Genomic DNA, 72,089 nt, shown 5'->3' on the forward strand with positions numbered 1-72,089 from the left:
TAATTTCGCTTCGTTCATCTTCAAGTGCCGACAGTTTCTATTCCCGAGTGTGAAAAGCCAGTACTGGATAGACGGTTTAGATACGTCACTGAGTGCCCCATGGGTCATCTTGTTTCCTATTTATTGGAAGCTACATAAAGCATCCCTATATTAAGATGAAGTAAGAAAGCATCAGTCCTCTTTTTTTCTGTCTTCTATGAAAGAATGTAGCTCGGTCTTTCAACCCTCTGCGGAACTGTTTGAGTTTTAGCATTGACCCCATTTCCTTTTGATCGTATTACGCTTGACTCGCTGCAAAACTTACCTACCTTGGCTTAACTCATTAACTTCCACGACTGGGTTATCTATAACTCCTTATGAAGGCCTTCATTCTTCTCTTATTTCAACTCGCCTGTCCCTGTCAACTAGAAAGGTAGTAAGCAAGTACTGAACAGAAATCCATTAGCTTAACACATGCCTACGTTACAAACATTAAGGGAAGGGTAAGGTTGATTCATTTTCATTTTGTTTTTCATTCACATAGGAACTTAGCTTTGAAAGAGGATGAGCGGTAAAATGGATTATATAGCATTCCTCTCTTTTCTTGCATTTCTGGATTTCCTATCCTAGTTTAGCTCATGGTGGTTCCCCTTTGGGAAAGGGGGTTCTCCTTGATCCCAGTTTCCGAAAACCGAACCAAACCGAAATTTCGTTTTTTTGTAATTCGGTTTGGTTTCGGTTTTTAGATCTGAGAATTTCGATATTCGGTATCGTAATCGTTTTTCACCGTATAACGAACCGAAATACCAAAAAAACCGAATATCAAACTTTATGAATTCAATTTTTGACTATTTAATTATGTAAACTAAATGTGCGATGCAATCAAATTGTTATTCACTTATTTGTATGTGATGTATGATATATCTTGAAAATATTGATACCTATATAATTTTACATTTTAAAATTATGTGTAATATGTTGTCTTGTAGCCTTGTTAAGTATAAGTTTGGTATTCGGTTTTTACAAAAAACCGAAGTAAAAAACCGAAACCGAACTTATCGGTTTTTATTTTCTAGAAAACCGATCGGTTTCTAATATTTGAAAAACAGAGGTTTTTTAAAACCAAAAAATCGAACCGAAATTCCAAAAAAATCGAATGCCCAGCCCTAGAATATAATAACGCGTCGTACACTCCTAACTTACCTACCTAGAATCACTACACCAAAATAGTAAACTTCCTAGAGTCTAAACTCTAGGAAGTTAGCTAAACTCTCGAAAGTTAAGCCATCCCGTTGGAAGTTTGGCTCTCGGAATTTTTTTGTCGGAAGTTAGCTTAACTTCCTAGAGCCCTCTAGGAAGTTAGCTTACTTCCTACAGCCAAAAAAGCCTCTTAGAAGTTAGTAGATTCTCGGAAGTTAGTAGCTTCATGCCGTCAGCTGACTAACTTCCTACAGCTGACTGTAGCCCCTAGGAAGTTAGCTGGCTAACTTTCTACGGCTTAATAAGCCTCTAGGAAGTTAATTTTATCAGCATTACGAATGCTCTTTATTTTTATTTTACACCACATTCCACAACATAACAAATATATCAGCAGCTATATAGCACAACATATTTTCTCATAAAATATCTCACACACAATCACATAACAATATTTAAATCCATAGTCTCATTAATTTCATCACAAAAGCCTCATCTATAGTCTCATCAATTACATCACAAAAATCTTATCCATAGTCTCATCAATTACATCACAAAAGTCTCATCCATAGTCATAATAAGACACATCTCATCATCCAGTACTAATAAGAGACAATATCTCATATATAGTCATAATAAAAGTCTCATTACAAATGCAGTTTGTACCGGGATTCACCTTCAGAGTATCTCCCTACAAAGGAGGAGGAGCGCTAACGTCAGTGGAACCAAACTAAAATGAAAGAAAGGATTGGAACTAGAGTATAAACCTTTTAAAAATTTCAGAACATAGTACCTTTGAAAAGATTCATTCTTGCGTTTGGTGGACCACAATTATCAGATAAGTGATACTTTCCTGAAAGTATACCCATTGTCATTGTGCTGTAAGCCAGCAAGCTGATTCTGCAAATGCCATAGTTCAACAATGGAAGTTCAGAAGAAAAACAATTGTATAAATTGAGTCAAAACAGAATACAATTTGGAAAATATCTTAACCAAGAGCAAATACGATATGACAATGCCATTCTTCTTTAAACTAAACATATGTCAATATTTTTTCGAACATGCAGGAGAGCTATGTATTGTTGTATCATAGTCATAGAGAGTAAAAAAACCAATATGCATTACCAACTCATGCCAGGACCATACATGAGAAGATTAGAGACACTGAAGACAACAGTCAAGGCTTCTGACCATGCCAAGCATACCTCTCATGATGGCAGCATTCTGCCAATCTAGAATCAAAATTTCGACACAACAAATTTGTCGGGTACTGTAATTAGGGGTACCCCAATACTCCTAAGCATGGCTGAAAAACATCTTCAAAACAGACAGTAAAGACTGGTAAGCACGGTTCAAGTCAAGACCTCGTCTACCAAGGGACGTGGTCCCGACTCACCTGAGCCCAGCCTTGGGCAAGAACAGTAGTCCCATACGGATTCACGGCTCGCCCGAGGCAGAACTCGGGTAAACTTTGTCGGGTAGCGGCCTCGGCCAAACCGCCTTGCCACCGACCATATCACGTGCGCATTTAATGCATAGATCACCTGACACCTTATCCTGACACACGCGCCGTGGTTGGCAAGGTCGAAATGACCGCAGTCACTTCACCCTTTTACTGATCATTCTGACAGGATGACAACACTATTCACCCCGTTCCCACCACTGTGCCAACCACCAAGGTAAGACTAACACTAGTAAGTCACTACCTCTCCCGAGTTCAGCCTCGGGCGCAACAGGGAGTTCCGCCTCGCTCGACCCCGGCCTCGGCCTCGGGAGGAATCGTCACCACGCCCGAGCACGGGCTCGGCCTCGAGATGGATCTCCGCCTCGTCCGACCCAGGCCTCGGCCTCAACCTCGGCCTCGGGCGGAGATCTTCACCTCAGGCCTCGGCCTCAGCCTCGGGAGGAGATCTTCGCCTCGCCCGACCTAGGCCTCGGCTTCAGGAGAAATCACCGCCTCGCCCGAGACGGTCTCGGACCGACTACGCGAACAGGGAATATAGCACTGTCCTTTCCCTAGCTAGCCACCTCAGGCTACGAAGGAACAAGACCGGTGTCACATCAAATTACTCCAGTAACAGGTAATGATGATCCCCGGCATGCGCTCATGACGTCGACTGTCCTCAAGCTCTCTACGAAATCAAAAGAATGTCAGCAGGACCTAGGGCTGCACCGCCAGCCACGCTTCTACAGGGCTCAAGCACTTCTCCGCCATCCACGTTAGTGCATAGCTACACCCCCATATGTACAGCTGGGTCACCTCCTTGCACCTATAAAAGGAGATGCCCAGGGCCTTCCCAAAAGGAGAAAAAATGAGGAGGACAGACTGAGATGGCTCGCTCAACATCAAACTCCTCTTCACAACACTAGATCTCTCAAGAGACCTGGGATCCGTTCCCTCTCTCCCAAAGCTTGTATCCCCTACTACAAGCACCCTGGTGCAAGATAATATAAGCCTCATCCTCCCTCTGCTGGAAGTAGGGCCCTCTTAGCCCGAACCAGGATAAATCTTGTGTTTCATCTTGCATCAATCCATCCGGGCAGGGACACGCGGCATAAAATTCACTAGTCGGTTCGGTTGAGGGTCCCCCGGGTCCGAAACACCGACAGTTGGCGCGCCAGGTAGGGGCTCGCTGCGTGTTGACAATACTTTCCCATGAAGTTCCAGATGGACAATCTTCAGCAGCCTCTTCAGCCTGAGACATGCAAGCTGGACAACGATCAAGGCGAGGTCTACAGCAACGCTTGGAACATCGAACAGCTACATCGCTTTTACCCTTAAATGTTTCAAGCCGTTCATGTATCTCGATTCCTTTACATATATAAATAAAGTCTAACCGTCAAGGAAGGATCGGCCTTGCCTCGGCAAAAACTGACCCTCCCTCGGGGGCTAGAAGGGGGGAACCCCCTCTACGTCAAAATTTTCTTTCTGTGTCACCCTTTTCTTTCCTCGGAAAAGTTTTCTACCAAAATGACTTTCGTTCCTTTCGACTATATCGATAACGAAATCCTAAAACGAACGAGAGAGACCTCGAACGGCAAGGCCGGTCGAGCCGAGTGACTCCTACGCCTCCGGGATACGGATACCTCACTCACCACCTTCCGCAAAGGGTAACTTACGCTCGGATAAGTGATTCCGCTATCTAACAAGTCCTAATGCTCGAAACGAGAGGAAAGAAACGCAAGGGCACTCTTGACTTCGGATCTGCTGCACGCAAAAACACTGAATGAACCAGCGACAACCCTAAAACGATAAGGTCGGCCGAGCCGCGGGAGCTCCTATGCCTCCGGGATACGGATACCCCACTCACCACCTTTTCGTCCAGGGGATGCCTCGGGTTCTAACGGTGATGCCGTGAAAAAAGCAAGCCGAAAACATGACTCAAGAGCAACACAGCTTTATACTCAGACATCCAAATGTTCGGGCCTCGATAGCCTCAGAAAACACACACATACTTAAATAATCATTCTACACAGGTTCAGGCGTCGGCAGGGGGAGGAGCAGCACCCTCGGCGTTGTTTCCACCTGCGGCAGACGAAGCAGTCGTGGCAGGCGAGCGAGCGCCGTTTCGCCTCTGTCATGATGACCGCCTCAAAAGGCGCGCCACGCTGTTTTAGTTCATTTCCTTTCTTCCTTTCCCCCCCTCTCTCTCTCCACAGGGATTGGGAAAGGAGATATTTCGAAAGAGTCCTTCTCAGCAAAGGAAATGGGCCTCGAGCCCTCCTACTGATCAGGGGTTCGAAGGTTGCACCCTGTGGGGTTCGGCGACCACCCCAGAGCACTCGGGCTCCAAGCCCTCTACTGATCAGGGGTTCGAAGGCTGGCCCCTCAGAAGGGTTCGACAGCCGCCCCAGAGCATGCAGAGTCAGGGATGACCCTGGGTACATCCGTTACATGGCCGAGGCTCGGGCTATGCTCCCAAGGTACCCTAGGACATTTCCGAGACCCACGGGAACGATTTGTAATGGAATACCACCGGAGGGAGGCACCGAGCCCTCGGACCCTATCAGATGGGTTCGGGTCCAGCGAATCACCTGCAGGTACTTTTGGAGCGCGCCTCTGGGCCACTAGCCGACCCTTATCGAACGGGGCTCGGGCGTCCGCTCGGATTACCCAATAGCAACTCACCGAAAACACCATGTTCAGCGCCCACCGAGGGTAGCATGGCGCGTTCCCCCCTCCTCCTTGCGAAAAGGCGACGAAGGGGCGTACAATAAAAAGCCGAGACGGTCCTCGATCGTCCTCTTGCTCCATGCAGAGGCTCGGAGGCTGCTCTCGCACCAGGCTACGACCAAATTGTTGACCACGTCGACAAACCAACTTAAAAACTCGGAGCCTGACTATGCACCCAGGGCTGTGGCCAGGCCGCATGAGAGAACAACAAGACCGACCAAGGAATCACAGGAAGGTCAAACCACTCCTCCGAGGCCTCGGGGGCTACACCCGACGGGTGCGCTCGCGCGCACCCATCGAAACAAAATGCTACTAAAAAAGACCAGTCCCCTCGCAAAAATCCGGCAGAACCTCCAAGCGAGTGCCTACACTCCCTTTGAGGCTCGGGGGCTACTGTCGGGTACCATAATTAGGGGTACCCCCAATACTCCTAAGCATGGCTGAAAAACATCTTCAAAACAGATCATAAAGACTGGTAAGCACGATTCAAGTCAAGGCCTCATCTACCAAGGGATGCGGTCCCGACTCACCCGAGCCCAGCCTCGGGCAAGAACAGTAGTCCCATACGGATTCACAGCTCACCCGAGGCAGAACTCGGGTAAACTTTGTCGGGTAGCGGTCTCGGCCAAACCGCCTTGCCACCGACCGTATCACGTGCATATTTAATGCAGGGATCACCTGACACCTTATCCTGACACACGCGTCGCGGTTGGCAAGGTTGAAATGACCGCAGTCACTTCACCCTTTTACTGATCGTTCTGACAGGATGACAACACTATTCACCCCGTTCCCACCACTGTGCCAACCACCAAGGTAAGACTAACAACAGTAAGTCACCGCCTCTCCCGAGTTCAGCCTCGGGCGCAACAGGGAGTTCCGCCTCGCCCGACCCTGGCCTCGGCCTCAGGAGGAATCGTCACCACGCCCGAGCACGGGCTCGACCTCGAGATGGATCTCCGCCTCGTCCGACCCAGGCCTCGGCCTCAACCTCGGCCTCGGGAGGAGATCTTCGCCTCAGGCCTCAGCCTCGGCCTCGGGAGGAGATCTTCGCCTCGCCCGACCTAGGCCTCGGCTTCGGGAGAAATCACCGCCTCGCCCGAGACGGTCTCGGACCGACTACGCGAACGAGGAATACAACAGTATCCTTTCCCTAGCTAACCACCTCAGGCTACGAAGGAACAAGATCGGTGTCACATCAAATTACTCCAGTAACAGGTAATGATGATCCCCGACATGCGCTCATGACGTCGACTGTCCTCAAGCTCTCTACAAAATCAAAAGAACGTCAGCAGGACCTAGGGCTGCACCGCCAGCCACGCTTCTACAGGGCTCAAGCACTTCTCTGCCATCCATGTTAGCGCATAGCTACACCCCCATATGTACAGCTGGGTCACCTCCTTGCACCTATAAAATGAGATGCCAGGGCCTTCCCAAAAGGAGAAAAAAGGAGGAGGACGGACTGAGACGGCTCGCTCAACATCAAACTCCTCTTCACAACACTAGATCTCTCAAGAGACCTGGGATCTGTTCCCTCTCTCGCAAAGCTTGTATCCCGTACTACAAGCACCCTGGTGCAAGATAATATAAGCCTCATCCTCCCTCTGCTGGAAGTAGGGCCCTCTTAGCCCGAACCAGGATAAATCTTGTGTTTCATCTTGCATCAATCCATCCGGGCAGGGACACGCAGCATAAAATTCACTAGTTGGTTCGGTTGAGGGCCCCCCGGGTCCGAAACACCAACAAAATTATACAAGTTCTGCAAAAACACAGGTGAAGAAATATGGAGAGCGATTACAGTACTACAGAAGTATAGATTAGATCAAACTGTGCTACTTACCTGCAGTGTCAGTAGCTTTAGAAGCAACTGAGAATCCTTACTGAACTAAAGAAATTTCATCAAACCATATGGTGTCTCATTGCTAAGGCCAATGTACCTAATCTAACACCAACGATTCATAAATATGCAGCCTAAACTTTTTCATTAAGATTGGAAAGTTAAAAACAACACCTCGACGACATTACCTTGCCAGCATCTATTGCTCTTCCAAGAGCCTCCAGTTGCTCTTCCATTGGAACAGACGTGTACTGGCGGTTCGGATCATACTCTGTCTCCCCAAACATTGGAACATACCTGCAAGTAGAAAAAAACAGTGGTTAAGACCTCAGGTTGTAGAGACATGTAATAAAATGCGACGTAAGGACACAAGCTAAGTCAGAGACCGATCCGGCCAGTGTATCTGGTAGAGGTTGATGTAGTCCACACCCAGCCTGCGCAAACTGCACAAGATCAAAACGCACAAGTCACACATTAGGTATGAACGAAAAGAGCTCATAGCCGAAGCTAAGTATGCAACAACAATTATTCGAGGAAAAACTCTACTAACATCTATGTATCGTCACTAAGGGTGACTATTTATGCAATTTGTATTACAAAAACTTAGATCATGCCTAGAGCAGAAGTAACAAGCGTTCGAATTAAACAATCAATTCCTAAAGACACAACCACACTAGCGAGCATCTGAGCACAAGAGCAAATATGAGGTTTTGCAGAGTGAAACAGAACAAAAAGGTCTACCAATTGACCACCTGCCATCGATTGCCGCTGCGATGTTCCGTGAATCGAGAGATGACGGCCCGCCGTGAATCCACGTCATCTGCCATGAAGGCCCCGCGACCTGTTCTCCCAGCATAGCGTCACCAAACAAAGCACCAAGTTGAGTTCACCGCTCCGTCACAAAATCCACAATACATACAAGCAACCGAAGTACGGGCAGGATCTAAAGGCTGTTGCTCCCTTTGGTTGCGACGACGACGCTGTCCCGTGGGGCCCGGTGGGACCGCAACCAGCGGCCGAGGAGCTCCTCGCTACGCCCGTGCGTCTTGCTGCGCTATGGAACCGGGTACCTGACGAGTATCTGGATTCGGGGCCAGGGGCGGCGGGTGGGGCTGGAGGTGGGCCGAGGCGGGGGCGGTTGCGTCGGATGGGGCTGAGGGCGGCTGCGTCCGCGGTGGGCGGGGTCAGGGCGGGGGCGTCCGCGGTGGACGGGGTCGGGGGCGGCTGTGGCGGGGGCGGGTAGGGGCGGCCGCGACGTGGGCGACCGGTGGTGTGGGTGGCGAGGGCGGCTGGCGGGGCTGGAGGCGGGCCTAGGCAGGGGCGGCCGTGGTGGATGGGGCCGAGGGCAGTGGCGTCCACGGCGGACGGAGCCGGGGGCAGCCGCGGCGGGGGCGGCCGGTGGCGTGGGCGGCGGGGGGCGGCTGGCGGCGGGCAGCTCCATGGAAGAGACAAACGCGAGAGAGATGGGGTTGAGAAATGTGAGAGAAGAGATAAGGTTGAAGAGAGGTTTAAAATAAAAAATAACCTCCTAGAGTAAACCCGTAGGAAGTTAGCTTTTCATTTGACTAAAGCTGAAATCTAACTTCCTAGAGCTGGTCGTAGGAAGTTAGCTTTTTGTTTTACTGGTCAACAACTGAAACCTAACTTCCTAGAGGAGACCGTAGAAAGTTAGCTGGGCAGCTAACTTCCTAGAGCCAGCCGTAGGAAGTTAGCTTTTCGTTTGACTGATCAACAGCTGAAACCTAACTTTCTAGATGAGGTCGTAGAAAGTTAGCTGGGCAGCTAACTTCCTAGAGCTAGCCGTAGGAAGTTAGCTTTTCTTTTGACTGGTCAACAACTAAAACCTAACTTACTAGAGGAGGCCATAGGAAGTTAACTAACTTCCTACGGTTTTTTAACTTCCGACAGCTTTTAGCTAACTTCCTACGGTTTTTTAACTTCCGACAACTTTTATAAAAGACCGTAGGAAGTTATGTTTATTTCCTAGAGCTACCAGTTACCTCTCGAAAGTTATTTATTTTCTACGGTTTATTACAAAAGCTGTAGAAAATTAAAAAACCGTAGAAAGTGTATGATTTTGGTGCAGCCAATATTTCGTGTGCTCGCTTTGAGTTTGAGGTGATCAGATCGTCCTCAAAAGGCTATTTCTTTCGCATATATATAGTATGTGTGTGCAGGTCCAAGCAGCTTGCAACAGAATCTGGTATCTAGATAGGTTCTAGGCTAAGGCCTAGGGGTCCTGCATTCGTGTTGCGATCAGATCAGCTGGCACTGGCAGCATGCGTGCATGTATATATCACCAGCGTGGCTCATTTGGGGCCTCGCCAACATATATGCACCGACCGCGACCACGTCCACGGCGGCGCCACCTCTAGCTTTAGCCCTAGCTGCTCCCGAAAGGATCACGCTCAATTCTACCCGACGTGGTCGCCGCCGGAGATGCCCCAGCCTCTTGGAGATGCGTATGCTGTGGCGGCCGCACGCGAAGCGGCACGTGACCAGCCTTTTTATTTCATCCAAAGATTACAAGATATCCACACGCCGTAAAATTCGCCTTTCCTGGCCGCTGCCCGCCTTCGTCACTCGCTCATCATCACGTCAAATATGAATTTTGGTCGCTGTCCAACGCAATCAATTAATGTTTCCAGGATTACTCCTACCCGGTACGGATGTGGATCGTGTTAAATAGGTTGGTACTAAACACTATGGCTCTGTTTGGCACAGCTTATTTTCAGCTTCTTCACAAATTTAAGCAGAGGTTCTGCCAAACAGGCAGCTTCTGCAGCAGTTTATCAGTTCAGCTGCTTCTCAAAATACACTAAAAGCAGCCAACAAGTAGAAGTTGCTTTTCACCAGCTTCTCAGATAAGCTGCTTTTTCAACAAGCACCAGTTATGCCAAACAGGGCCTATATGACCTGTAGTATTTTGGTACAGCACGAAGACAATTCATATATCATCTGATTGCCCCCGCCATCTTGGCTGACGGGAAACAAACGTTTTTAGCATACAAGCGGATGCAGTGAAAGGACCACAAAATAATTTGTTTTGCATTCACTAGTACAGTCCACGTTTTTTTATGTATAGGCAACCAAATAAACTCTTAGATAAAATCAATACACATATGATCCATGACAAAATAATGCGACCAACCAATCAGACATAATAATGTCTGTGTCGTGCTTGGGCCGTCAAACCGGCATGATGGGCTGGCACGATCACGATACGATTAAGTAGTCAACATGATTAGACACGATTTAGATGAACCGGTGGTCTTTACATATAATTGTGATGTATGTATGTGATTGTGAATTGTGATTTAATATGATTTTAAATATAATAAATTCACTTTATAATTAATGGTATAAATGTTCAAGTTTTAAAATTATATATATAATCTTAAGATCTATATTTTTTGAGCTTTTAAAATGAAATAGTGTCTGAACTGGTACGAACACTATTAGATATTAGTGTCGTATAGTATCGGCACGATACGATTAGACACTATAGTACTGTAGTGCATTGGTCTAGACCGATGGTTAGACACTAGTACTGATACGATACGATTACTAATATTGTCTAATTGTACGGTAACTAATAGTGATATAGGATTCGTTTGACCATCTATACCGGTGGCAGGTGCCAATCGCCTTTGCGTATCGGCCGTTATTTTGCGCCGAGAGCGTACGTGTCAGATAACATGATAAACCCACCCTATCTAGCTACGTGTGCGTGCTTGGACGAATCAAGCCGATAGGCTAGGGTGGGTATATTTGATCTGCCGAGGGAATCTGCCCATCGGGATTGGGATGCCTTTCTTCGCGCAGGAAAGGGAGAGTGCAGGCAAATATGCTGAATCCTGGAAAATCAAACCGATGCAGAGACCACCTGGATTCCAATCCGGCCGCAACTTGGCGCCAGGAATCCACAGGGATTCTGCCTTTGCAGATTTGGGTATCCTGGTGACGCAAACCACTAGCAGGCCGGCCAGTGGACTTGGAATCCGAACGATTGCGCTTAGAGCCTGTTTGGATGATCCACACAAGTACAACACAACAGCCTACTCATCTAGCTGGAACATAGTAGGTTAGCTGATTGATTGAGCACATGTGGCATTGCTGAACTGTGTTCCAATGCATTGCTTTAGAAACGGATCCCAATCAGAAACCAAAAGCTCAGAGCGTTGCAAATATCACAGGGAATCGTGTGTCTTTGTGAGGGCCGCAGCGCTTTATACGCAGATTATATTCGACGCAGGCAGATCTCCCTCTCCTCCCGGAGGCTCCTCCTCGATTGGTCCTTCCGTTCCGCCACGACACAACTAGGCTCCTTTTTTTTAAAAAAAAATTACATATATCTTAGATGCAAACACCTTCTCTTTTACGCCCCCTCACAAGTCACATCTAGGGGTGGAAACGAGCCAAGCTCGGCTCGGCTCGCCCATCTGACGAGCTCAAAAACTCGGCTCGCTCCTGGCTCACGAGCCACCTCGCCGAGCCAACGAGCCTAGCCATAAACGTAAAATTGTTCTCTAAATTATAATATAAAATCTTAAAAATATTTTAAATAACATATTTTAAATTTCTAAAATAGATATATCACTAATATAATATAGAAAATATATTATTTTTGTATAGTAATTTCAAATAACATAAATTAATTGTCCACTCGGTACTAATATTATATGCTAATTATAATTTTATGTAACAAATTGTTGTTGGGTCGAGCCACGAGCCAGCTCGCGAGCTGCACCGAGCCGAGCTGGATCGCTCTTTTCACGAGCCACAAAAACAGGCCCGACTCGGGCTCGTTCTGAGCGTCGAGCCAGCTCGTCGAACTCGAGCTTTTTTTCCAGCCCTAGTCACATCTACCATTTAAAGGTCCACAAAAACATATCAAAATTTACAACTTAATCCTTTAGTAATTTATTTTTCTTCTATTTATATGGACACCAGTTAGTGGATGTGACGAGCTGTAAAATAGATTCTTTGCATCCCTAATGTAAGGAATTTTTTTTCGCTCCTTTTGGTCCAACCCCGGCATCTGTGGATGACCCAAACGCCTCCACGTCACCCGTGGAAAGATTCCGTAACGTCCAAGAGCTGGCTGTCTGATCATGTGGCTGCAAAAGTTATCTCAAAGTCAGCAAATCCATGCCTGCATTCCATGGCCTGCGTGGCCAACCAACGAGCTGGATGATAAAGCATCAGTTCGTATAGTAGCATAGGGGAGAACAACAAAAAAGTCAAATCCCTTTTTCCAAGGAAATTGGAGATGGTGAGATCCTTATATCCCCCCTTAGTTCCATTGGTGTTTACACGCTTTTACCTGTCATCACAGAATCGGTATCTCGCCAATTTGAAACGCTTTCACCATCAACGCCTGCCTCACAACACAACATAAGTTGCATACACATTTGGAAAATCAAATTAGATTGGGACAACATGACGTGTTTTGGACTAATTGCATCATCACACCTCCATAAACACAAAAACAACTCAACCTACGAGGCCTTGTAAATCAGGTCGAGAAAATTTTTGAACTCCTACCTCAGCGTACATATTGGTATCGGACCAAACCTAAAATCTTAAAGTGTGCTACCTATCCTATGAATACATAGTTGTACATTACTCCCTCCGTTCTTTTCTATTTGACGCGGTTGACTTTAAAAAAACTTCAATCGCTCATTTTATTCAAAAAAAATTATGCGTTAACATCTACTTTTTTGTTATTTGTTTTATAGTTTGAGCACATATTATACTTATACATATTTGCATTTTTTTTTTGAATAAAACGAACGATTGAAGTTTTGGAAGAAAAAAAAGTCAACAAACATAAAGGAGTATCATAGATGCAAAATAACTAGTTGAAGACCATCCCTTTTAGTATAAATTTATACAAGACGGGTAGTCTTGTTTGTTGTTCCATATGTCTGAACTTTTAGTCAAGTAAAAACCATAGAAAACTTTTAGTCATGATGCCTAAGATACATAGGCCTTTTTGGTTGCTGCCTTTGCTAGCAGAGGCGGATCTCTGTTATGGGCCGCTGGGGCCATGGCCCTACCCGTGACGAAAAATATATTAGTACTCTTCTTAATTATTCCGGCCCATTATTCTATAGCGTCCGTACCGTCGTTTGCCCTACCCCTGCTGATCGCGATTAGTTTCCGTCCGCCGGCGACACCGCCGTAAAGCAAACGACGAAGCTCCAGCCTGCTGCGTCTGGCGTGTGCTGCCTGCCCATCGGCCACTCGGCCAGTGCCCAGCAACCAGCCCTTCAGGTCAGGATCAACAGTTTAAGTAAAGTTGGTTTATTTTATTGTCTCTCAATTCTACACTCATTTTATTTATTTATTGTAGTTGTAGAAAATGAAGAGAAGTAGAACAATAGCATCATATTTTACTCAACCGATCACTCCTGTAATACAATCCAGTCAACCTCCTCATGAAATAAATTTGTCATGAAATAAATTTGGAACCGGTAGTAGAGACGGTAGAAACTGAAGCTCAACCTAGTAATGTGCAGCAAACTATTCCTGGTGTTGTACCTAATCAGAATGGAGTTATAGCTGATCATGGCCTTCGAGTTCCAATTGAGGATTTGGATCCAAATATTAGAGATGCTATAAAAAGAGAGCTTTCTCAGCGATGAAAATTGTTGAGTTGGCTTTGATTTTGCCGTTTGCTACTGCCACAGTTGAAAGAGCTTTCTCAGCGATGAAAATTGTAAAGACTGATTTGAGGAATAAGATGGGGAGTGACTGGCTCAATCATAGGATGGTATGCTATATTGAACGAGACATTTTTTCAAGTATTCCAAATGATAAGATTTTATACCAGTTTCAAGAAATGAAGTCTCGCATGAAAATGTTGCCTAAACAACATCAGGCTACTAGTGTTAATGGTATGTTCAGTTTATTAAATAATTGAAGTTTGACACAATCTTAAAATTGTTATATATATAACTTGTGTTCATTTTTTACGTAGGTCTGCGGTCTGATTCGATTGTTGATGCAGAAACAAGAAGCTAAGTGGAACAAATATAATAATTCTTCATCGATTAGGTACTTATTCTTATCTGTCAATTAGTCTGTGCTAAATTTTTTTCGAATGGCCCTAGTCCTGTCGTGAGCAAAGTTCCGCCACTGTTTGCTAGCATCAACGCCTAAAATCAATGACATATATCGTTTCCCTACTCCATCATGTCAAAGGTAAATATATTTTCTCGGGGACTTGGCCTGATGTTGTGCTAGGTGACATCTTGAGTGAAAGCCTCAACGACGGTGACGCCCAGTGCTGGTCCTGCTATTCTAGAGGCCCGAGACAAGACTTATAACGGAGACCCTTTTATAAAAATAATTATTACACATGAATATAGTGTGTGTATATAGTGTCAATAAATGTGAAAGGGTCTCTAGAGTAATGGTTAAGGCTTCCGAGTAACAACTCTAGGTCTCGGGTTCGATCCCCTTGGGGGCGAACTTCGGGCTAAAAAAATCCCCTTGTTGTGCCCCACCCGCTCTCGGGGATCAATATCCTGCGCGCCACCCTCCGGCTGGACCGTTGCAGAGTGGGCAGTTGATCGGTCTGTTAGTCAGGGGGTCAGGGTTCGGGGGTTTTCTCAGTCGGAACCATGTTTCGGTTTCTTCTTAATATAATACCGGGAGGACGGTCTTTCCCTCTCCGGACGAGTTTTTTATATTGTCAATAAATATTTATGTATATCTAAAAAAGTTATTCATATTAAAAATAATTAAAATATAGCCTAACATCTCGCAAAAAAATGCGGTATATATATTGTCAGTGTTTTGGAAACTGGGGTCCTAACCGACTAGTAGATTTGTGATGTGTGTCCCTGTCCGGATGGGTAAATGGTGATGCAAGAAGACACAAGAGATTTATTCAGGTTCGGGCAAGAGAAGACCCTACTTCCAGCGATGGAGGGAGGTTTGTATTATCTTGCACCTAAGTGTTCATAGTAGGGGTTACAAGCAGTCGAGAGAGGGAGTCTGTCCCAAGTCTCTTGAGTATGATTGAGGCAGAGTGCCAATATCGGAGGTGAGGAGAGTTGTGTGTTGTGAAGTGTGTCGCCCCCACCCCCCCGTTGAAGGCCCTGAGTTCCTCTTTTTATAGTCGCAAGGAGGAGGCCCAAGGGTACAAGGGTTGATGCGCGGTTGTTGTGGTCAGAGGAGACGCGTCCGAGCCCTGTAGCGACATGACTGGCGGGATGGCCCTTGTCCTCGTGTCCGAGCCCTGTAGCCTGTTCTTTTGACGGGGTAGAGAGCCGAGGCTGAGCTCGGGAGCATGGTCATGTGCCCGAGCCCAGCCTATACATGGGCACGGATGTCGAGTTGGAGTAGTTGTCACAGTGCTTGGTATGGTCCTCCACAAGATTCGCGGAAGAATAGGTGGCATTTAATGCACGTCTGCTGGGGCAGTTGGCCGAGGCCGAGCTCGGGCGAGGCGGAGATTTCTCCCGAAGCCGAGGCCTCGACTGGACGCTACGTGTGGCCACGCTTGGAGAGGTTGAAATAGTGGCCAGAGTGGAGGAACAGTGTCCGGTATTCGCACCATGCGCATCATCGTGGGCGGTAAAAGTAGATTAGACTGTACTCGTGTCTTCCTTTGTTGACTTTGGCACCTCAGCGAGGCAGGTGAATGTACGAACACACATTCCGGAATCGAAGTGGTTGGCTGAAGCGGGTAGCTCCCGAGCGTCGTCTGATGCGCTCTCGGGCGCATCGAAAAGGTGCATCTCGCCCGAGGCTAGCATCAGGTGAATCACAAATGTGTCTCCCATCCGAGGTTGACCTCGGACGAGCCGTGACTGTGACTCCCGCCTGATGGTGGCCTCGGGCGAGTTGTGACTGTGTCTCCCGCCCGAGGGTGGTCGGGCGAGTCATGATTAGGGTCCTTCGTACGGGGTTAACCTCGGGCGAGGCGTGACTTGGATCCCTTGTCTTGGTAAGGTCGGGGGCGTGTTTTGCTCATGATCCCTTCTTACTCAAGCGTCTAGAAACTTTAGGGTTGTGATCTGGTTACCTCTAATTTATGATACCCGACATATATGTGTCCAAATAACTCAAAAGAAGGTTACCTCGAACAATGATTAAATGGATGCACTGTGTCAGATTAGTCGATCAGGTCATGTTAGTTTTGTTTTCACCGTGTAGGGCAAGACGAAAGTGATGTCGTACTCGATGCTCGTGCGCTAGCTACCAAGAGGATAGGGAACGATCGCCTGTCTGTCTGCGACTGTGCGAGAGATAGAGATGAAACGGTAAACGTCGTTGTCTCACTACACATCGACAGCCTAGGTGGCTGGGCCTGAGACTACAAAGTCAAGATTGATGGGCTACATTTAATTCTCCTTACTTGTTGCCGTGTTGTTGACTTATGATTAGGCCTTTAAAAATTCTATAGAGCCAACAGGTAGATCTATACAAAATATGCTATATAACTATATATACGTACTGGTTTTTGGTACCTGGGGTGAGGCCCCATTAATCTGGCGGCCCTGGTCGAAGGCACTGGTCGACCCCCGCCACAACCGGCGCTGGTGACGCCCGTGGGCGTTGCTTCCCTTGTTGAGGGGGTCGCATTCCCCAGCACTATCTTATTTGGGCGAAAGCTCAGTCCATCTCAGACAAGCGACGGTGTCGTCCCCGACGTCATTCCCTGAAGGTGTCGCTATTGAAATTCGTCTCAGCCACGGCATCGCCTTTCAGTGGTTGCTTTCGCTTCTTGGTGTCTGGTATGCGGGTGAAGGTGGGGCTTTGCAACGTAAAGTCGAAGCTGTTGCATCAGAGGATGTGGCCCGACAACGATGACATGTGGTGAAACTCCCCCTTCTTCATGGACTTGATTGTTTCGGAGGTTGGGCAATTTCGAGGGCGGAACGGAGGATCAAACTCGTTGGTGAAGAATCAGAGCTGCCTCTCGTGGGGTGTGTTGAGGCTTAGCAACGACGGCCCACCGCGATCTTCCTCTTATGCCGGTGTTTGAGTGTAGGCGTCATCATGTTCCCTTGGCCATGTGCGGCCCATCTTGCAGAGTCGGAGTTGCATGTCCCTTGAGATCAGCAACAATGACTCTGGATGGGTTGTGTGGGCTGTCGTTGTCTGTTTGTGCACTCTGTGTAGGTTTCGGACCCGCTTTTTCCTTAAAACTAGATCAATACTATTCTTCTTCAAAATATGATTGACACATCAATAAATCTTGCCTCTGAGTCTTCTATAAGGAGGCAAAGAATGTAGCATCGTAGCTACATCGACCAGAATCGTGAAGCCGTCTATGACCGTTTGATGCAAGACTACTTCAATGACCCTTGTATCTACCCTTTGCTCTACTTTTATAAAAGTACCATATGTGAAGGAGTCCCTTTCTTAAAAAATCTTAGAGAGGTTAGGTGAGCATTCCCTCTACTTCACTCTTATAACTGATGCACTCAGTCACAATGGTTTCTCCCCCTACCTAGGGATGTAAATGGTACACATATTATATGTCTGTATTCAAATCTGATCCATTTAAGAGGATTGAGATCTGATCTATATCCGAGTTCGGGTATTTAGTATCCAATTTGTACTCAATCTATATTTGTATCTGCATATTCAAAGTTATATAGTTAAGGTGTCGATATCTATTCAAATCTTATCCGACACAATTCGATAGTATATGTATCCGATTCGATCCAAAGAGAAAACATAAAAACAAATACAAATCGAGTAATATCCGTCAGTATCTGATCCAATTACATCTCTACCCCTACCAAAAAATACATTGTTGCCTACGCTACGCATGCTCGCCTACGACAGTGTTGCTGACTCTATTGATGAGTATATCAAAATAGAGAAAAACTCGACCTTAGAATGCGTCAAACATTTTTGTGTGGCCGCTATTTCATGTTTTGATGAGGACTATAGTCGTCGTTCCACTATTGATGATCTTAGGCGACTTTTAGCTAAGAGCGAGAAGATGATATTTCCTACTGTAATAGGAAGTATAGATTACATGCATTAGAATTAGAGAATGTCCGTTGCGGTTTGAACTGTTGCTTGACATGAATAGCGAATACTAATTAATATTTCATCCATTTCAAAATAAAATTCGTTTTATCTTTATAGTTGATACATATAATAATTAATATATTTGTTTTATATGTGTATTTAGATTCATCATCATCTATTTAAACATAGACAGAAAAATCAAGAGCTAAAACGACTAATATTTTAGGATGGAGAACTAGACTCCAAGAAAAAACATCGCGTGGTCCGCATGATTCTTGAGATTCAAAGGTCAAGGAACAAATGCAGTTACCTTCTCCAAGGTCCTGGCAGCCAACCGGAGAAATAATTCATTGGTCCAGGTATAGTCCATGCTTTAGCACATATTCTGCTTCTGCGGGTCTCGTGTGTCCCGTTCAGGCCGAAGGAACTCAGGAGTACCTGTAATCAGCTTCCAAGGAATGTATATATATATATATATATATATATATATATATATATATATATATATATATATATATATATATATATGTTACAATAAAGAATCAAAGAGTTTTTTTTGTATATTATTCACAGGTACTGCATCTCATATGCCTAAGCAAATAGCATTATTTGCTCGGTAGCCTACATTTTACTGGTTTAGGCTATCTCCAACAGCTTTAATCATCTCATCTCCTATTTCAGAGATTTCAAACTTCACAAATAACGCAGTGTGCAGTGTAAAAGTGTTTTGCACGGTCATACAGTTATACACGATACGCTGGCTACAGCCTTAGGCCTTGTTCGTTTGTGTCGGATTGGTGGGCCGGAATGATTCCGAGCCGGATTGCTTCTCTAATTTATATAAACTTTGATTAGCCGGAACGATTCCGGGCACAATCCGATGTAAACGAACAAGGCCTTAGTTTACTAGGATGCCATGCAGGTACACCGAATATATTTCATTCCTTTAGGACTGATTTGGTGATCAAGGATCACGGGGGATTAGAGTGGATTGAGGAGGAAATTAGTTTATTTCCCCCTCAATCCCCTCCAATCCTCCCGTGATCCCTTGTCACCAAATCAACCCTTACAGTAGAGGCAAGCTATATCCGTTATGCCAACCTTGGCTTCACATCATTCTCCTCAGCGGTGCAAACTGCAAAGCCATCATCGTTATGGTCTTTCTGATTTTACCATCCCATCGCTAAGATGATGACACCATTGACCTTGACCATTGCCATGGCCTCTCAGTTTGCCACCAGCCTTCAATGTAGAGTAAGAAAACTGCATGCCGTAGTACAGGGTCGGCTACAGATGGAAATTGAGTGCATGCGTCCAGCTATCACCTACACCCAATACTTCGAACCCAAGATAATGATCACCATATATACCCTGTGATTTGAAGAGATAAAAGGTTCCTGGATTGCGATGGTAGACCCACATGCCATAATTTGAGAATAATCTCATTTCATATGTATTTTCATTGTAGTCTGCATGTTTCTCCCTTTTTTGAGGAAAAAATGAAGGTACAAATCTGACCACAAAACTAAGGTCAGTCCTTTTTCCCACTAATATTTTAATAACAGAAAAATGTCAAACAAAAGATGTTCTGGTGTACTTCTTAGTTATGTACAGCTTGTTTTTATTTATTTATTTTAACTAGTAAATTCCAACTGTACGACACAGCCTCTGCACTACAAAGCAAGTGACAATCTTTATGTATGTTAAATAAAAACGAAATGTCAAGCAACAGAGGTTCATATACGTCCTCTATGTGCCAGTGATGTACTGATACATCCGTTGGTACCCTATCAGTTGTGGCTTCACATATTTTAGTTGTGGTTTATGTAATAATACCTTCACGATTTTTGTTTTGTTTCCATGGCAATTATGCCTCTCACAAAAAATATAACGCCCTCACAAAATCTCAGTTTTCTGGTAGTGGCCATATGGTGTGACCCTAGTACACAAAGTGCCAATTAGAATCACATTTTTTTGACATAACCACAGCATCTACATTGTTAGACATGTTCACATATAACTACCAAAATTCCAATGACCTTTTAATTAAGAGAAGAAACCATGTTCATCTCAAATTTTTTGGAGAAAAAAGGGCACAGATGGATGTCATGCTTTGAACTTTTATATATAATTCAATTCAAATATTATTTTGAAACCATTTTCAACTGCTATTAGGTTATGAACTGGTCCAAACGTGGTCCAATTCTTCTGTAAAGAAAATAACATTTCAACTGTATTTGGTTAAACCTGCACCAAATTTTGTGTACAATTCAAACTAAAGCAGACTAGATATCATATCTGTATCTGACTATTGAGAGCGTAATGCAATGTCTGAAGGCTTGAAAACAAATAGGATCGTCAATTTACCTATATACGCAGAACAGAAGATATTGAGATTCCCATTTCCATCTAGCCCACGTGCACTCACAACCCTTGTAGTGGATCCTGAGTTCAAAACATGAGAATCTGTAGCCTTTCAAGCTTTGAGCCTTCTGCAAGGAGGACGGCAACGTGTACAGCAGTTCACCCTCGTCAAGCGCCTATAAATAGTAGCCAGCCTAGCAACAACGAAAACAAAACATCAGAGCTTGCAAGAGCTACAACTTCAGTCCAGCTATCTAACAAGACTCTACACATAAAAAATCAGCACTAGTTCCGTTTCTGAGGAAGACAATCCAAACCAAAGATGTCTGAGTCCAGGAGCTCTTTCCGCAACGTTAACACTGATTGCAACTGGAGCAAAAAGGAGAACAAGCTGTTCGAGGAGGCCCTAGCCCGCTATCGCGAGGGCACACCTGACCGCTGGCTCAAGGTGTCCCGTGCCATGGGTGGCATCAAGACAGCCGATGAAGTCCGCCGTCATTATGAGATCCTTAATGAGGATGTCACACTCATTGTATCTGGCGGAATTCCATTCCCCAACTACAACACACAGGGAGCTTGGAACTGAGGTAACAAAAGGAAATAAAGCCATTCAAACCATGCCCTAGATGGATAACATACTGTGTTATAGAACACATATCATTTCCTTTACTGTTCCTTTTTAAAAGAAATTTCCTTTGCTGTTCTGCTCATTAGGTTGAACGCAACATTAGGACGCTTGCAATATTAAAGAAACCAAATAAATTACCCATAATGACAACACATATTTGAGATTCAGTCAGGCTATCATGCATGCAGTATCCTCCAACCTTGGTCTGTGACCAAGCTGGTTTCCAGTTTTTACACAGCCCCAGGAACTGGCTCTGTCGCTTGTTCCAACTGTTGGGCACCTAGAGCCACATTGTCACTTAATCGCATGGGATTTAAACCCTAACCGAATAACCTCCTACCCCCCAAAAAAGTTAAGATCTTGTACTCTGACCCTTATACTTCAGTTACAGACTTCTAAGCTTGTAGCCGACATGCACTTTTAGTTTCTCCTTTTCAGTAGTACTTACTGTAAAAAAGAATTTGTTCCACTTCTATGTGTCTTCTGCAAAAGGCAACATGCTCACTTGAGAGTTAAAACAGAGCAGGACCATTCATACTCCTTGAGGAGACAGCTGTAAATATACATAATCTGAATATCATAGGTAAGTAGACAATTGACAAGTCGTCTGTTTTTTTTTTAAAAAAAACTAGCAGGTATGTATATACAAAAGCTAGTACAAAATAAAAGGAGTGCCGTGTTTCAGTGCTACTCAGATCCAAATGCAACATAAATGATTCCTATTATAAGTACATTGCAAGTATGGTCACTGTTCAGATAAACTTATGGAGTACGGCTTTACTTTGTTTTCAGGAGTGAAGGATGTGAAGAACCACCATACATGAACTAGATATCTTAGCTATTGAAGGAAATGTGCTGATATGTTATTGTATTAAGAAGTTTATGATTGCTTGAGTAAGAAATAAAAGAAGCTAGAGAATATACATAATTGTGTTATGTGTAAATAGCTATAGACTGTGAGCAAATCATCAGTTATGCTATAGAAACCAGGGAACCCTCTGTCTGCCCATAGCTAATGTGTGCTGTGCAATTATGGTCCCCTATGAATGAATGCTTGTACAGTAAAGAGTGATGTAAAACTCTTGTACTAGTTTGCTGATTATAAAGTTGTGCTTTGTTAAAACTTGAAAGTAATCATGCTCCTCTTGTGAGGCATAAGATGTCAACATTTTGCAATTTAAATGCATTCATTCTTCCTTCCTACAGAAAAAGGATGCAACACAGTTGTCTAACTCGAGCAGGCGGTAGTGACAAATTGCAATTTTCAACCTATTCTGAATAATATTATAGACACCAGTACAATTTATTATAAAGCCTGAATCATATACATCTCACCCCAATAATCCCATTAACCCATTGAGGTTTGAAGTGGAACCACGAGCACATCACCCTGAATGAATTCAGATACAAGTCTAGGAACTGGTTGGAAGAGTAGGCCAGCTGGCAACAGCAACGGCCAACGGAAATAGTCCAATACCTTATCCCCACTGTGTATCCATCCGCACAGCCCCAACAAAATTAACAACATTGAGAACATATATGATATATAGACAGTGAGATTCGAATCTACTAACAGGCACAAGGTTTCATTATTATAGCATTTCCTAGAACGCTATCGGGGCATCAACTTCTAAACCATCATTTGTCAGCATCGCAAGTCTGGTTGGCTCGCATACGCTATAAACTACCCGGAGGCACTTACCTAGCCACCTAGGTAGCTTGGCCGCGTACCTGATGGTGACGACGCTGTGCTTGATCGCGGTTCCCACGCATTTGAAAGGTGCGGGACAAGCGGCGGGACCTGGCCTCGGGGCCTCCTGCCACAATTCGCACAGGTGCTACCTCATCTAGTGATGTAGGGCCAGCGGCGAGTTCGCCGGTCGGCCCCGGCAGCCTTCATGCCCTCTAGCGATTGAACTCGGCGTCGGTCGGTGAGCTCCACGCGAGCCGTTCGGGAAGACGAGGGTTCGGCCACGGACGGGAATCGGGATGTCGAATTTTTAGAGATTTTTCTATACTCACCACTGCTCTATCTATTCATCAGTAGCTGAGTAGAAATTAGTTACATACGCGGAAACACCTAGCGGTTTATAGAAACTCGGCCGGTAAGGAATTTTTTATATAATTGTCGTGAATAAAGCTACTAAAAACTATGAAAAAATCTAAGAAAAATTATATATGTATTTCATTATTTATTCTATTAATATATCAAAATTTAAATTATAACCCATCATATGTTTGAGATATAAAAAAGAAAAAAATATCATTTTAATCTTTTATATTGGATATAATTTTTCTATTTTTATAACTCTTAACATAAAATGAATTACAACTTAAAATTTTATAGCAAATAATAAAGTGCATTTATAATTTTGTGAAAAATTTTATGACTTTCAGTATTTTAATTACACAAGGATTGCACGAGAAGCTCCATTGCATCTTAGTTTTTGCCCATAAACCAAATAAATTTACCAATAGCATCGTGGATGCTACTCTTTATTATATTATAAACATTTTTGTTGGACTTAGAACTCTCATGAACAAAATTCACTGAGAGGGCGTCCTGGGATTTTTGGGGACCCTACGCAAAATTACCAAGACTAGGTATTTATGTATACAAACATGTATCAAGTATCATATTGGTTACATAATCTTTATTTGAACAACATTATATTTCAAATCCCCATTGATGTTTTTTGTCTGCCTATGCCTCCAGCCTTGGGTCTTGAAATACGTATTGTAAATGCTAATTGTCGCATACTCGCTCTGTGTAGTATTAGATGTCGTTTTAGATAGCATTTTGCATAACAAGAAATGGTTAATTGGAGGATAAAGTTTAAATTGTGTCTATATTAAATAGAGGTCCAAGGCTCTTTTTACTAGTTATTGACGTCTCACCATGCACTATATATACCACCTGAGTTTGAAACAAGGAAGCTGTGCATGCCATGCATTTTTTATTTTTTTTATTTTTGCTTCGCGTTTCTTTTTTGCATTTTTCTATGGCGCGTTTTTTTCCCTTGGACCTGTGTGGACAATACAGGTTGCATTGCGGGATTTTTTTTACTGCGGCTTCTTATTTATGGGCAAGACTAGGTATATGCCCGTGCTTTGCCACGGAAATTAAAAATAAGTATAAACTATAAATACAAAAACGAGAAATATCACTATAATATATGCGGCCATCTTCTCAGCGCAAGAGTGTGATGGCGTCCATCACCACCACCATCTTCCTCGTTGTCTTCCTACTCGTAGCAGCATCCACAGCACTGGTGCGGTCCTGCTCACCTGGCGACCTGCACGTGTTGTTGAGCTTGAAGCAAACGCTGGGCAACCCGGCGACACTGTCGACGTGGATCTCGGTGTCGCCCAACTGATGAGCGTAGGACCACCTCCGGTGCAACGACGCCGAGCACTTGAACAATGTCTTCATTGACAGTGTGGACGGTGTGCGCGGCCATATCCCATCCACAGTGGGCAGGCTCATAGAGCTCATGTCACTAACCCTATGACTACAACTATCCCCAATCCATTTTCATTATTGTACACCATTATATGAGGTTAGAGAATTATTCCTTTTTGTTCAAGAAAGATCATGTTTATGATGAAACCATTACCTAGGCCAAAGAAGGCAACTGTATTAGATGTAATTGCACAATGTCAGTGCACAATGGTTACATAAAAACAAAGACCACATATATTATCGACCTCAATGTCTCACAAATTTATTGGCAACAACCAATACAGAACTAAACCAATATAAATCAAACTATACTATAATGCAAATACGAGAGAGAGTAGGAGTGGCGCCAATTGAGGAGAAGCTTATGCAACATCGCTTGAGATGGTTTGGACATATCCAACGAAGACCTGAAGAGGCACCAGTGCATATCGGAATAATTAGGCGTCCCGAGAATGTGAAGAGAGGTAGAGGTCGGCCAACTTTGACGTGGACAGAGGCTGTGAAGAGAGACCTGAAGGAGTGGAATATTGATAAAGAGCTCGCCGCAGATAGGAAGGGGTGGAAGTGTGCAATTCACGTGCCAGAACCCTGATTTATAGTTTTGCTTTTCCTCCTTAATCGTTTGACCTTTCCTTGTGCCCATTTTAGATCTTGCTGGTTCTTGTGGGTTTTATCTCTTTTATGTGTTTCCCCGTTTCGTTGTTTTCGGTTCTCCTTTGCCTTTGTTTCCCTTTTCTGTTCTTTGGGGTTGAGCTCCGAGGTTTTCATACGGGGTTTCATCTCTAGCCTACCCCAACGTGCTTGGGACAAAAAGGCTTTGTTGTTGTTGTTGTTGTATACTATAATGCAAATATTAGAAAAAACAGCCTAAAAGTGAGGATTTCTTTGTTAAAACATTGTAGGCCACCATGACACCTATAATTGCTTACAATACCTTTGCATCAGTTATTAGAAATACCAACTACATAAGGTACAATGGATTATGGCTAATTTCAGCACTAATTACACCCTACATGGCTGATGTTTTCCACTATTTAGATTAGCCTATTGCCATACTATTGCAGTACACTATAAGGACAACAAGAGTTGACCAAATGTCAAACCCTGCTACAACAAAATAGAGTGTGATCACAATCTACATAAAAGTGTATATGACATGTGAAACATAAAACTGTACATACCTAACAGAATGTTAATGAACAGATATCGTTCCAGCTTGAAGATAAGATACATCTTTGAAATGAATATATGTGTTTGCCCTGCTTGAACACCATGGTAATCAAGTTAGCCACATGCAACGTCTCACTTACTATTTGCAAAAAGAGAAACAAAATGACATTTTGCCTTTTCCAATGGTAGAGCAGAGATGATTTGATGAAAACACAGAGTTACACATTCTGTAAATGACATCAACTTGTAATCGCTCCATTCCAGAGGTTGGTCATATTTTCCTTTTACGTCCCCAGTATTGTCTTCATAGCTTCCTGAGATGTTACTATATCTTGTAATAACAATGGCCCCTCAAATTTGTTTTTTTGCTTTTATCTAAAACAAATTAGGTTAAAGCAAAACAATCTGCAAGTGAAAAGTAGCAAAAGATCCTTGGACAACAGGTCAAAAAGCAAAGTTCGCGTAGAGATTGCTGATATCACCATATATAGGCCAAAAAGAAATTGCATGCAGTTTGAGCTGAAAAACTATGGATATAAAACACCTAGCAATCAGTGTAGAAATTTCTATTTTGCCTCTGTTATGATCTTGGCAGACCTTTCTTTGGTATGCTTTAACTCATTCAAAGTACATGTATGACTATGTTCCGCGAATGTATGAATGAAGTCAAATATTGGCTTAATCATGTTTTTGCCTAATCCCAAGGGTCCATGTTTTTATTTTTGTTAGGTTCAGTTGCTTTTCATCTAGTTTCAGCTCAGGAATTTCCTATTTTGGCATATCAATAGCTCAAGGAATAATAAAGTGCACCGAATAGTAGTTAGTGTATGGAACATTTAGTTGCTACCTTACTATGGTTGTTCTTCCTAAAGTCCTTTGACATATAAGTGTTTGCTTGTTAATGGTCTCTACAATTGTTCCCTCTGATTAATGCAACTTATGCGATTAAGATTGTTTGCTTCTTGTGCATCAAATTGAATAATCCTTTGGCTTATATTAACTGCTCCTACAATTTGGGATATCATGAGCATGAGCGAAAGTAATTGGTTCTATGTCTATTTTATAAATCATATCACACTTCAATACAATCTTACTCAATAATATTACTGTAAACACATGTTATTTTTTGTTTGATTGTGTTTGATGCCTAAATAATCAAGACTACAAGACACAACAATGTCACAGACTCACAGTAAAACAAGCATCTATAATGAAGTGTATGCTGGGGGCAATGAACTACGACAATGCTCACCTGCTCACTCATAAATCTCCATACTTCTTATTTTAAAAATTGGAGAAATGTTTTCTTTCATAAGCTCTTACCATTTGGGCACCCTGACACATTTGGTAAATCTACGCGAAGCAGTGACATGGATGCCACTAAACAGATGATGTTGGCACCCCTTGAAGTGGTGGGAGTAACATTGGTGGCTCTAGGACTGGCCTATTTAGAATACTTATTTTAGGTGGTTTGCACACTACAACTATTGGTCATAATTTAAATTGCATTCATGAGATCTTGTATTTTTGTGTGGGCACTTTGAGATTCGGACCTCAAATTTTCTTACTTCATCCTCATCTGAGCTACTTTCAGAGCTGTTGCTATCAAGCTTAACATGTTTTGAACCATTACCAACTGCTATGACATGCTTCTTTGAAAGGACAGTAGGCTTTTTTACAGGTTTGTTAGCTCTGCTGGACGACATATGCACTCATCAGAATCGACTCTTCATCACAGTTCGATATCGGTTTATTTTTCCTAGGCCATCAACTTTGACTTGAGTGACAATGACTTGCTCTATTAAGATTATGACCGGTTGTCATATCCAGAAAATTAAAGTTGCGGTTTTGCATATATTCCCAATATCATGGTGTGTGTTCATCAAGAAAATTGGGCATAATATGGTTGTGAAGTATAAACATCAGTAAAGATCCAATGAGCATAATGAAATTAGGAGTCAAACAAAGGATAAGAGAGGATAAGACTGACCACACCACAATGGAATCATCTCTGATCTCTTTGTAATGCTACCATTTCCTTTCATGGTAGTGCTCGGTTCCACAGTATTGACAATGAAAATATGTGCTCTCACTACAAATATATTATATTATACATTTCATGTAGAATGGATATCACATACCTCACTGCCCCGTAGATATTGCTGCCGGAGTCACCAAGGAAATGTGCATCAGGTTGTCCCCCAAATCCAGAGTGACCTAGAAAGAAATCAATTCAAATTTTTAGCAAAGAAAATTGTAATAAATTTGATAGAAGATGTATGCTATGTGTCGGCGTTTCGACCCCGGGGGTCCCTGGACCTACGAGTAAATTGTCGCCGTGTGTCCCAGCCCAGATGGGTCGGCGCGAGACGGAGCACGAAGGGGGGAAAGAAAGGAGGAGACAGGCGAAAGGGGAAACTCGCGGCCTTCGTGTTGTCCTGCGCCCAGGTCGGGTGCGCTTGCAGTAGGGGGTTACAAGCGTCCGTGTGGGAGAGAGCGAGGGACTTTACGCGTCGTCCCGTCCTCCCGCGCGGCCAACCTTCTCGTAAGAGAGCCCTGGACCTTCCTTTTATAGGCGTAAGGAGAGGGCCCAGGTGTACAATAGGAGATGTAGCAGTGTGCTAACGTGTCTAGCAGAGAGGAGCTAGTGCCCTAAGTACATGCCGTCGTGGCAGCCGGAGAGGTTTTGGCACCCTGTTCATGTGATGTCGTGGCCGTCGGAGGAGCGCTGGAGCCTTGCGGAAGGACAGCTGTCGGGGCTGTCGAGTCCTTGTTGACGTCTCCTTGCTTCCGTAAGGGGCTGAGAGTCGCCGTCGTCATGGAGCACGCGGGGCACCATCATTATTTGTTTACCGGGGCGAGCTAGATGGGACACCAGTCTTGTTCCCCGTAGCCTGAGCTAGCTAGGGGTAGGGTAATGATGGCCCCCTGTGACGTGGTCGGTTCGAGCCCTGGGTCAGGCGAGGCAGAGGCTCCTCCGAGGTCGAGGTCGAGTCTGTCTTCCGAGGTCGAGGTCGAGTCCGAGCCCCGGGTCGGGCGAGGCGGAGACCATCGTCTGAGACCAAGGCTGAGTCCGAGCCTTGGGGTCGGGCGAGGCGGAGTTCGTCGTCTTCCGGAGCCGAGGCCGAGTCCGAGCCCTGGGGTCGGGCGAGGCAGAGTTCGTCGTCTTCCGAAGCCGAGGCCGAGTCCGAGCCCTAGGGTCGGGCGGGGCGGAGTTCGTCGTCTTCCGGAGCCAAGGCCGAGTCCGAGCCCTGGGGTCGGGCGAGGCGGAGTTCGTCGTCTTCCGGAGCCGAGACGGGGGCCGAGCCCTGGGGTCGGGCGAGGCGGAGCTTCCTATGGCGCCCGAGGCCGGACTTGGCTGCTGTCAGCCTCACTCTGTCGAGTGGCACAGCAGTCGGAGCGACGCAGGCGGCGCTGTCTTCTTGTCAGGCCGGTCAGTGGAGCGGCGAAGTGACTGCGGTCACTTCGGCTCTGTCGACTGAAGGGCGCGCGTCAGGATAAGGTGTCAGGCCATCCTTGCATTAAATGCTCCTACGATACGGTCGGTCGGTGTGGCGATCTGGCCAAGGTTGCTTCTCGGTGAAGACTGGGCCTCGGGCGAGCCGAAGGTGTATCCGTTGCTTGAGGGGGCCCTCGGACGAGACGTGAATCCTCCGGGGTCGGCTGCCCTTGCCCGAGGCTGGGCTCGGGCGAGGCGAGACCGTGTCCCTTGAGTGGACCGAGCCTTGACTTAATCGCACCCATCAGGCCTTTTCAGCTTTGTGCAGATGAGGGTTACCAGCTGAGATTAGGAGTCTTGGAGGTACCCCTAATTATGGTCCCCGACACTACGACTGCAAGTTTGTTCCAATTTTATAATCATTTAAAGAAAATGTTTAATTGCACTTTTGCTTCTTCTATGCCAGGAGCAACACTGTCGGAGATCAAGAAATATTTTTGTGACAATGGCGATGCACTATATGATTGGTCTGACAATGGTGCATCGTATGGCTATTGCTCGTGGCGCTGCTCTTAGCTATGCATTATTTTGGCTCTTTAAATATCTGAAGTTAGAGCATGGCAAATCTCTAATGCAAGATTGTTCACTTATTTTTCTTTGTCAGCAAGATAACCAATCTAGCAGTTAAGTTGTTGTATCAATTTTTCCAATTAAAATAGCATCGCAATTGCAAATGATAATTCATCAATATTAGGAAAGTAATAACTGTCAATTTGTGCCAAAGGATAAATATTCGAAAGGTTGTCTGCTAAGCTTAAAAAATAGCATACCTCCTATGGTTTTGGTAGAATTTACCAAGTTCATAATAGAAAACATAGACTGCTTCATATCCTCTATAACCTGGAAAGAATAATTTTTCAGCAAAGAAAATTGTGATAAATGTGATAGAAGATGTATGCTACAGCTAAAAGTTTGCTCCAACTTTATAATCATTTAAATAAACTGTTTAATTGCACCTTTGCTTCTTCTATGTTGTAGTATTCCAAACAACAAATATGTCTAAGCTTATGGCTAGTACAATGCTCGTGCGTGGCGACGACACACAATCACAGAAACAGAGATATATTTTTTTTCTAAAACTGCAAGAAAACATATGGTCGCCGTAACATACAAAATAAATGAGAAAACAATATGAGCCTTAACTACAGAAGAAACATTAGGAACCAATAATTAGCTTCTTCAATGTGATACCACAGTTCTCGAAAAGCACATACATGGTTGGGACCACAGTGGAGTGCTTGCAGCTGTCCCCCCTCATTTTCAGCCTGCATCTGATGCCATGAAGCAAGAACTCAGTCAACCGCCCACACAAGACTTCTCATGGGTGCTATATGTTCATCACGGGCACAAAAGACACTGGAACGATCTTCACAGCTTAAGCACTCGATGGTTTTTCCCAGACCCATTATGATGCAAGCAGTGTGGCCAGCATAGCCGAGGCACGATACATGCCTCTCTAGATTCAGTTATTGAAGTGAATTTGCAGTGCTGGGTCTCACTGTCGTCCGAGCACAATGGACATCGGACCCTCACCGTCGTCTCAAGACAGACATCCTCTGCGTGGTTGTCAAAATTTAGAAGTTGGACTCCTCTTCAGCCCCATGGCTCCTTGGAAAGCATGCTACCAGCAAATACAACTTCGATAGTGGTGGCCATCCAAGATGAGGACAACACCGTGAGCACACCGGCGTTGCCCTGTAGCAACTAAGAGATCGTGCTGCCGAGGGCGATAGATTACTTCCAGCAGAACACCGAAGCGACAGTCTACCAGATGCTTTGGAAGGCTATGCATGGCACTACGTACATCCATTTCGGAAAGCCGGCAAGAAGCATGGAGGCTCCAGGTGCACGGAGAGATTTGAGAAGAAAAAACTGGTGCAACTAAAGGATTTGAAGCTGCATCACCAGACACGGGTGATCTCTCACGTGCTCGATTTATTGTGTGCACATGCACCCGTTAGGCTACGAGGATTGATCTTGGACTGAATTCAAGAAGAAAAGAAAATGTCCTGGTATTTTCATACCAAACTTTAGAAAATGCAGTGGCAGTCACTCACCTCGACCTTGTCGAGCTTCCCTTTATTGATCACCTTGAATAGGGAAAACTCAGCTAGGATTTCGAAGAGCACCAACACCTCCACCTACAACCAATCCCCATCTAACTCAGCTGAAACAACATATGCCCACCCCTTAATTTGCATCAAATGAACGCCCATCGAACCAAATTAGACGGAGGAACACATGCGCCAACCAAATTGAGCTGTTGAGAAGGTACAATCCTTCGAACCTAGGGAAGATTGGGTGATGGACAACACGCGGTGCGATGCGGTTGGTCGTGCCATCGTGGTCCGGAGCAGGATGCTTACCGTGGCGAGACAGAGGAGGAATGGAGTCGATGGGCCGGACATATCTGAGACGGCCTCCTCCTCCTACCTCACCAGCATTTCCCTCCCTTGTCCCAGGCTCCCAGCTCGCATTAATCTTTGCCCCCCTTCTCCTCCTTGTGTGAGCGTGTCTCCGTCGTTCGCCTCGGCGCTCACGGGTGGTCTAGTTGATGAGCTGAGGGGCTGTGCTCAGGGGGAGGGGGAAGCCAAAGCCAAGAAGCGGCGCTGCCTAGGCTTGGGTTCCGCGCCGAGGTGCCAATGCCGCAGTGGTGGGGCCGAGAAGCGCGGGGTGGCGGTGGCAGCACGTCGGTGGTGGTGAAGATGGAGAGCCCATACTGGGCCGTCCGGGAGCCAGAGGCGGCGAGGGGGAAGGCCGGTCGCGACAAGAACGCTCGCCAGATCATGTGGGTGCTTTTGCTCAAGGCACACCGCACCGCGGGGAAGCTTACGGGCGCCGCCTCCGCCGTGCTGTCCCCGTCTACACCGAGTTCCCCCCGCGCGATTTAACCCCTCGCCTCGCTCGCTGCCTTCGGATCCCTACAACGCGCACACAAACGCGCACGCGGTGTTCGTTCCTCGGTCGCTCTCCCTACCCACGTCCTTCTCCCCGCACAGATCTCCGCGGCGGTTGGGGATGGACAACTGCTGCGGAACACCGAACAGAGCCACCGACGCCGGCGGCGACAAGAAGCCCAAGGAGCCGAACCCCTTCTCGAACGAGTACAATGGCTCGACACCGACGAGCGCATCGAGGCTGGTGGTGCTGCGGGAGCCCACGAGGCGGAACATCGCGGAGCGGTACGAGCTTGGAGCGGAGCTCGGGCGCGGCGAGTTCGGGATCACCTTTCTCTACACGGACCGCGCCTCAGGGGAGGCGCTAGCCTGCAAGTCCATCTCTAAGAAGAAGCTCCGCACCCCGTCGACGTCGAGGACGTGCGTCGGGAGGTCGATCCCGTCACCGGCGCGCAAAATTGCAGGAGATGGAGTCACATGAAAGGGAAGGGAGGGAGCGGCAGGCGGTGGTGCCGTACCACAGCCATGGGTGGAGGGGATCGGAGCCGGAGTAGGAGCGGATGTCATCCACCACCGACGAGAGGAGCTCCTTCTCCTGCTCCGCGACGGCGGCCATGGCTTGGCTAGGCTCCGATTGGAGTCTTCACGAAGATATGCATCTTGACCTACACGTCCCTCCTTCGAATCCTCGGGCCTTTCATCATGGGGGGATGAGGATAGAAGGTAGTGCTGCGGTTTGAGAATCTATGCGGGAAGTGCTCCGCGGAGCGTGCGATGCGGAGGTAGCGCTGCATGCGGGGCGTGGGCGCAGAGCGATGGTGGCGCGCGTGCAATGTGGAGGGGAGCGCTCCATGCGGGGCTGCTTGGATGCGCGGGCGTGGGAGTGGGAGGAGGAGCGGGCGGAGCCACAAGGGTGTGGACGCTGACACTGTTATCTTAATAGAGTAGTATAGATTAAAGGCCGCTGACCAAGGAAGCGTTTTTCCCTGAGAGAGAGGAACCGTTGCTAACCATAAGGGCTAGTTTGGGAACTCTATTTTCTCAAGAGATTCCTATTTTTTCAAAGGAAAATGAACTTATTTTTCTTTAGAAAATAGAAATTCTTTGAAAAAATGGGGTTCCCAAATTAGCCCTAAAAGCGCAGCCAACCATGCATGCGAAAGCCAGAGGTAAAATTGGTTAATTGGACAATACTGCTTTCATATTCTAGAATTACATCTATTGCTAAATTTATTCATTAGAATGACATCAATACTACACCGGAGGCACTGAGGGAGTAAGATAATACCACCAACTTGTTTCGGATGGGCCCACGTCACCACCGGTGACCTGGACCTCTCTCCATGCCTGGTCGTGGCTAGGGTTTTGGCGTTTGGGAGCCACGAGACCGAGAGAAACAGCTAGATAAGACACGAGATGTTGGGTAATAGAGGAGAGACGATGACGACGCCACACGTTGACTCGGGCCGGACCGCTGGAGGAAGGAAGGCACTAGCCGCGTTCTGACTTGGAGGTATCCGGGGCTGGCTCTAGCATCGCCGCACTCACCTCGCTTATCCCCAATAAGGACCCCCAATCTCTAGATCTCTTTTCAGACATTAGGTTAGGGCATTGTTGGGGACTTGTTCTCAAATGCTATGAGTTAAGAACAAGGCAACACAAAATATTAATGGTTAAAGTCCTTCATCCTTCGAAACATTATCTCCCTTAGGATATAATGATCTTCAAATTATGAAGGTTATGAAGGTCGCACCTTCATCATCACAGCTTATATTAATGAAAGTAGAAGCATATATGACATGAGAAATAGCATGAATAATCATATGACATCATTGATATGTTTTTATTATATCATCACGAATGAGCATAAATAATATTGAATTACGTTTATACCTTCGGCTTGACAGAAGGCAAAAGTTCAAGTGTGACGCGCGAGTGAATACAAGTCAGCGCAAACAATACGGTGTCACTGTTCATCTATTTATAGGCACAGGACACAGCCTGTGTGGAATTACATTCATGCCCTTGACATTTACTATTGACTTAGGGATAACCTATCGAGGACTAGACAGCCTTTTCCCCTTTAAGTCGGTTTCATTTTCCACTGCCGAGCCGAAGCTTTTCCACGAGTAGCTTCCGCATTGGTTCATCCTTCTTCTGAACTGCGCTCTTCATATCATGTACAGCTTCATCCCATGTCCGAAGGTTCCTGTACATATATCATACTCGGGATACATGTTAGTCATGTTTTTGAGGTCCTTTGGAAGACGAAGGCCCCCAACAGTAGCCCCTCGCAGTAATAATTTGTTATAACAGATTAGACTGCGACGTGAACGAAGGCCTTAAGCCGAAGGTCCGAAAAAACACCTTCCCTTTGCTAGAATAGCGACAGTCAATGGCAAACGGAGCCCACCAAGTTGCAGAGTGCCAGGCGTATAAATATGAACCCATAGTGGCATCATTTGATACACTATTTCTGATATTTGCGCTATTTTCTCAAATTTCTAGCTCTTGCTTACTAGCTTTTGTCTGGTTTTCAAGCTTTTCGAGCTTCGATTTAAGACGTTTGCCACATGTCTAAGGAGAAGAAGATGAATGAGGAGAAGATAACTGAGGAAAAGAAGTCGTATGAAGAAAAGAAAGTTGAAGACCCTTTCATTGCTGGATTTTATGAATCTATGGCGAAGACGAACACAGAGAAAATTTCTAAGGAGATCATGGAGGGTTTGTCCAAAGATTCTGGTGAGAGTGATAGTTATGACGTGGAAAGTGGGGATGAAGACTCTGAGGATCGACCGTGGCACCCAAGCCATACTATCTTCGGAAAATCGACTATCAAGAAAAGTCATGTTGATGCTATGAGAGGAAGATACTTCCGCGACATGACTATTGTGAGGGTTGGAGGAGACAGCGCTGCTCCTACTCCTGAAGTAAATGAGGTGGTTATATACCGAAGCTTTTTGAAAACAGGGCTTCGGTTCCCGTTGAGCAGATTCTTGGTTGAAGTATTGAAGACGTTTCAGATCTTTCTTCATCAACTTACTCCTGAAGCTATAATCAGGATGGGTTTGTTTATTTGGGCTGTGAGAAGCCAAGGATTGGAACCAAGCGCAAGGTGTTTTTGCAGCATGCATGAACTTTTGTACGAGACGAAGGCTACAGGCAAGGAGCAATATTACAATGTCGGGTACCATAATTAGGGGTACCCCCAACGCTCCTAATCATGGCTGGTAAACACCCTCAGACCAACTGACGGGTGCAGTTCAAGCCAAGACTTCGTCTACCCGAGGGACGCGATCTCACCCGAGCCTAGCTTCGGGTTGGAACAGTAGTCCTAGACAAATTCACACCTCGCTCGAGGGCCTCCTCAGGCAGCAGGCGCCCCCTCGGCTCTCTCGAGGCCCGGCTCGGGCAGGCTTCGTTGTGAAGCAACCTTGGCCAGACCGTCTCACCAACCGACCGCTTCGCAGGCGCATTAAATGCAGGGGATGCCTAACGCCGTATCCTGACACACGCGCCTCAGTCGGGCAGGCCGAAGTGACCGCAGTCACTTCGCCCCTCTTCTTTACTGTCTGACATGACAGGAAAACAGCGCCGCTCGCTCCGCTCCGACTGCCGTGTCAGCCACCCCGGCGATGACTGACAACAAGTCACGATCAACCCCCGAGTTCAGCCTCGGGGGCAACAGGAAGCTCCGCCTTGCCCGACCTCATGCTCCGGCCTCGGGAGGATGTCTCCGCCTCACCCGACCCACGGACTCGGCTTCGACCCCGGTCTCGGGAGGAATCGCGTCCTCGCCCGACCCCGGCCTCGGCCTCAAGAGAAGTCTCCGCCTTGACCGACCCTGGGCTCGGGCCAACCGCGCTAACAGGGGATACATCATTTCCCTATTCCTAGCCTGCTCAGGCTACAAGGAACAAGACCGGCGTCCCATCTGGCTTACCCCGGCGACGGGTAATGAAGGTGCCCCGCGTGCACCATGATGTCGGTGGCTCTCAGCCCCTTACGACAGCAAGGAGACGTTAGCAGGATCCTCACTGTGCTGCCAGCTGTGCTCCTACAGGACTCAGGCGCTCCTCCGACGGCCACGCCATCACATGTACAGGGCCCAAGCTCTCCCCCAACGGCCACGTTGGCATGTACACAGGGCTTAGGCACTCCACTGCCAGACACGTTAGCGCATAGCTACGCCCCCCGTTGTACGACTGGACTCTCTCCTTGCCTCTATAAAAGGGAGGTCCAGGGCCACCCTGAGGGGGGTTCGCGCGAGGGAAGCGGCGGACGAACTCTGTGTCTCTCTCTCTCCCTCACGCGACGCGCTTGTAACCCCTACTACGAGCGGCACCCCTGGTGCAGGATAATACAAGGCTTGTCCCACCTCTTGTGTTCCATCCCGCGCCAACCCATCTGGGCAGGGGCACACAGCGATTTCACTGGTCGGTCCAAGGGACCCCCCCCGGGTCCGAGACGCCGGCAGTTGGCGCGCCAGGTAGGGGCCTGCTGCGTGTTAACGAACACCTTCCCGTTGAGATCCAGATGGGGAGTCTTCAGCAACCTCTCTAGCCCGGGACGGTGCTCCGCTTCGGGAGTCTCGAGTTCATGTCCCTCGACGGTAGCTACGACATGGTACTCCTCCCCCCGCGGCGTGACGACAACGACGGTCTCCGACTCGCCCGGCGGCGGCGTGCTCTACGACAGCATCTCCCCGCGACAGAAGAGGAGCACTCCGGTCGTCCCCGCCACCCTCCTCGTCGGAGGAGGTGGAGACGAGGCAACCATGGCCACGCAGGAGGCGGCACCTTGTCGGCCGTCGCACCAGAGCGAGTCGACGACGCCGGCACTCCCCCGGGGGACATGTCGGACATTGTCCTCGCACCTGAGACGACGGCGGGTGTCACCTCCCCGCGACGTGTCAGCCCCAAGCGGACTGATGACGCCAGCACCCTCGCAAAGGACCTGCTGGGCGTTACCCTCGTACCTGAGATGACGGTGTGCTCCGCCCCCGACGCGACTTCACCACCGTCCATCGACCAAAAGGTACCATCCTTTTTCCATCCCGTACCTTTTTGGTCTAGCTTCGATCCACCTAGCGACCCTGCTATGGTGAGCGCCTTCGTAAAGGCGTATCCAAACCTTCCGAGGTACCACATGTGGTCGACCTGGGACCGACTGACATCTGTCTCAACCTTCGGACCGGCGGGTTCTGAGGAAGAGGACAACCCCGACTCCGGTTGGGATTTCTCTGCCCTCAATGACCCTGGTGCCATGCGGGGCTTCATGTCCGCATGTGACCACTGCCTCTCCGGTTGTTCTGACGATGGCCATGACCTTGACGACGAGGGTTACGGCCCAAGTCGCGAATGTTTCCACGTCGATCTGGGAAATCACAACTAAGGCAACCACCTCGGTATGCCAGAGGTTGACGATCCCCCTGGGCCTGCATCTCGCGTTGACATCCCGCGGGAGCTAGCTGTGGTCCCAGTCTCTGCGGGGGGTCAGGACATACAGCTCGAGCAAATCCATGAGATGCAGGCCCGGGTCGACGGGGAAGCAGGCCGGCTTGCATAGCTTCGACAGAACATCGAACAGGAGTGGGCAGGCCGAACACTCGCCGGAGAAGCCTGTCACTGGGCCCAAGACATCCAGCGCCGCATCATCGACAATGCCAGGGCAGCGCTGCCCCCGGCCGTCAGCGGGTCCGGCCAGGACCTAGCTACAGCGGCGATGCTGCTTCGAGCCATGCCGGAGCCATCCACCACCGAGGGACGGCGTATCCAGGGCAAACTCAAGAATCTCCTATGTAAGGAAAATGGACCCTGGGCCATTTGGCTAATTGAGTTTTGGTGTTTGATGAACAACACAATCCGTGAACTAATAAGTTTTCTAGTGTTTGTGTTTGTAGTTCACAGGATGCGAAGGGAATTGGACCAAGGCAATGAGGATGCAACACCTCAAAAGAAGACATAAAAAGATACATAGGAGTCCAATACTCAAGAACAAAGAAGCTCGAAGAAATCAGCAAAGAAATCCAAGATGAGGGCTGTCAGCCAGCGCCTGGTGGCGCACCAGACATTGGTGTCCGGTGTGCACCGGACTGTCCGGTGAGGCACCAGACAGTCTGCGCAGAGAGGCCACAGACAAGCGCTCTCTGGCTGTAGCACCGGACTGTCCGGTGTGCACCGGACTGTCCGGTGTGCCAATGGGCAGACGGCAATGGTCGACTGCTACAGGCGCCAACGGTCGGCTGACGTGGCGTGCACCGGACATCTACTGTGCAGTGTCCGGTGGTGCACCGGACTGTCCGGTGCACCCGACGACAGAAAGCTGCTGCTTTCTGTCTAACGGCTAGTTTGGGGTGTGGAGGCTATAAATACCACCCCAACCGGCCATTCTCAAGTGTGAGAGCCCAAGCAACATACCAAGACACATAGTGCATATTTCCAAGAGCTCAAACACCCAAGTGCTTAATAGAATCACTTGGTGATTAGCGTAGGTGCTTTGCGAAGTGCTTAGGTTAGTTAGACCGCTTTAGCGCTTGCTCTAGGTGAACCCTAGTTAGTTGAGTGAGTTTTGTAAAACCACACAACCCCTCGGCTCTTGCGTGAGTCATTGTAATTGTACCGAGTGGGGCGAGAGTCTTGCGAGACCGTGACAACCGCGTTTGTGTCACGGCCGCCACCGTGTACCGGAGGGAACGAGGCCCACGACGCTTCAGCCGGAAGCTCGATAGTGGAGACGGCCGGGAGCGTCCGAGAAGAGCCGGAAGCGGAGCACCTCTTGCGCGTGGAGAAGGCCCGTGGCTCTCTACGGAGTTACTCGACCGTGGTGCTTGGCCCTCGCGTGGGCTTCCCTTTGCGTAGGGGCACCAACGAGGATTAGTCGGGACCTTGCGTGGTTCCGGATACCTCGGTAAAAATACCGGCGTCATCCACGAGAGTTTGCTTCTCTACTTAGCTCTTTACATTCCGCATTTATATTAAGCATTTAAGTTTCAATCTTGTGGTCATACTTATTTAGTGTAGATTGAAACTTAGCCTTTGCGGTAGAGATAGCAACACTTAGACAAAACCTAGTTTGCACATTCTAGTTTTGATTATTTGCATAGGTTTTGCTCTAGGGATTTAATTGTGGCCTAGTTTAGTAAAAGTTTTAGAAGTCCTAATTCACCCCCCTCTTAGGCGTCACCCGTTTTCTACAAGTGGTATCAAAGCCCGGTTTGGCTCATTTGAAACGCTTTAGCTTCACCGCTAAAAGAGCCGACGCTTTTTAGAGGAAGGGATGGATACCCATAGGCCACCACACTTCGACGGCACTAACTTCCCATATTATAGTGCTAGAATGGCTTGTTACCTAGAGGCCGTTGATCTAGGTGTTTGGAGAGTCACTCGTGACGGGATGAAACCCCTCAAGAATCCCGAGAAACCCACCACGAGTGAGGAAAAAGAAATCCATTTAAATGCTAGAGCCAAAAATTGCTTGTATGAATCTCTTAGCATGGATATTTTCAATCAAGTATTTACCCTGAAAACTGCTAATGAGATTTGGCTAAAATTGCATGAGCTCCATGACGGCACATCCAATGTCCGTGAGCAAAAACATTGCCTAGTCTTAAATGAGTATAATTCTTTTGCTATGAAAGATGATGAGCTTGTTAGAGACATGTATTCTCGTTTGAATCTAATTATCAATGAGCTCAATTCGATTGGCATTAATAAGCTAGGTGATGCGGACATTGTGAGGAAGATTATCTCCCTGCTACCACAACAAAGATATGGGAGCATCATCACCATCCTTCACAACATGGAGGACTTGAGCAACATGACCCCGACCATCGTGATTGGGAAAATCGCGGCTTTTGAGATGTCGCAAAAAATGAGTCGGGGAGAGGAGCCAACTTCCTCAAGACCATATGCTTTTGCATGTGATGAAAGGAAGGGCAAAAAGAAGGCTCCCAGTCCAAGTTCCTCAAGTGAAGAAGAGAAAGAAGAAGATAGTGATGATGATGAAGATAATCAACCATGCACATCATCCTCCGAGGACGAAGAAACAATCCGACGTGTCGGAAAGGTAATGGGGATGATACGCAAGATTAATCTAATGGGTGTGCCCCTGCAGGTCGAGGATCTTCTCTTTAATATTGACAGGAAAAAGCAAAGGAAGAGAGGATGCTTCACATGTGGGGAGAAGGGCCACTTCAGGGACAACTGTCCAAATATGGCCAAACCCAAAAAGGAGAGGAGCAAAGGCAAGGCGCTAACAAGTGTTAGAACTTGGGATGATTCTTCAAGTGAAGATGAACCTCCAAGGACGCGCAGCCACCGGTCCTCGTCACGATCATCACGGTCATCACACAAATGCCTTATGGCAAGAGGTAACAAAAGCATTCCATCCTCTAGTAATGAAAGTAGTAGTGATGATGAAGGTGAGGGAAAGCCCTCTCTAGATGAGCTTGCGGAAGCCGTAGAATTTTTCTAGGATGTTTGCACTAAGCAAAAAGCTCAACTTAAAACTTTGAAAAATAAGTTGGTTAGCTCTCAAAATGATTACAAAGGTTTGCTAGAAAAATTTGAAACTTTTGCAAACTTAAATAGTGAGCTATCAACTAAAATTGAGCTATTAGAATCTAGTGCTCCATCCACTGCTACCGATGACAACCTTATTAAAAAGAATGAAAAACTTAAGGCTAAGTTAGCTAGCTCCCAAGAAGCTATTGAAAATTTGCTAGAGAAAATGGAAATTCTTAGCATACACAATAATGAGCTAACTACTAAGCTAGAAAACATTGGTAGCACCCCAGCAGCATCTTTAGTTGAAATACCTGAAATAATTAAGAAAGATGCTTCTACTTCCTGCTTTGATTTAATTGATGATTCTAACCCCTGCAACCAAGTCGTTGTTGAGAATATTGTTGTAGAGACATGTTCGGATGAGGTTGCAAAGGAAAATGAACAATTAAAGCAAGAAGTGGCTCGCCTTGGCAAGGCTTTGTATGACAAGAAAGGCAAAGCCAAACAAATCCGACCTCCACAGGATAACACCACTGCGGGAGTGAACAAGCCTGTAGAGGGAGAAACTGTGATTTGTAGGCTATGCAACATGGAAGGCCACAAGTCTTTCCAATGCAAGGCGATGACCAGGGATAAACAAAGGCAAAAGCTCAAGCAAAAGCCATCAAGCAAAATCTCCAACACCTACATCAAAAAGGTGGATAAAAAGACTGCTACACCATACTTAATCAAAAAGAAGAAGAATGGAAAGGTGATAGCAATCAAGGCCAACAAGCAAGCCAACAAAGGAAAGGGGGCCAAACGCATCTGGGTGCCAAAGGAAATAATTTCAAACATGAAAAGCACCAAGAAGGTTTGGATCCCGAAAGGGAAGTGAGTGGACCGAAGGTCATCGGGAAATTTGGAGACTTGGCAAAATTGGGATGTATATCATGGGATACATCATATTGGATCAAGTTTTATTGCCAAGTGGGTTAGTGAAAATTTTGGACCCAAATTTCCCACCCATGACTAAGGTAACTAGATTTATTATATCTCTTGTTTTTAGATATGCGTATCTATTTACCTTTTATCTAGTTTACCTTTCTTGCCTAGTATTACATTTGTTATGTACTTTTGTTTAAAATCATGCATACTAGGTAAATCATATGGTAGGATTGCTTGTTTTTAATTCATATACTTAAGCAAACCTACATGGCTTAAAATGTTTAGTTAAAGCACGTCACATAGCTTTTATATCACTCCATAGTAAATGATGCATCAATTGAAAATTTTGATTTCTACAAAGTGTATCATTTAACTTATATGTGCCAAAGATTGGATTATGGATAATTTGCCCTTCTCGATATCAAATCAAAGTGCATGTCTCCTACAAGTATTCAAAACTTGTATGCACACCTTTAGGGGGAGGTTACTCTATAATCTAACACTTTGAGACTAACACCTTTTCAAGTCTATTTCATGTGATAGTCTCATTGTAAGGAAAATGTAGTCCCCGGAGAAAGACAACAATCTTCCACTGCAAAATCTCCAAGAACTCTCATGTCTCTCAAGCTCGCCATTGATCTTCAATTGGTATCTTTTGAGACTACATTCAGTATCATTTACATGTCTTCTCCAATATTTGATTAGACTATATTTCATAACATATGCTTCCATGTTGCTAAAAATGCATAAGTAGTTAACTCATATTCTGTTACCTATGCATAAGGGAAGTTAGTCTTTTCAAACCATGTCTTGCACCTCTAATTTTTCACATGCTTTTTCCTAAGTAGAGTGTCTCTGTCAGGGGGAGTATTTCTTCATATCTAAAAAGGGGGAGAAATTTCTTTCTAAAGAGAACACTCATTTAGGGGGAGTTCCCTTCAACTGATATCATTCATATGGTTTATTTTAATATCCTTCTAGTGATATCATTTGATACAATTCTTGTTGAGGGCAAGCCTTTATTTACTTCCTACATGCTTTTAATGTCTTCCTTTTCGGTGGTTGATGCCAAAGGGGGAGAAGTTTAGGGACCAAAACAATGGAAACTATATCAAACACCAAACACCACCAATTTAAATTTTATATATCCAAATGATTTTTCAAGTGGTTTTGGTTATTTGGTCCAAAAATAGGAAGTAAGTGAATTATGGAGTTAGGGGGAGGCTTAAGTCCATAATATCACATTGTGGGGACAATCATGCATCTTAGCAAGTAGATTGCATATTTTCATTCAAATACTTGTATTATTTGCTTGCTTTGGTTGTGTTGTCATCAATCACCAAAAAGGGGGAGATTGTAAGGAAAATGGACCCTGGGCCATTTGGCTAATTGAGTTTTGGTGTTTGATGAACAACACAATCCGTGAACTAATAAGTTTTCTAGTGTTTGTGTTTGTAGTTCACAGGATGCGAAGGGAATTGGACCAAGGCAATGAGGATGCAACACCTCAAAAGAAGACATAAAAAGATACATAGGAGTCCAATACTCAAGAACAAAGAAGCTCGAAGAAATCAGCAAAGAAATCCAAGATGAGGGCTGTCAGCCAGCGCCTGGTGGCGCACCGGACATTGGTGTCCGGTGTGCACCGGACTGTCCGGTGAGGCACCGGACAGTCTGCGCAGAGAGGCCACAGACAGGCGCTCTCTGGCTGTAGCACCGGACTGTCCGGTGTGCACCGGACTGTCCGGTGTGCTAATGGGCAGACGGCAACGGTCGACTGCTACAGGCGCCAACGGTCGGCTGACGTGGCGTGCACCGGACATCTACTGTGCAGTGTCCGGTGGTGCACCGGACTGTCCGGTGCACCCGACGACAGAAAGCTGCTGCTTTCTGTCCAACGGCTAGTTTGGGGTGTGGAGGCTATAAATACCACCCCAACCGGCCATTCTCAAGTGTGAGAGCCCAAGCAACATACCAAGACACATAGTGCATATTTCCAAGAGCTCAAACACCCAAGTGCTTAATAGAATCACTCGGTGATTAGCGTAGGTGCTTTGCGAAGTGCTTAGGTTAGTTAGACCGCTTTAGCGCTTGCTCTAGGTGAACCCTAGTTAGTTGAGTGAGTTTTGTAAAACCACACAACCCCTCGGCTCTTGTGTGAGTCATTGTAATTGTACCGAGTGGGGCGAGAGTCTTGCGAGACCGTGACAACCGCGTTTGTGTCACGGCCGCCACCGTGTACCGGAGGGAACGAGGCCCGCGGCGCTTCGGCCGGAAGCTCGATAGTGGAGACGGCGGGGAGCGTCCGAGAGGAGCCGGAAGCGGAGCACCTCTTGCGCGTGGAGAAGGCCCATGGCTCTCTACGGAGTTACTCGACCGTGGTGCTTGGCCCTCGCGTGGGCTTCCCTTTGCGTAGGGGCACCAACGAGGATTAGTCGGGACCTTGCGTGGTTCCGGATACCTCGGTAAAAATACCGGCGTCATCCACGAGAGTTTGCTTCTCTACTTAGCTCTTTACATTCCGCATTTATATTAAGCATTTAAGTTTCAATCTTGTGGTCATACTTATTTAGTGTAGATTGAAACTTAGCCTTTGCGGTAGAGATAGCAACACTTAGACAAAACCTAGTTTGCACATTCTAGTTTTGATTATTTGCATAGGTTTTGCTCTAGGGATTTAATTGTGGCCTAGTTTAGTAAAAGTTTTAGAAGTCCTAATTCACCCCCCTCTTAGGCGTCACCCGTTTTCTACAAGAAGGCGCCGCGGTTCGACGAGCCGAGAGCTCCGCCTCCCGCAGGCGAGCTGACCCCTCGTAGCATCACGCAGTGTCCTCCCGACGCATTCAGGAAGCCTCGGTCCATCCCGAGCGCACGCGGGACGAGGCGCCTGCCGCCCGGGAACGCCTTGGCAACGAGCACCACCATCTCGACCATCGAGCCCGCCTCGACGAGAAGGTGCGCCGAGGCTACCATCCCAGGCGTGGGGAACACTGCAACAGTGAGGAGGATCGCAGTCCTTCGCTCGAACCACCCGGTCTGCGAGTATTCAGCTGGGCCATACGACGAGCGTCGTTCCCTGCCCGTTTCTGAGCCCCGACTACCATCACCAAGTACTCGGGGGAGACGAGGCCGGAGCTGTGGCTCACGGACTACCGACTGGCATGCCAGTTGGGAGGGGCGGATGATGACAACTTCATCATCCGTAATCTACCCCTTTTCCTCTCCGACACCGCCCGAGCCTGGCTGGAGCATCTGCCTCCTGCGCAGATCTCTGACTAGGACGATCTGGTCAAAGCTTTTGCAGGAAACTTCCAAGGCACGTACGTGCGCCCTGGGAACTCGTGGGACCTCCGAAGCTGCCGCCAGCAGCCAGGGGAGCCCCTCCGAGATTACATCCGGCGGTTTTCAAAGCAGCGCACCGAGCTGCCCAACGTTACCGACTCGGATGTCATTGGGGCTTTCCTTGCCGGCACCACTTGCCGAGACCTGGTGAGCAAACTGGGGCGCAAGACTCCCACCCGTGCGAGCGAACTGATGGACGTCGCCACCAAGTTCGCCTCGGGTCAAGAGGTGGTCGAAGCCATCTTCCAAAAGGACAAGCAGCCTCAGGGATAGCCGAAGACAGACGCCCCTGAGGCGTCCGCCCAGTGGGGCACGAAGAAGAAGGCTAAAAACAAGTCGCGAGCGAAGCACGACGCTGCAGACGCGAATCTCGTCGCTGCGGCCGAGCACAGGAACCCTCGGAAACCTCCTGGAGGGGCCGGCGCGTTCGATAAGATGCTCAAAGAGCTGTGCCCCTATCACCAGGGGCCCGTCAAGCACACCCTCGAAGAATGTGTCATGCTCCGGCGCTACTTCCATAAGACCGGGCCCCCGACGGAGGATGGCAAGGGCCATGACAACGACAAGAAGGAGGGCGGCAAGGAAGAGGATTCCCAGAAGTCCATAACTGCTTCATGATCTACGGCGGGCAGGCGGCGAATGCCTCAGCTCGGCACCGCAAGCAGGAGCGCCGGGAAGTCTGCTGGGTGAAGGTGGCGGCGCCAGTCTACCTAAACTGGTCTAACAAGCCTATCACCTTTGACCAAGGCAACCACCCCGACTTCGTGCCAAGCCCAGGAAGGTACCCGCTCGTCGTCGATCCGATCATCGACAACGTTAGGCTCTCCAAGGTCCTCATGGACGGAGGCAGCAGCCTTAACATCATCTACGCTGAGACCCTAAAACTCTTAGGGGTTGATCGGTCCAAAGTCCGGGCCGGTGCGGCGCCCTTCCACGGGATCGCGCCCGGGAAGCGAATCCTACCCCTCGGACGGATCGACTTACCCGTTTGCTTCGGAACTCCCTCTAACTTCCGAAAGGAAGCTCTCACCTTTGAGGTCGTCGGGTTCCGAGGAACCTACCATGCGGTGTTGGGAAGACCATGCTACACCAAGTTCATGGCCGTACCCAACTACACCTACCTCAAGCTCAACATGTCGGGCCCGAATGGGATCATCACTGTCGGATCCACGTACCGCCACGCGTACGAATGCGACGTGGAGTGCGTGGAGTATGTCGAGGCTCTCGACGAGTCCGAGGCCCTCATCGCCGACCTGGAACGCCTCTCCAAGGAGGCGCCCGACGCGAAGCGGCACGCCGGCAACTTCGAACCAGTTGAGGCGGTCAAGTCCGTCTCTCTCGACCCCAGCAACGACGCCAGCAAGAAAGTTCGGATCGGCTCCGAGCTCGACCCCAAATAGGAAGCAGTGCTCGTCGACTTTCTCCGCGCAAACGCCAAAGTCTTTGCATGGAGTCCCTCGGACATGCCCGACATACCGAGGGATGTCACCGAGCACTCACTGGACATCAGAGCTGGAGCCCGACCCGTGAAGCAAACCCTGCGTCGTTTTGACGAAGAAAAGCGCAGGGCCATAGGCGAGGAGATCCACAAGCTACTCGCGGCAGGGTTTATCAAAGAGGTATTCCATCCCGAATGGTTAGCTAACCCTGTTCTTGTAAGGAAGAAGAATGGGAAATTGAGGATGTGTGTAGACTACACTGGTCTAAACAAAGCATGTCCGAAAGTTCCCTACCCTCTATCTCGCATCGATCAAATCGTGGACTCCACTGCTGGGTGTGAAACCCTGTCATTCCTCGATGCCTACTCAGGCTATCACCAAATCAAGATGAAAGAGTCCGACCAGCTCGCGACTTCTTTCATCACACCTTTTGGCATGTACTGTTACACTACAATGCCATTTGGGTTGAGGAATGCAGGCGCCACTTACCAGAGGTGCATGAACCACGTGTTCGGAGAAGACATCGGCAGAACGGTCAAGGCTTACGTCGACGGCATCGTTGTCAAGACAAAGAGAGCCTCCGACCTCCTCTCTGACCTTGAAACGACATTCAAGTGTCTGAGAGCGAAAGGCGTGAAACTCAATCCCGAGAAGTGTGCCTTCGGAGTCCCCCGAGGCATGCTCCTTGGATTCATCGTCTCCGAGCGGGGCATCGAGGCCAACCCGGAGAAAATCGCGGCCATCACCAACATGGGACCGATCAAAGATTTGAAAGGAGTACAGAGGGTCATGGGATGCCTTGCGGCTCTGAGCCGCTTCATCTCACGCCTTGGCGAGAAAGGCTTGCCTCTGTACCGCCTCTTAAGGAAGGCTGAGTGCTTCACTTGGACCCCCGAGGCCGAGGAAGCCCTCGGAAACCTTAAGGCGCTCCTTACGAACACACCCATCCTGGTGCCCCCCGCCGCAGGAGAAGTCATCTTGATCTACGTAGCCACGACTACTCAGGTGGTCAGCGCCGCGATCATAATCGAGAGACGAGAAGAAGGGCATGCACTGCCCGTCTAGAGGCCAGTGTACTTCATCAGCGAAGTGCTTTCCGAGACCAAAGTCCGCTACCCACAGATCCAGAAGCTACTCTACGCAGTGATCCTGACACGGCGAAAGTTGTGACACTACTTCGAGTCTCATCCGGTGACTGTGGTGTCATCCTTCCCCCTGGGGGAGATCATCCAGTGCCGCGAGGCCTCGGGTAGGATAGCAAAGTGGGCGGTGGAGCTTATGGGTGAAACACTATCATTCGCTCCTCGAAAGGCCATAAAATCACAGGTCTTGGCAGACTTCCTGGCTGAGTGGACTGACACCCAGTTATCGACAACTCCAATCCAGCTCGAGCTCTGGACCATGTACTTCGATGGGTCACTCATGAAAACAGGAGCAGGCGCTGGCTTGCTCTTCGTTTCACCCCTCGGAAAGCATCTTCGCTGCGTCATTCGCCTCCATTTTCTGGCATCAAACAACGTGGCCGCGTACGAGGCACTGGTTAACGGGCTACGCATCGCCATCGAGCTAGGGGTCCGGCGCCTCGACGCTCGAGGCGACTCGCAGCTTGTCATCAACCAAGTCATGAAGAACTCCCACTGCCGTGAGCGGAGGATGGAAGCCTACTGCGACGAAGTCCGGCACCTGGAAAACAAGTTCTACGGGCTGGAGCTCAACCACATCGCCCAACGGTACAACGAGACTGCGGACGAGCTGGCGAAAATAGCCTCGGGGCGAACGACGGTTCCCCCGGACGTCTTCTCCAGAGACCTACATCAACCATCCGTCAAGATCAACGACACGCCCGAGCCTGAGGAAGCCTCGACCTAGCTCGAGGTACCCTCGGCTAGACCCGAGGCACCCTCGGCCATCGAGGAAGAGGCCTTGCCCGTCGAGGAGGAACAGAATGGGGCCACGCCAGATCCGAACTGGCAGACCCTGTACCTGGAATATCTCCTCCGAGGAGAGCTTCCCATCGACAAGACCAAAGCTCGGCGGCTGGCTCGGCGCGCTAAGTCATTCGTCTTGCTGGGTGATGAAAAAGAGCTCTATCACCGCAGCCCCTCGGGCATCCTCCAACGATGCATATCTATCGCCCAAGGACAAGAGTTGTTGCAAGAAATACACTCGGGGGCTTGCGGCCACCATGCAGCACCTCGAGCCCTCATGGGGAATGCCTTCCGACAAGGTTTCTTCTGGCCAACTGCGGTGGCCGACGCCACTAGGATTGTGCGTTCCTGCCGGGGGTGTCAATTCTACGCAAAGTAGACGCATCTGCCCGCTCAGGCCTTGCAGACGATACCCATCACCTGGCCATTTGTTGTGTGGGGTCTAGACCTCGTCGGTCCCTTGCAGAAGGCACCCGGGGGCTTCTCGCACCTTCTGGTCACCATCGACAAATTCTCCAAGTGGATCGAGGTCCGACCCTTGACCAGCATCAGGTCCGAGCAGGCAGTGGCATTTTTCACCAACATCATCCATCGATTCGGGATCCCAAACTCAATCATCACCGACAATGGCACACAGTTCACCGGAAAAAAGTTCCTGGACTTCTGCGACGGCCACCACATCCGTGTGGACTAGGCCGCCGTAGCTCATCCCATGACGAATGGGCAGGTGGAGCGTGCCAATGGTATGATTTTGCAGGGGCTCAAACCAAGGATCTACAACGACCTCAACAAGTTCGGGAAGCGATGGATAAAAGAGCTACCCTCGGTAGTCTGGAGTCTGAGGACGACGCCGAGCCATGCCACGGGTTTTACGCCATTCTTTCTAGTCTATGGGGCCGAGGCCGTCCTCCCCACGGACTTAGAATATGGGTCCCCGAGGACCAAGGTGTACGACGACCGAAGCAACCAAACCAGCCGAGAAGACTCGCTGGACCAACTCGAGGAGGCTCGGGACGTTGCCTTACTACATTCGGCACGGTACCAGCAGTCGCTGCGGCGCTACCACGCCCGAAGCGTTTGGTCCCGAGGCTTCCAAGTGGGAGACTTGGTGCTTCGCCTGCGACAGGACGCCCGAAGGTGCCACAAGCTCACTCCTCCCTGGGAAGGGCCCTTCATCATCGCCAAGATCTTGAAGCCCGGAACATACAAGCTGGCCAACGACCAATGTGAGGTCTACAGCAACGCTTGGAACATCTAACAGCTACGTCGCTTCTACCCTTAAGATGTTTTAAGTCGTTCATGTGCCTCGTTTACATACACAAAGTCTAACTGAAAGGGAATTAGTCTTACACCTATTTCCTAATTGATTTTGGTGGTTGAATTGCCCAAACACAAATAATTGGACTAACTAGTTTGCTCTAGTCTATAAGTTCTACAGGTGCCAAAGGTTCACAAAAAGTCAATAAAAAGACCAAGAATGGGTTCAAACAAAAAGAGCAAGGGACAACCGAAGGCTACCCTGGTCTAGCGCACCGGACTGTTCGGTGTGCCATCAGACAGTGTCTGGTGCACCAGGGGACTCCAAGCTGAACTCTTCACCTTCGGGAAATCTCAGAGGAGCTTCGCTAATTCACCGGACTGTCCGGTGCACCATCGGAAAGTGTCTGGTGCCCTAGGGGAGAGCGACTCTGAACTCGCCAGCTTCGGGAATCTGCTCCGCTATAATTCACCGGACTGTCCGGTGTGACAGCGGAGCAATGGCTACTTCGCGCACAACGGTCGACTGCAACACATTAAATGCGTGCCAGCGCGCGCAGAGGAGCAGGGCACGCACGGGTGGCACACCGGACAGCCTACAGGGCCTGTCCGGTGCACCACCGGACAGCCAGGCGGGCCCACAAGACAGAGCTCCAACGGTCGAACCCTAACGGTCTGCTGACGTGGCTGGCGCACCGGACAGTGTCCGGTGGCGCACCGGACTGTCCGGTGCGCCATGCGACTGCAGCCTTCCAACGGCCACTTTGTGGTGGTTGGGGCTATAAATACCCCAACCACCCCACATTCATGGCATCCAAGTTTTCCACCTTCCAACTACTTACAAGAGCTCTAGCATTCAATTCTAGACACACCAAAGAGATCAAATCCTCTCCCAATCCCACTCAAAACTTTAGTGATTAGAGAGAGTGATTGTTGTGTTCATTTGAGCTCTTGCGCTTGGATTGCTTCTTTTTCTCATTCTTTCTTGCGATCATCTCAATTGTAATCAAGGCAAGAGACACCAATTGTGTGGTGGTCCTTGCGGGGAAGTTTGGTTCCCATTTGATTGAGAAGAGAAGCTCACTCGGTCGGAGGGACCGTTTGAGAGAGGGAAAGGGTTGAAAGAGACCCGGTCTTTGTGACCACCTCAACGGGGAGTAGGTTTGAGAGAACCGAACCTCGGTAAAACAAATCCTTGTGTCTCACTTCTTTATTCGCTTGCGATTTGTTTTTACGCCCTCTCTCGGACTCGCATTATATTTCTAACGCTAACCCGGCTTGTAGTTGTGATTAACTTTGTAAATTTCAGTTTCGCCCTATTCACCCCCCCTCTAGGTGACTTTCAATTGGTATCAGAACCCGGTCCTTCATTAGAGCCTAACCGCTTGAAGTGATGTCGGGAGATCACGCCAAGAGGGAAATGGAGACCGGCGACAAGCCCACTACAAGCCACGAGAAGGCTTCATCGGAAGAGTCCTGCAACAAAGGGAAGGGGAAGGAAAAGAAACCCTCTTCCCACAAGTCGCATCGGAGTGGCGACAAGAAGAAAAAGATGAGGAAGGTGGTCTACTACGAGACCGACACTTCATCACCATCGACCTCCAGCTCCGATGCACCGTCCGTTACTTCTAAGCGCCATGAGCGCAAGAAGTATAGTAAGATTCCTCTACGCTACACCCGTTTTTCAAAGCGTACTCCTTTGCTCTCCGTTCCATTAGGCAAACCACCGGTTTTTGACGGTGAAGATTATAATATGTGGAGTGATAAAATGAGGCATCATCTAACCTCACTCCACACAAGCATTTGGAATGTTGTTGAGTTTGGTGTACAGGTACCATCCGTAGGGGATGAAGACTACGACTCCGACGAAGTGGCCCAAATCCACCACTTTAACTCTCAAGCCACCACTATAATCCTGGCCTCTCTAAGTCGAGAGGAGTATAATAAGGTGCAAGGGTTAAAAAGTGCGAAGGAAATTTGGGACGTACTCAAGACCGCGCACGAAGGAGACGAGGTGACCAAAATCACCAAGCGGGAGACGATCGAGGGGGAGCTCGGTCGGTTTCGACTCAACCAAGGCGAGGACCCTCAAGCCATGTACAACCGCTTGAAGACCTTGGTGAACCAAGTGCGCAACCTCGGGAGCACCAAATGGGATGACCATGAGATGGTCAAGGTTATTCTAAGATCCCTCGTTTTTCTTAACCCTACGCAAGTTCAATTAATTCGAGGAAATCCTAGATATACACAAATGACTCCTGAGGAAGTAATAGGTAATTTTGTGAGCTTTGAGTTGATGATCAAAGGCTCAAAGAAGATCATCGAGCTAGATGGCCCCTCCACGCCCGAAGCACAACCGGTTGCATTCAAGGCAACGGAGGAGAAGAAGGAGGAGTCTACATCAAGTAGACAACCAATCGACGCCTCTAAGCTTGATAATGAGGAAATGGCGCTCATCATCAAGAGTTTCCGCTAAATCCTCAAGCAAAGGAGGGGGAAGGACTACAAGCCCCGCTCCAAGAAAGTTTGCTACAAATGTGGTAAGCCCGGTCATTTCATTGCTAAATGTCCATTATCTAGTGATAGTGACAGGGGCGACGACAAGAAGGGGAGAAGAAAGGAGAAGAAGAGGTACTACAAGAAGAAGGGTGGCGATGCTCATGTGTGCCGCGAGTGGGACTCCGACGAGAGCTCCACAGACTCCTCCTCCGATGAGGACGCCGCCAACATCGCCGTCAACAAGGGACTTCTCTTCCCCAACGTCGGCCACAAGTGCCTCATGGCAAAGGACGGCAAAAAGAAGAAGGTTAAATCCAAATCCTCCACTAAATATGAGTCCTCTAGTGATGATAATGCTAGTGATGAGGAGGATAATTTGCGTACCCTTTTTGCCAACCTAAACATGCAACAAAAAGAAAAATTAAATGAATTAATTAGTTCCATCCATGAAAAGGATGAACTCTTGGACTCCCAAGAGGACTTCCTAATCAAGGAAAACAAAAAGCATGTTAAGGTTAAAAATGCTTATGCTCTGGAAGTTGAAAAATGTGAAAAATTAACTAGTGAGCTAAGCACATGCCATGATTTGATTGCCAACCTTAGAAATGAAAATGCTAAATTAATTGCTAAGGTTGATTCTAATGTTTGTGATGATTCAATTTCCAATCTTAGAGATGATAATGCTAATTTGCTTGCTAAGATTGAAAAATTGAATGATTCTCTTGCTAGCCTTAGTAATGAAAATGAAAAATTAATTGCTAAGGCTAAAGATTTTGATGTTTGCAATGTTACTATTTCTAACCTTAGAAGTGAAAATGATTTATTACATGCTAAGGTTGTAGAATTAAAATCTTGCAAACCCTCTACATCCACCGTTGAGCATGTTTCTATTTGCACTAGATGTAGAGATTTTGATATTAATGCTATTCATGATCATATGGCTTTAATTAAACATCAAAATGATCATATAGCAAAAATTAGATGCTAAAATTGCCGAGCATGAACTTGAAAATGAAAAATTTAAATTTGCTCGTAGTATGCTTTATTGTGGGAGACGCCCTGGCATCAAGGATGGCATTGGCTTCCAAAAGGGAGACATTGTCAAACTTAATGCCCCTCCTAAGAAATTATACAACTTTGTTAAGGGCAAGGCTCCCATGCCTCAGGATAACGAGGGTTACATTTTGTACCCTGCCGGTTATCCCGAGCATAAAATTAGGAGAATTCATTCTAGGAAGTCTCACTCTGGCCCTAATCATGCTTTCATGTATAAGGGTGAGACATCTAGCTCTAGGCAACCAACCCGTGCTAAGTTGCCTAAGAAGAAAACTCCTACTGCATCAAAAGATCATAGCATTTCATTTAAAACTTTTGGTGCATCATATGTTTTAACTAACAAATCTAGCAAGGTAGTTGCCAAGTTTGTTGGGGGCAAACACAAGGGCTCCAAGACTTGTGTTTGGGTGCCCAAAGTTCTTGTGTCTAATGCCAAAGGACCCAAAACCGTTTGGGTACCTAAAGTCAAGAACTAAACTTGTTTTGTAGGTTTATGCATCCGGGGGCTCAAGTTGGATAATCGACAGCGGGTGCACAAATCACATGACAGGGGAGAAGATGTTCTCCTCTTATGAGAAAAACCAAGATCCCCAACGAGCTATCACATTCGGGGATGGAAATCAAGGTTTGGTCAAAGGATTGGGTAAAATTGCTATTTCACCTAACCATTCCATTTCCAATGTTTTTCTTGTAGACTCTTTAGATTATAACTTGCTTTCCGTTTCCCAATTGTGTCAAATGGGCTACAACTATCTATTTACTGATGTAGGTGTCACTGTCTTTAGAAGGAGTGATGATTCAATAGCATTTAAGGGAATGTTAGAGGGTCAGCTATACTTGGTAGATTTTGATAGAGCTGAACTCGATACTTGCTTAATTGCTAAGACTAACATGGGTTGGCTCTGGCACCACCGACTAGCCCATGTTGGAATGAAGAATCTTCATCAGCTTCTAAAGGGAGAGCACATTTTAGGATTAACAAATGTTCATTTTGAGAAAGACAGGATTTGTAGCGCATGCCAAGCAGGGAAGCAAGTTGGTGTTCATCATCCGCATAAGAATACCATGACGACTGACAGGCCACTGGAGCTCCTACACATGGATCTATTCGGCCCGATTGCTTACATAAGCATCGGTGGGAGTAAGTACTGTCTAGTTATTGTGGATGATTATTCTCGCTTCACTTGGGTATTCTTTTTGCAGGAAAAATCTCAAACCCAAGAGACCTTAAAGGGATTCTTGAGACGGGCTCAAAATGAGTTCGGCTTAAGGATCAAGAAAATAAGAAGCGACAACGGAACGGAGTTCAAGAACTCTCAAATTGAAGGCTTCCTTGAGGAGGAGGGCATCAAGCATGAGTTCTCTTCTCCCTACATGCCACAACAAAATGGTGTAGTGGAGAGGAAGAATAGAACTCTACTGGACATGGCAAGAACCATGATTGATGAGTACAAGACTTCGGATCGGTTTTGGGCCAAGGCGGTCAACACCGCGTGCTACGCCATCAACCGGTTGTATCTACACCGAATCCTCAAGAAGACATCCTACGAACTCCTAACCGGTAAAAAGCCCAATGTTTCATACTTTAGAGTCTTTGGTAGCAAATGTTTTATACTTGTTAAAAGAGGTAGAAAATCTAAATTTGCTCCTAAGACTGTAGAAGGCTTTTTACTAGGATATGATTCAAACACAAGGGCATATAGAGTCTTTAACAAGTCCTCAGGACTAGTTGAAGTTTCTTGTGACGTTGTGTTTGATGAGACTAACGGCTCTCAAGTAGAGCAAGTTGATCTTGATGAAATAGGTGATAAAGAGGCTCCGTGCATCGCGCTAAGGAACATGTCCATTGGGGATGTGTGTCCTAAGGGATCCGAAGAGCCTCCAAATGCACAAGATCAACCATCCTCCTCCACGCAAGCATCTCCAACAACTCAAAATGAGGATGAGGCTCAAGTTGATGAAGAAGAAGATCAAAAAGATGAGCCACCTCAAGATGACGACAATGATCAAGGGGGAGATGCAAATGATCAAGACAAGGAGGATGAAGAACCAAGGCTGCCACACCCAAGAGTCCACCAAGCAATCCAACGAGATCACCCCGTCGACACCATCCTCGGTGACATTCATAAGGGGGTAACCACTAGATCTCGTGTTGCACATTTTTGTGAGCATTACTCTTTTGTTTCCTCTATTGAGCCACAGGGTAGAGGAAGCACTTCAAGATTCGGATTGGTGATGGCAATGCAAGAGGAGCTCAACAATTACACTAGGAACGAGGTATGTCATTTAGTTCCACGTCCTAATCAAAATGTTGTAGGAACCAAATGGGTCTTCCGCAACAAGCAAGATGAGCATGGTGTGGTGACAAGGAACAAAGCCCGACTCGTGGCCAAGGGGTATTCACAAGTCGAAGGTTTGGATTTTGGTGAAACCTATGCACCCGTAGCTAGGCTTGAGTCCATTCGTATATTATTAGCCTATGCTACTTACCATGGCTTCAAGCTTTATCAAATGGACGTGAAGAGTGCCTTCCTCAATGGACCAATCAAGGAAGAAGTCTATGTTGAGCAACCTCCTGGCTTTGAAGACAGTGAGTATCCTAACCATGTCTATAGGCTCTCTAAGGCGCTTTATGGGCTCAAGCAAGCCCCAAGAGCATGGTATGAATGCCTAAGAGATTTCCTTATTGCTAATGGCTTCAAAGTCGGAAAGGCCGATCCTACTTTATTTACTAAAACTCTTGCAAATGATTTGTTCGTATGCCAAATTTATGTTGATGATATTATATTTGGGTCCACTAACGAATCTACATGTGAGGAATTTAGTAGGATCATGAGACAAAAATTCGAGATGTCAATGATGGGGGAGTTGAAGTATTTCTTGGGATTTCAAGTAAAGCATCTCCAAGAGGGCACCTTCATTAGCCAAACGAAGTATACTCAAGACATTCTAAACAAGTTTGGAATGAAGGATGCCAAGCCCATCAAGACTCCCATGGGAACCAATGGGCATCTCGACCTCGACACGGAAGGTAAATCCATCGACCAAAAGGTATACCGGTCGATGATAGGTTCATTACTCTATTTATGTGCATGTCGACCGGACATTATGCTTTCCGTATGCATGTGTGCAAGATTCCAAGCCGACCCTAAGGAAGCTCACCTTACGACCGTAAAACGAATCTTGAGATATTTGGCTTATACTCCTAAGTTTGGGCTTTGGTATCCTAGGGGATCCACATTTGATTTAATTGGTTATTCGGATGCCGATTGGGCGGGGTGTAAGATTAATAGAAAGAGCACATCGGGGACTTGCCAGTTCTTGGGAAGATCCTTGGTGTCTTGGGCTTCAAAGAAGCAAAATTCCGTAGCTCTTTCTACCGCTGAAGCCGAGTACATTGCCGTAGGCCATTGTTGCGCGCAATTGCTTTGGATGAGGCAAACCCTCAGGGACTATGGTTACCAATTAACCAAAGTTCCTCTTCTATGTGATAATGAGAGTGCAATCCGCATGGCGGGTAATCCCGTTGAGCATAGCCGCACTAAACACATAGCCATTCAGTATCACTTCTTAAGGGATCACCAACAAAAGGGAGATATCGAGATTGCATACATTAATACTAAAGATCAATTAGCCAATATCTTTACCAAGCCATTAGATGAACAAACTTTTACCAAACTTAGGCATGAGCTAAATATTCTTGATTCTAGGAATTTTTATTGATGTCTTGCATACATAGCTCATGTGTATACCTTTGATCATCTCTTTTATATGCCATGACTAATGTGTTTTCAAGTATATTTCAAACCAAGTCATAGGTATATTGAAAGGGAATTGGAGTCTTCGGCGAAAACAAGGCTTCCACTCCGCTTCATCAACTCATTCATCCTTCGCCGTCGCTCCGAGCACCTCACCGTTTTTTGGTATAATCTTCAATCATATTATTTGTTTGCCAAAGAGGGAGAAAGTAGTTCATAAAAGGGCTCTAATGATTCTGTTTTTGGCGATTCATGCCAAAGGGGAGAGAGTATGAGCCCAAAGCAAAAGGACCGCACCACCACCAAATTTTAAAACTTATGATTTTCAAATTGGTATCTCATTGTGTTCAAAAGGGGGAGAAAGTAGTATTTTCAACATTGATGTCTTAAAACCCTCTTGAACACTAAGAGGAGGATTTTATTGAAGGGAAGTTTTGTTTAGTCAAAGGAAAAAGCATTTGAAACAGGGGGGAAATTTTTCAAATCTTATAAATGCTTCTCAAAATTCTTATTCATTTATCTTTGACTATTTGCAAAAGGACTTTGAAAAGATTTTCCAAAAACTTTACAAAAACAAAACATGTGGTGCAAGCGTGGTCCAAAATGTTAAAAATAAAAAGAAACAATCCATGCATATCTTATGAATTTCTATTGGCTCAATTCTAAGTAACCTTTGCACTTACAAATATGCAAACTAGTTCAATTATGCACTTCTATACTTGCTTTGGTTTGTGTTGGCATCAATCACCAAAAAGGGGGAGATTGAAAGGGAATTAGGCTTACACCTATTTCCTAATTGATTTTGGTGGTTGAATTGCCCAAACACAAATAATTGGACTAACTAGTTTGCCCTAGTCTATAAGTTCTACAGGTGCCAAAGGTTCACAAAAAGTCAATAAAAAGACCAAGAATGGGTTCAAACAAAAAGAGCAAGGGACAACCGAAGGCTGCCCTGGTCTAGCACACCGGACTGTCCGGTGCACCAGGGGACTCCAAGCTGAACTCTTCACCTTCGGGAAATCTCATAGGAGCTTCACTAATTCACCGGACTGTCTGGTGCCCCAGGGGAGAGCGACTCTGAACTCGCCAGCTTCAGGAATCTGCTCCGCTATAATTCACTGGACTATCCGGTGTGACAGCAGAGCAACGGCTACTTCCCGCACAACGGTCGACTGCAATACATTAAATGCGCGCCAGCGCGCGCAGAGGAGCAGGGCACGCGCGGGTGGCACACCGGATAGCCTACAGGGCCTGTCCGGTGCACCACCGGACAGCCAGGCGGGCCCACAAGACAGAGCTCCAACGGTCGAACCCTAACGGTCTGCTGACGTGGCTGGCGCACCGGACAGTGTCCGGTGGCGCACCGGACTGTCCGGTGCGCCATGCGACTGCAGCCTTCCAACGACTACTTTGTGGTGGTTGGGGCTATAAATACCCCAACCACCCCACATTCATGGCATCCAAGTTTTCCACCTTCCAACTACTTACAAGAGCTCTAGCATTCAATTCTAGACACACCAAAGAGATCAAATCCTCTCCCAATCCCACTCAAAGCTTTAGTGATTAGAGAGAGTGATTGTTGTGTTCATTTGAGCTCTTGCGCTTGGATTGCTTCTTTTTCTCATTCTTTCTTGCGATCATCTCAATTGTAATCAAGGCAAGAGACACCAATTGTGTGGTGGTCCATGCGGGGAAGTTTGGTTCCCGTTTGATTGAGAAGAGAAGCTCACTCGGTCGGAGGGACCGTTTGAGAGAGGGAAAGGGTTGAAAGAGACCCGGTCTTTGTTACCACCTCAACGGGGAGTAGGTTTGAGAGAACCGAACCTCGGTAAAACAAATCCTTGTGTCTCACTTCTTTATTCGCTTGCGATTTGTTTTTACGCCCTCTCTCGGACTCGCATTATATTTCTAACGCTAACCCGGCTTGTAGTTGCGATTAACTTTGTAAATTTCAGTTTCACCCTATTCACCCCCCCTCTAGGCGACTTTCACTAACCGTCAAGGAAGGGTCGGCCTTGCCTCAGCAAAGCCCGACCCTCCCTCGGGGGCTAGAAGGGGGAAACCCCCTCTGCTTCAAAATTTTCCTCAGAAAAATTTTCTACCAAAACAACTTTTGTGCTTTCGACTTCCGTATCGATAGCGGGATCCTGAGAACGACGAGAGTACACGTAAGCGGCAAGGCCGACCGAGCCGAGGAACTCCTACGCCTTCGGGATACGAATACCTCACTCATCACCTTCCGCGAGAAGTAACTCACGCTCGGATAAGCGATCCTGCTACCGAACAAGTCCTAACACTCAGGTAGAAAACGACTTTCGCGCCTTCTTGACTGTACCAATAATGGAATCCTTCGACAAAATGAGAGCGCACGTAAGTGGCAAGGTCGTCCGAGCCAAGGGACTCCTATGCCTCTGGGATACGGATACCTCACTCATCACCTTCCGCGAAAAGTAACTCTCATTCGGATAGACGATTCTGCTATTGACAGAGAAGTCGTGATGCTCGAAACAAGAGGAGAGAAGACGTAGCTTTTTAAACACGATGATCAAGTGTTTAGGCCTCGGCGACCGTGAAAAAGCATGCGCATGCTACAGACAAAATGTTCCTGCAGGTTCGGGCATCGGCAGGGGGAGCAGCAGCACCCTCGGCGTTGTTTCCACCCTCGGCGGAACCTGGCCCGGCCTCGGACGGCGACCCAGGCAAAAGGACCTCCACCTAAAGGAGGACGCCAGCACCGCGCCGGCAGACGTCTTGGCCAAGCTCCAGCGGCTACTACCACATCTTCCTCGGCCTGGGAAGCCGCCATCTCCCGGGCCGACGAAGTCTCTTTCCGTGCCGACTCCGCGTCTGTCCGCGCTAACACCGCTGCCTCTGGCTCTGGCTCATCGCAGAGCAGCCGAGGGTTCCAAAAACTGAGCAAGAGAAGCCAAGAGCGGCAAGGCTGACAGAGCCGAGGGACTCCTACGCCTCTGGGATACAGACACCTCACTCTTCACCTTCCGCGAAAGGCAACCGACGCTCGGTTAAGTGGTTCGGCTAGCCAACAAGCAAGTCCCAGTGCTTGGAATGAGGAAGACACACAGCTTCATTTTCGAATACCCAAATGTTCAGGCCTCGACAGCCACAAAGAACAAGCACATACACTTGGGGGTAACTATGCTACATAGACTTAGACGTCGGTAGAACCCTCGGCGGTTCTCCCGACCTACGACAAATGTCTAAGTGCTTGAAGCGGTTACATTGTGCTCCGGCAAAAACCCGGTATATCTCCTTACAAACGGGACTCTGGTTCCGCTCCCACGGGTATGAACTACCTCCACACCAGAGGGCCTACGGGACAACAAATTCCAGGTGGCTCGCCGGCGACCACTACGCCAGCAGCGACAACGACACCCGCTTCGGGCGGCTAAACAGCAGCAGCGATGACCTCAGGGCCGACGCTGCTGTGACGAGGTCCTCGCCCGCGTCTCCGCTCGAGGGGCGAGGACAAGCCATCAAAGCCAAAGAGCCGGGGGTCCGGCCACAGCTGGCACCGATGGTCTCGTCGGCGGAGAAACCTTCTCCGGCTGCCACCACCTCAACACCGATGACAGCGGCCACCTGCGCGCCAGCACCACGCCGACGAATGGCGGACGCCCCAGCCTGCACCGGCAGATCCCCACTCAGGTCCTTGCGGACGGGCAGGCCTCGACCTCCGCGCGGAGGCATCGTGCCGGAGTGAGGACAAGATAATCCAAGAACACGAACGTCGCCCATGCGGCGTACGGCGTCTTGGACGGTGAAAGGGAAATGTGCCCTTGGGCCATTTCTAAGTATTTTGGTGATTGAGTGCCAACACAAGTGCTTAAATGTGAATTCATGCTTATGGGTGGACAAAGTGCAAAACAAGAGCAAAGGTATGTTTCTAAGTCTTAGGTGCTGTTTGGTTCAAGAAATGTAACGCAAAGGGTAATGGTAATGGTTTACATTCGATTACTGTCGGTAACAAGTTTAAATAGTGCGGTATCAATTTTTAGTATGGTATCTGATTACAGTGGGACTAAAACAAACATGATTTAACGTTATCACTTACCCATTACGTTACAAATATCTGAACCAAACGGTACCTTAGTACATTGGTTTTGTGTACTAATATACTTGTCTAAGTATTAGAAACAGAGAGAAGAAGAAAAGAGAAGAGCTGGCTGTGTACAGCCAAAAGGCTGGTTCGGTCTGGGGCACCGGACTGTCCGGTGGTGCACCGGACAGTGTCCGGTGCGCCAGGCTGACTCGGCGCGAAGTGGCCGCTCTCGGGAATTCGTCCAACGGCGTACGGCTAAAATTCACTGGACTGTCCGGTGTGCACCGGGCTGTCCGGTGAGCCAACGGTCGGCCGGGCCAACGGTCGGCCGCGGATTCTGCGCGCGACACGTGGCCGGGCCAACGGTCGGAAGGGAGCACCGGACTGTCCGGTGTGCACCGGACATGTCCGGTGCGCCAACGGCTCTCTGGCCGCCAACGGTCGGCTTCGCCATTTAAGGAAGGAAATCGGGCACCGGACAGTGTCCGGTGTGCACCGGACTGTCTGGTGCGCCCAATGACAGAAGGCAAGAATGGCCTTCCAGATTTGCTCTCAACGGCTCCTAGCTGCCTTGGGGCTATAAAAGGGACCCCTAGGCGCATGGAGGAGATAACCAAGCAACCTTAGAGCATTCTTGATCATCCACACTCAGTCCTTGCGCATTCGTTTGTCATTCTCAGTGATTCGAGCTCCGTTCTAGTGAGAACTTTGAGATAGTCTTTTGAGCTCGATTCTTGGCCGTGTGTGTGCGCATTTTGCTGTGGATTTGTGTGTGTTTCTTCTCTCCCTTACTCCGTGCTTCTTTGTGAACTTCAAGTGTAAGGGCGAGAGACTCCAAGTTGTGGAGATTCCTCGCAAACGCGATAAGAAAAGAAAAGCATAACACTGTGGTATTCAAGTTGATCATTGGATCACTTGAGAGGAGTTGAGTGCAACTCTCGTCCGTTGGGACGCCACAACGTGGAGTAGGCAAGCGTTGGTCTTGGCCGAACCACGGGATAAACCACTGCGTCAACTCTGTGTTTGATCTCTTGTGGTATTGTGTTTTGTTGAGACTCATCTCTAGCCACTTGGTGATTATTGTGCTAACATTTAACCAAGTTTTGTGGCTTAAGTTTTTAAGTTTCACAGGATCACCTATTCACCCCCCCCTCTAGGTGCTCTCAATTGGTATCAGAGCCGTTCTCTTCAAGAAGGGACTAATCGCCCAAAGAGATGGATCCTAAGGGGAAGGGAATCGTGATCAACGACAAGGAGAAGGAGTCCTTCGTCAACGAGCCGAAGGATGACAAGCCCACTGACTCGGGCTCGGGCCACAAGCGCAAAGACGGGAAGAAGAAGAAGACAAGGCGCATCAAGGAGATCGTCTACTACGACGATGGCGATGAGTCTACTTCTTCCCAAAAGGACGACGACAACGACTACAGGAAGACGGTCAATTCGAACTTTTCATTTGATTATTCTCGTATTCCACATAGTTCGAATTCGCATTTGCTTTCCATTCCTCTTGGCAAACCTCCACACTTCGATGGGGAAGACTACGGATTTTGGAGTCACAAAATGCGTAGTCACTTATTCTCTCTCCATCCAAGCATATGGGAGATTGTAGAGAATGGAATGAAATTTGATAGCTCGGATAGCCCTATGCTTATAAATGAACAAATCCATAGAAATGCACAAGCTACTACTGTTCTATTAGCATCTTTGTGCAGGGAAGAGTACAATAAGGTGAGCGGCTTGGACAACGCCAAGCAGATATGGGACACCCTCAAAATCTCTCACGAGGGGAACGACATCACCATGCTCACTAAAATGGAGTTGGTGGAGGGCCAGCTTGGACGATTCGCAATGATAAGGGGAGAAGAGCCAACCCAAACTTACAACCGGCTCAAGACCCTTATCAACAAAATAAGGAGCTACGGAAGCACTCGATGGACGGACCACGACGTCGTTCGCCTAATGCTAAGGTCCTTTACCGTTCTTGATCCTCATCTCGTAAACAATATTCGTGAGAATCCCAGGTACACGATGATGACGCCCGAGGAGGTACTCGGAAAATTCGTAAGCGGGCGAATGATGATCAAGGAGGCGAGATACGTCGACGACGCTCTAAACGGTCCAATCAATGAGCCTCAACCTCTTGCTCTCAAGGCAACAAGAAGCAAGGAAACGCTACCTAGCAAGGTGGCACAAATTGAGGCGGCCGGACTTAATGATGAAGAAATGGCTCTCATCATCAAGAGATTCAAGACTGCACTAAAAGGCCGCAAGGGGCAACCAAGCAAGACCAAGACAAAGGGGAAACGCTCATGCTTCAAATGTGGTAAGCTTGGTCATTTTATTGCTAACTGTCCCGACAATGATAGTGATCAGGATCAAGGGAACAAGAGGGAGAAGAAGAAGAACTATAAGAAGGCAAAGGGCGAGGCGCATCTAGGCAAGGAGTGGGACTCGGACTGCTCCTCTTCCGACTCCGACAATGAAGGATTCGCCGCCACCACCTTCAACAAGTCATCCCTCTTCCCCAACGAGCATCACACATGCCTTATGGCAAGGGAGAAGAAGGTGAGTACTCAAGACTCCACTTATGCTTCTTCTAGTGATAATGAGTCTAGTGATGATGATGACATAGATTATTCATGCTTGTTCAAGGGCTTAGATAGATCTAAGATAGATAAAATTAATGAATTGATTGATGCCTTGAATGATAAGAATAGGCTTTTAGAAAAGCAAGAGGATTTGTTGTATAAAGAACATGACAAATTTGTAGAAGCACAAAAAACACTTGCATTAGAGATTAAGAGAAATGAAATGCTTTCTTTTGAACTATCTACTTGTCATGAAACCATTTCTACTTTAAATGGTGTCAACAATGATTTAAATGCTAAATTAGAAGTAGCAAATAAATCTAATTCTTGTGTAGAACATGTTGTAATTTGTACTAGGTGTAAAGATTTTGACATTGATGCTTGTAGTGAACACCTAGTTTCAATTTCCAAGCTTAATGATGAGTTGGCTAGTCTTAATGCTCAACTTAAGACTAGCAAGAATGATTTCGATAAGCTAAAATTTGCAAGGGATGCCTACACGATTGGTAGACACCCCTCAATTAAGGATGGACTTGGCTTCAAGAGGGAAGCCAAGAACTTAACAAGCCATAAGGCTCCTATCTCCGCCAAGGAGAAAGGGAAGGCTCCTATGGCTAGTAGTACTAAAAGGAACCATGCTTTTATGTATCATGATAGGAGACAAACTAGAAATGCTTATAGGAGTTATAATGCTTATGATGATTTTGACTCTCATGCCATGTTTGCTTCTAGTTCTTCCTATATGCATGGTAGAAATATGTCTAGGAGAAATGCTATTCATCATGTGCCTAGAAAGAATATTATTCATGCTCCTAGGAAAGTAGTGAATGAACCCTCTACAATTTATTGTGCTTTAAATGCTTCCTTTGCTATTTGTAGAAAGGATAGGAAAATTGTTGCCAGGAAGTTAGGGGCAAAATGCAAGGGAGACAAAACTTGCATTTGGGTCCCTAAGGATATTTGCACTAACCTTGTAGGACCCAACAAGAGTTGGGTACCTAAGTCCCAAGCCTAAATTTGCCTTGCAGGTTTATGCATCCGGGGGTTCAAGCTGGATTATCGACAGCGGATGCACAAACCATATGACGGGGGAGAAGAAGATGTTCACCTCCTACGTCAAGAACAAGGATTTCCAAGATTCAATTATATTCGGTGATGGGAATCAAGGCAAGGTAAAAGGGTTAGGTAAAATTGCAATTTCTAATGAGCACTCTATCTCTAATGTGTTTTTAGTAGAGTCTCTTGGATATAATTTGCTATCTGTTAGTCAATTATGCAATATGGGATATAACTGTCTATTCACAAATGTAGATGTGTCTGTCTTTAGAAGGTGTGATGGTTCACTAGCATTTAAGGGTGTACTAGACGGCAAGCTTTATTTAGTTGATTTTGCAAAAGAGGAGGCCGGTCTAGATGCATGCTTAATTGCTAAGACTGGCATGGGCTGGCTGTGGCATCGCCGCTTGGCACATGTGGGGATGAAGAACCTTCACAAGCTTCTAAAGGGAGAACACGTGATAGGTTTGACTAATGTGCATTTCGAAAAAGATAGACCTTGTGCAGCTTGTCAAGCAGGTAAACAAGTGGGAGGAGCGCATCACAGCAAGAATGTGATGACCACTTCAAGACCCCTGGAGTTACTACATATGGACCTCTTCGGACCCGTCGCCTATCTAAGCATAGGAGGAAGTAAGTATGGTCTAGTTATTGTTGATGACTTTTCCCGCTTCACTTGGGTATTCTTTTTGCAGGATAAATCTGAAACTCAAGGGACCCTCAAGCGCTTCCTAAGGAGAGCTCAAAATGAGTTTGAGCTCAAGGTGAAGAAGATAAGGAGCGACAACGGGTCCAAGTTCAAGAACCTTCAAGTGGAGGAGTTCCTTGAGGAGGAAGGGATCAAGCACGAGTTCTCCGCTCCCTACACACCACAGCAAAATGGTGTGGTAGAGAGGAAGAACAGGACACTCATTGATATGGCGAGGACGATGCTTGTAGAGTTCAAGACCCCCGAGTGCTTTTGGTCGGAAGCCGTGAACACGGCTTGTCACGCCATCAACAGGGTCTACCTTCACCGCCTCCTCAAGAAGACGTCGTATGAGCTTCTAACCGATAACAAACCCAATGTATCTTACTTTCGTGTATTTGGGAGCAGGTGCTACATTCTAGTGAAGAAGGGTAGAAATTCTAAATTTGCTCCCAAAGCTGTAGAAGGGTTTTTATTAGGTTATGACTCAAATACAAAGGCATATAGAGTCTTCAACAAATCATCGGGTTTGGTTGAAGTCTCTAGCGACGTAGTATTTGATGAGACTAATGGCTCTCCAAGAGAGCAAGTTGTTGATTGTGATGATGTAGATGAAGAAGATGTTCCGACGGCTGCTATACGAACCATGGCGATTGGAGAAGTGCGGCCACAGGAACAAGATGAACGAGATCAACCTTCTTCCTCAACAACGGTGCACCCCCCAACTCAAGACGATGAACAGGTTCATCAAAAGGAGGCGTGTGATCAAGGGGGAGCACAAGATGATCACGTGATGGAGGAAGAAGCGCAACCGGCACCACCAACCCAAGTTCGAGCGGGGATTCAAAGGGATCATCCCGTCGACCAAATTTTGGGTGACATTAGCAAGGGAGTAACTACTCGATCTCGATTAGTTAATTTTTGTGAGCATTACTCCTTTGTCTCTTCTATTGAGCCTTTCAAGGTAGAGGAGGCCTTGCTAGATCCGGATTGGGTATTGGCCATGCAGGAGGAACTCAACAACTTCAAGCGCAATGAAGTTTGGACATTGGTGCCTCGTCCCAAGCAAAATGTTGTGGGAACCAAGTGGGTGTTCCGCAACAAACAGGACGAGCACGGAGTGGTGACGAGGAACAAGGCTCGACTTGTGGCAAAAGGTTATGCCCAAGTCGCAGGTTTGGACTTTGAGGAGACTTTTGCTCCTGTGGCTAGGCTAGAATCAATTCGTATCTTGCTAGCATATGCTGCTCACCATTCTTTCAGGTTGTACCAAATGGATGTGAAGAGCGCTTTCCTCAACGGGCCGATCAAAGAGGAGGTGTACGTAGAGCAACCCCCTGGCTTCGAGGATGAACGGTACCCCGACCACGTGTGTAAGCTCTCTAAGGCGCTCTATGGACTTAAGCAAGCCCCAAGAGCATGGTATGAATGCCTTAGAGACTTTCTAATTGTTAATGCTTTCAAGGTTGGGAAAGCCGATCCAACTCTCTTTACTAAGACATGTGATGGTGATCTGTTTGTGTGCCAAATTTATGTCGATGACATAATATTTGGTTCTACTAACCAAAAGTCTTGTGAAGAGTTTAGCAGGGTAATGACGCAGAAATTCGAGATGTCGATGATGGGTGAGTTGAACTACTTCCTTGGGTTCCAAGTGAAGCAACTCAAGGACGGCACCTTCATCTCCCAAACGAAGTACACGCAAGATCTGCTAAAGCGGTTTGGGATGAAGGACGCCAAGCCCGCAAAGACTCCGATGGGAACCGACGGACACACCGACCTCAACAAAGGAGGTAAGTCCGTTGATCAAAAAGCATACCGGTCAATGATAGGGTCTTTACTTTATTTCTGTGCTAGTAGACCGGATATTATGCTTAGCGTATGCATGTGTGCTAGATTTCAATCCGATCTTAAGGAATGTCACTTAGTGGCGGTGAAGCGAATTCTTAGATATTTGGTTGCTACGCCTTGCTTCGGGCTCTGGTATCCAAAGGGGTCTACCTTTGACTTGGTTGGATACTCAGATTCCGACTATGCTGGATGTAAGGTCGATAGGAAGAGTACATCAGGGACGTGCCAATTCTTAGGAAGGTCCCTGGTGTCGTGGAACTCTAAGAAACAAACCTCCGTTGCCCTATCCACCGCTGAGGCCGAGTATGTTGCCGCAGGACAGTGTTGCGCGCAACTACTTTGGATGAGGCAAACTCTTCGGGACTTTGGCTACAATCTGAGCAAAGTCCCACTCCTATGTGACAATGAGAGTGCTATCCGCATGGCGGAAAATCCTGTTGAACACAGCCGCACAAAGCACATAGACATCCGGCATCACTTTTTGAGAGACCACCAGCAAAAGGGGGATATCGAAGTGTTTCATGTTAGCACCGAGAACCAGCTAGCCGATATCTTTACCAAGCCTCTAGATGAGAAGACCTTTTGCAGGCTGCGTAGTGAGCTCAATATCTTAGATTCGCGGAACTTGGATTGAAATGTAGCATATATATGTTTATGCCTTTGATCATGTTCATTCTGCATTTTGTTGCTTAATGTAGTGCTCAAGTTGTACAAACACTCCCTGGACCTCACAAGTCCTGTTTGCAAGTGATGCACATATTTAGGGGGAGCTGTGCTACAACTTGACCCTTTGAGACTAACCATGTACTTGAGTTTGGTTGTTTTAGTCTCCAAGGAGAATTGAAAGGGAAAAGGTGGACTTGGACCATGCAAGACTTCCACTGCACTCCGATGAAAAGAGTAACTTTTCCAAGTTCATCTTTATACTCTTATTGCCTTTGTGTTCTTATTTGAAGATTTTGGTGAGGCAATGGGGTTAAAGGGGCCAAGATTGATCCCGTTTTGGTGCTTGATGCCAAAGGGGGAGAAAATAAAGGCCAAAGTGATAAATGGATCGGCTACCACTTGAGAAATTTTGAAAATAGTAGAATAGAGCTTTTGGTTTGTCAAAACTCTTGCATTGTCTCTTTTGTCAAAAGTTGGCCTCTTGTGGGGAGAAGTGTTGATTATGGGAAATAGGGGGAGTTTTTGAAATCTTTGATCAATCTCTTTTGGAATGACTCTCTTTATGCTTCAACATGTGTGTTTGACTTAGAGATAGAGATTTGAGTTTGATTTGCAAAAACAAACCAAGTGGTGGCAAAGGATGATCCATATATGCCAAAAATGAATCAAAATAAATTTGAGTTTTATTCGAAGTGATTTTGCACTTATTCTAGTTGCTTTATGTTGTGTTGGCATAAATCACCAAAAAGGGGGAGATTGAAAGGGAAATGTGCCCTTGGGCCATTTCTAAGTATTTTGGTGATTGAGTGCCAACACAAGTGCTTAAATGTGAATTCATGCTTATGGGTGGACAAAGTGCAAAACAAGAGCAAAGGTATGTTTCTAAGTCTTAGTACATTGGTTTTGTGTACTAATATACTTGTCTAAGTATTAGAAACAGAGAGAAGAAGAAAAGAGAAGAGCTGGCTGTGTACAGCCAAAAGGCTGGTTCGGTCTGGGGCACCGGACTGTCCGTGGTGCACCGGACAGTGTCCGGTGCGCCAGGCTGACTCGGCGCGAAGTGGCCGCTCTCGGGAATTCGTCCAACGGCGTACGGCTAAAATTCACCGGACTGTCCGGTGTGCACCGGACTGTCCGGTGAGCCAACGGTCGGCCGGGCCAACGGTCGGCCGCGGATTCTGCGCGCGACACGTGGCCGGGCCAACGGTCGGAAGGGAGCACCGGACTGTCCGGTGTGCACCGGACATGTCCGGTGCGCCAACGGCTCTCTGGCCGCCAACGGTCGGCTTCGCCATTTAAGGAAGGAAATCGGGCACCGGACAGTGTCCGGTGTGCACCGGACTGTCCGGTGCGCCCGATGACAGAAGGCAAGAATGGCCTTCCAGATTTGCTCTCAACGGCTCCTAGCTGCCTTGGGGCTATAAAAGGGACCCCTAGGCGCATGGAGGAGATAACCAAGCAACCTTAGAGCATTCTTGATCATCCACACTCAGTCCTTGCGCATTCGTTTGTCATTCTCAGTGATTCGAGCTCCGTTCTAGTGAGAACTTTGAGATAGTCTTTTGAGCTCGATTCTTGGCCGTGTGTGTGCGCATTTTGCTGTGGATTTGTGTGTGTTGCTTCTCTCCCTTACTCCGTGCTTCTTTGTGAACTTCAAGTGTAAGGGCGAGAGACTCCAAGTTGTGGAGATTCCTCGCAAACGCGATAAGAAAAGAAAAGCATAACACTGTGGTATTCAAGTTGATCATTGGATCACTTGAGAGGAGTTGAGTGCAACTCTCGTCCGTTGGGACGCCACAACGTGGAGTAGGCAAGCGTTGGTCTTGGCCGAACCACGGGATAAACCACTGCGTCAACTCTGTGTTTGATCTCTTGTGGTATTGTGTTTTGTTGAGACTCATCTCTAGCCACTTGGTGATTATTGTGCTAACGTTTAACCAAGTTTTGTGGCTTAAGTTTTTAAGTTTCACAGGATCACCTATTCACCCCCCCCCCTCTAGGTGCTCTCAGACGGTCCACCGGTGCGCACGGCGCAACAGACGCCCGAGCCCAGATCAAGCGGCAGGAGGCAGCGTCGGAGGCCGCGACAGAGCCAGCTGAGCCAGCGAGCCAAGCACGCTGGAGCTGACGACGCTTGCGGCCGACCGGTCCTGCGTTGCCGAAGTTCGCCCCTCCGCAAGGTCGGTGAGCGCCTTCTCCCCTGAATGCTGAAGGAGGAGACGGCCTGCCGGCCCATGCGGGAGGTAGAACCCCGGCTCAGCTCGCCCTCCGCCTCAGCAAGGATGATGAAGATCCTTGAAGCTGAGGGCGGGGCAGAGGCTGCAGCCCAGCTTGCTTCTCCCCACCAAACTGCCCATTGGTGAGGGAATGCAGCCGGGCTGCACGGCGAAAATCCTTGAAGCTGAGCGATGGCTGAAAGGTGCTGATCTCCACGAGGCCGCGCTCCTCCAACGACAGCAAGAGCAAGGCGGCGCTGGAGCACCCCATCCGGGGGCTCAAAAGGCGGAAGGGCGCAATGCATGAGGGGAGAACGAAGGCATGGCCACTGCCCAGGGGATCGATCCCCCTTTTATAGGCAGACCTCCTCACTTGCACCCCTTAGCATCACGGGCGAAATCCCCACTGACATACTCTAGGGTTCTCCCCCTACGACATGGGGGCTACGACCCACACGTCATACGAGCTGATCCGAAGCACGAAGAAGGCGAACCGCCGCACGCGAGGCATGTAACCGTCCCGCGGTTACAAGCGCTCTCCCATCTTCGCAGAAACCGGTGGTCGAAAGGGTGAACTGCCACGCGACGGACATTCAACTGCACCGCAACTGTGCGCCCCTTCGGCTTCGACCACATCCGGCGGACCAGCGCAAAGGAAGCGGGCCCGCGTGTCATGTAACCGGCGTGCCGGTTATGACGTGCGAGAAGTTACACCGCCACTCGTGCCAATGTTGTGCCTCCTCGACTGCGGAACCAGTACCGCGACTCGAGGTAGCCCTGTGCAGGACCCAACAGTGCCAGTTAAAGGTGATGGCCACAGGCCGGTCAGCCGCAGGGCGGGCACGACGGTTGGCATGGTCAAAAGTGGGCCGACAGTAACTGTAGCGGCAGACGAGCGGAGGTAGCGGTCAAGTCGCCTGCAGGCTCGCATCCACTCCTGAAGCGACGGGAGAGCCCTCTCCCACGGCGTGAAGACGACGCGCCCGTGCCCCGTTCCTCTAACGGCTCGCACGCGCAATGGGCGCCACGTGAATCGCCCGTACCATCGCATTAACTTCCCGACGGAGCAAGCGACACCTCTGGCAGGCGAGGCGAGCGTGGCTTCGCCTTCGCCATAATGACCGCATCAAAAAAGGTGTGCCACCTTATTTAAATTCATATCCTTCCCCTCCTCCTCTCTCTCTCTCTCTCTCTTGCTACAGGGACCGGGAAGGGGATGTTGTGGAAAGGATCCTTCCCGGCGAAGGAAGCGGGCCCCGAGCCCTCCTACTGATTAGGGGTTCGAAGGCTGGCCCCTCGGAAGGGTTCGACAGCCGCCCCAGAGCGCTCGGGCTCCGTGCCCACTACTGATCAGGGGTTCATAGGCTGGCCCCTCGGAAGGGTTCGACAGTCGCCCCAGAGCATGCAAAGTGAGGGATGACTCTGGGTACGTTCGATACATAGCCGAGGCTCGGGCTATGCTCCCGAGGTACCCTAGGACATTTCCGAGATCGGCGGGAACGATTTGTAATGGAATCCCACCGGAGGGAGGCATCGAGCCCTCGGACCCTGTCGAAGGGGTCTGGGTCTGGCAAATCACCTGCAGGTACTTTTGGAGCGCGCCTCTGGGCCACCAGCCGACCCCTAACGAACGGGGCACTGGCGTCCACTCGAATTACCCGTTAGCAGCTCGCTGGAAACACCATGTTCGGCGCCCTCCGAGGGCAACATGGCGCTTCCCCCCCTCCTTCTTGCGGAAAGGCGACGCAAGGGCGTATAATAAAAGTCGGGAAAGTCCTTGATCGTCCTCTCGCTCCGTGCAGAGGCTCGGGGGGCTGCTCTCGCACCCGGCTACGGCCAAAACTATTGACAGCATCAACAAACCAGCTTGATAACTTGGAACCCGACCACGCACCTGGGCTACGGCCGGGCCGCATGAGGGAACGATCAGACCGGTCGAAGCACCACGAAAAGCATTCAGACCTCAGAGGAGTCAAACCACTCCTCCGAGGCCTCGGGGGCTACACCCGGCAGGTGCGCTCGCGCGCACCCCTCAGAACAAG

At 47.6% G+C, this 72,089-nt stretch overlaps 1 protein-coding gene, 1 long non-coding RNA gene and 1 pseudogene across 2 annotated transcripts; 1 reads left to right on the forward strand and 2 right to left on the reverse strand.

Moving 5' to 3' along the window:
• Positions 1-1,823: 1,823 nt before the first annotated feature.
• Positions 1,824-8,625, reverse strand: LOC103652554 (protein tas-like; annotated as a pseudogene).
• A 3,221-nt stretch (positions 8,626-11,846) lies between these two features.
• On the reverse strand, positions 11,847-23,209 carry LOC109944890 (uncharacterized). Its single transcript, XR_002268217.2, has 4 exons — positions 21,629-23,209; positions 20,556-20,746; positions 18,499-18,626; positions 11,847-12,304 (listed from the first exon to the last, which is right to left on the reverse strand). It is a non-coding gene; the product is annotated as an uncharacterized lncRNA (long non-coding RNA).
• LOC103651394 (uncharacterized) lies at positions 20,717-23,219 on the forward strand. Its single transcript, NM_001371110.1, has 2 exons — positions 20,717-21,139; positions 21,973-23,219. Exon 1 carries the CDS (start codon positions 20,875-20,877, stop codon positions 21,136-21,138), a length of 264 nt encoding a protein of 87 aa, NP_001358039.1. The 5' UTR covers positions 20,717-20,874; the 3' UTR covers position 21,139; positions 21,973-23,219.
• The last annotated feature ends 48,870 nt before the right edge of the window (positions 23,220-72,089 follow it).

The sequence above is a fragment of the Zea mays genome, chromosome 3, assembly GCF_902167145.1.
Source record: "Zea mays cultivar B73 chromosome 3, Zm-B73-REFERENCE-NAM-5.0, whole genome shotgun sequence".
In the NCBI taxonomy this organism is placed as follows: Eukaryota; Viridiplantae; Streptophyta; class Magnoliopsida; order Poales; family Poaceae; genus Zea; species Zea mays.

Excerpts from the sequence above, each read along its gene's own strand:
- LOC103651394 (NM_001371110.1), top strand. The coding sequence starts at position 20,875 with ATGTCTGAGTCCAGGAGCTCTTTCCGCAACGTTAACACTGATTGCAAC.